The following is a 71148-nucleotide window of genomic DNA, read 5'->3' on the forward strand; positions in this document are numbered from 1 at the left end:
GCAGGTGACGAACGGGAGAGACTTTCAGACGGGCAAGCACCAGAGACTGGAAAATACCTGCAACTGAAGGCCGAGCGCAATCAGAGAAAGTGCAAGAACAGAGTCAATGAAATCGAAGGACTGGAGAGGGTCCCGGGTGGACCGTGACATCGCAGAGCTACAGTCTGAACACAGGCCTGTTTGCCGCTGCCCTGCTCTGATCCTGCCCCGAACTTACTTGCACTGAACAAAGCCAAACTGGCATCGGACCCGCTTCGATCTCCCAGAACGACACTCCCAAGAAAGGCAGTTAACTGACTAGGAAGGAAACTCAAATCAGAGCAAGTCTCAGACCACTGCCAACCTGTCCAGCCAAGGGAAACCAAACAGAGGAGCACATCTACCTAGAAGAGGGAGCCACGGAAGCCTTGCGACGTTCGAGAAATGCCGGGCTTTTGGCATCTGGGAGGGCCTCTCCCGTCCCTGCCGGCTGCATGCCCCGTAGCCCCACGGGAGACCACTGAATCGTTGACACACTCCATCTTCCCATTCGGGGGAGAAGCCTCTTAGTGAAACGGACATCATGCTCCAGATCAGATCCGCGCTCATTACCTAGTCTAATCGAACGCGCCCTTTGTTCCTAAAGAGGAATGCACGTGCTTTTAAGCATCACGGGACAGTGAGACAGGAGCTCGTGATGAACAAACACAACTACGTCTCGGAAAGACGAACGACCCAATTAAAAACTGGGCAGAGGACCTGGACAGGCATTTCTCCAAAGAGGACACGCGCATGGCCAGCAGACGTATGAAAAGACGCTCGATGTCACTGATCGTCAGAGAAATGCAAACTCAAACCACAACGAGCTATCACCTCACACCTGTCAGAGTGGCTCTCCTCAACAGATCACAAGAACGAGTGTTGCCGAGGAGGGGGAGGAGACGGGGCCCTCGGCCGCCGTTGCTGGGATTGGAGATTGGGACGAGCACTGTGGAAAACGGTTTGGAGATGCCTCAGAAACTTAAAAACACAACTAACTAGCCTACGACCCAGCGATTGCCCTTCCTTCCGGGTATTCACGCAAAGAAAACCAAACCACTGATCCAAAAAGTTCTCTGCACCCTGCAGCGCTGCTGCAACAGGCAACGGACGGAAAGAACCTCAGTGCCCATCGACAGATGACTGCATAAAGAAGTCGTGCTACGTACATCCGATGGAATATGACCCGGCCATGAGAGAAAGAAGGAAACCTTGCCATCTGCAACCACATACATGGCCCGAGAGGGTGTGAGGCTAAGTGAAATACGTCAGAGAAAGACCAGTACCATAGGATCTCACTTCCACCTGGAATCTAAAGAACAAAACCAATCAAACACACAAAACCAAAACAGACTCAGAGATACAGAGAGCAAACGGGCGATTGCCAGATGGGAGGGGGGTCTGGGGGTTGGGTGGAAAAGCTGAAGGGATTGACAAGTACCCATCGGCAGTTACAAAGCAGTCACGGGGATGTGAAGTGCCGCATGGAGAATACAGTCAAAAATGTTGCGATAATTATGTACAGTGCCAGGTGGGAACTAGTCTGAGGGGGGTGGGGGTGGGGGTGGAGAGAATCACTTCGTAAATTACATAACTGGCTGGCCACAGAAAAAAAATCATTGAATTGGAAATTTGACATGGTGCAATGGCGGGACATGGAAACGGTACCTCAATAAAGCTGTGAAAAACTATGAGGGACGAAATAAAAAAAAAAAAAAACAAAAACCACCTCTTTCTGAGGAGAAATATACACAGAAGTTTTCCTAGATGTGTATAGACATAGATATAGATATAGGTATAGATAAAGATATAGATATAGATCTAGATATAGATCCAGATATAGATACAGATATAGATATAGAGATAGAGATAGAGATAGACATAGAGATAGACATAGAGATAGACATAGAGATAGACATAGAGATAGAGATATACATCCACACAGGTATCCGTAACAGGAAACAATGGAGAACTTTTCCAAAACTCCTAATTAAATTTCTCAGAATTTTCAGGCCCACGTGTTTTTACTTCTGTTTTCGTTTTCTTAAACGAGGACTGGGTCTTCTCAGAGGAAATATTAGAGAACGAGAGAAAATCGTCGGAAAACAGCGACAGTGCCCAAATATAAAGTTCATAGACGCCCCGTGCTCAGCTCACAGCCGCCCGCCTCTGCGGGCTGGGATGGAAGCTGGAACACCGCGCTCGCTCCCCTCTGCGAGCCTCCCCTAGCTCCCCAGCCGCCTCTGTCGCCCGCGCCCGCACCCGCGCCCGCCCTCTGTCGCCCGCGCCCGCCCGCCCGCCCGCCCGCGGGGCTCCCCGCTTGCCCACCGCGAACGTAACGTAAAGGACTCCACCCCCACGCCCCCAGGCCTCAACGGACCCCCCAGTTCCGGTCCCCCACAGGAGCTGACGCCCCGCCCCGCCCCAGAGCGCCCTCCTCCTCGTCCGCCTTGAGAGCGCCCCCAGGTTTCCACCGCCCCTGACTCGGCCCGCAGCCTCCCTGGTCGCCCACCGCTGGGAGCACCCGGAGACCCCGCCGCCGCCGCCGCCGCCGCCGCCGCTGCCGCTGCTCGCCCCGCAGCCCCGGCTTCGTCGCCGCCTCGGCCTTGGCGCCCGCCGCGCCTGCACCGCCAGTCATGTCGACCGCGCTGCCGCCGTCGTGTGCGCGCCACAGCTACCAGCCCGACTGTGAGGCCGCCGTCAACAACCAGATCAACCTGGAGCTCTACGCCTCCTACGTGTACGAGTCCATGGCCTTGTACTTCGAAGGCGAGGACGCGGCCCTCAAGCACGTCGTCCAGTTCTTCTGGCAGCAGTCCAGCAAGGAGACGGAGTACGCCCAGAGGCTCATGTGGCTGCACAACCAGCGCGGGGCCCACCTGCGTCTGCGCGAGATCGGCAGGCCTGACCGCAACCGCTGGCACGACCGGGTGAGGGTCATGGAGTGCGCCTTGCACCTGGCGATGGATGTGAACCAGAGCCTGTTCAGTCTGCACCGGCTGGCCACCGAGAAGAAGGACGCCCGCCTGTGCGACTTCCTGATGAGTCGCCACCTGCACGAGCAGGTGAAGTTCATCACGGAGCTGGGCGACCATCTCACCAACCTGTGCAAGATGGGAGCCCCGCAATCGGGCCTGGCCGAGCACCTCTTTGACAAGCTCACCCTGCACGACAGCGACAAGGACTGAGCCTGGACTGCCTTCCCCGTGGCCGTGGGGTGACTTCTCCAGGTCACCACGCCCGGCATGCATGTTGCAGTATCGCCCTTGCCTGACATTCCCTTGAGGTTTTTTTCTTTTTTTTTTTTTTTTTCCCCTTTGCCCCTTCTTCTTCCAGGTTGCCATTTCTTCCAATAAAGTTATTGGTTCCTAAATAAACAATGGTCTCTGGTGGATTGGTGTGTGCAGAACCCTCACCTTTTAAGCTTTCAGCAGGTATCCAAGCAAGCGTCCGTGCCGCCGACCCGTGCCCCATCCATCCCCAGGCGGCTCACGATCTCCGTGGACGGAGGGAGAAGGTATTGCGTGGGACCCTGGAACACACAACATCGATCATCCTTTTAAGACCACGTGCTGTATAGGCCTGGGGCGAGGTGGCTGGCCTGGGGTCCCGGGGAACGTGGGTGCCGGTGCATAGGAAAAGTAGAAACCCACGCGGCCTGAAAATCACAGCGGCAGGAAGGAGAAGTGGTATTCTCCAAGGGCAGTCTCAGCCGTGAGGTTGGACTTTCGTCTTTGTTCCTAGGGGCAGGAAGTTAGCAAGACAGCTGACGAGAAGAACACGTGATTTTAGAGCAGGCTCTTCTCGGCCAGCCACTTGCTTCCAGGCGCATAGGTACCTGCCGTTCACGGGACCGAGCCTCGGGTGGTTGCTTCCATGTACTTTGGCCCAGAGTCCAAGCACCAGGAACCCTCGCTCGGCCCCAGTGGCTTCGGACGACTGTCCTTTGGAACCACGCCGTGGAAAGAGCGTTCCACTTTTCCAAATGGCCAGCCCAACCTCAGACCCGAAAGCTGACCCACCGGCCCCTCCCTGGGACCACTGCCCAGTAAGAGCAGACATGCTTCACCTTGTTCTATTCAGGGGCCACAGCATGTGAGCTGGGTCCTAGGTCATAAAACACTTCCTGACTTGGGACAACTTCTTCCTTCCTCCCGCTTGATTTAGATGGATTTCGTCCCCAATTCTTGTCCTTTCCTAAGCTACGAAGTGAGAAGATCATTTCCTTGAGACGTCTCCTAAATTTTCATATCAGCACTTCGGTGCTACAAAACTTGCATCTAAGCACTGCTCTAGCTGCACCCCACAAATCTTGCTATGTGGTGCTTTGCTTCCGTCCAGTCCCAAGTCATCTTGAGTTCCCCCCGGTCTCTCCGTTGACCCACACGTTGTTCAGACGTGCACTGGATCACTCGTTTCCAGATATTTGGGGATTTTCCCAGATCATTCCGTGAATGATCTCCGGCTTAGCTCCGCCGCGGTCAGAGTACCCAGGGCACCCAATCCCCATCCTGTTGCCTTTGTTGACACTTGCGGCACGGCACGGAACGAGGTCCGTCTTGGGCGGTGTGTCGCGTGCACTCGGAAACCACGTGCTTCTGAAAGACATGTTTCTGAACATTCCACTCTCACGCCTCTGCACTTTCTCTTAACGTGAAGCTTCCTTCATCCTCTCCTCCCCCTTTCTTCTCCCGATGATGACAATAATACTTCATTGGCTGCCTACGGGGAGGAGAACCCTGGGCCTTTCGAGCCACGGAAATGCATTAATTGTTTCCTAACCTATTTTTCCTTTTAGAAAGTCAAAAAAGAAAACAAAATTCAAAGAAGACAGTTGACTCGTGGTGGCGCACCGGGCGCAAAACCAGTTACCTACGCATACGCACACGAAAAAGGATACAGGGAGCGAAGCGGACCTGGCGAGGAAACCTTGGCAGGTGACGAACGGGAGAGACTTTCAGACGGGCAAGCACCAGAGACTGGAAAATACCTGCAACTGAAGGCCGAGCGCAATCAGAGAAAGTGCAAGAACAGAGTCAATGAAATCGAAGGACTGGAGAGGGTCCCGGGTGGACCGTGACATCGCAGAGCTACAGTCTGAACACAGGCCTGTTTGCCGCTGCCCTGCTCTGATCCTGCCCCGAACTTACTTGCACTGAACAAAGCCAAACTGGCATCGGACCCGCTTCGATCTCCCAGAACGACACTCCCAAGAAAGGCAGTTAACTGACTAGGAAGGAAACTCAAATCAGAGCAAGTCTCAGACCACTGCAAACCTGTCCAGCCAAGGGAAACCAAACAGAGGAGCACATCTACCTAGAAGAGGGAGCCACGGAAGCCTTGCGACGTTCGAGAAATGCCGGGCTTTTGGCATCTGGGAGGGCCTCTCCCGTCCCTGCCGGCTGCATGCCCCGTAGCCCCACGGGAGACCACTGAATCGTTGACACACTCCATCTTCCCATTCGGGGGAGAAGCCTCTTAGTGAAACGGACATCATGCTCCAGATCAGATCCGCGCTCATTACCTAGTCTAATCGATCGCGCCCTTTGTTCCTAAATAGGAATGCACGTGCTTTTAAGCATCACGGGACAGTGAGAGAGGAGCTCGTGATGAACCAACACAACTACGTCTCGGAAAGACAAACGACCCAATTAAAAACTGGGCAGAGGACCTGGACAGGCATTTCTCCAAAGAGGACACGCGCATGGCCAGCAGACGTATGAAAAGACGCTCGATGTCACTGATCGTCAGAGAAATGCAAACTCAAACCACAACGAGCTATCACCTCACACCTGTCAGAGTGGCTCTCCTCAAGAGATCACAAGAACCAGTGTTGCCGAGGAGGGGGAGGAGACGGGGCCCTCGGCCGCTGTTGCTGGGATTGCAGATTGGGACGAGCACTGTGGAAAACGGTTTGGAGATGCCTCAGAAACTTAAAAACACAACTAACTAGCCTACGACCCAGCGATTGCCCTTCCTTCCGGGTATTCACGCAAAGAAAACCAAACCACTGATCCAAAAAGTTCTCTGCACCCTGCAGCGCTGCTGCAACAGGCAACGGACGGAAAGAACCTCAGTGCCCATCGACAGATGACTGCATAAAGAAGTCGTGCTACGTACATCCGATGGAATATGACCCGGCCATGAGAGAAAGAAGGAAACCTTGCCATCTGCAACCACATACATGGCCCGAGAGGGTGTGAGGCTAAGTGAAATACGTCAGAGAAAGACCAGTACCATAGGATCTCACTTCCACCTGGAATCTAAAGAACAAAACCAATCAAACACACAAAACCAAAACAGACTCAGAGATACAGAGAGCAAACGGGCGATTGCCAGATGGGAGGGGGGTCTGGGGGTTGGGTGGAAAAGCTGAAGGGATTGACAAGTACACATCGGCAGTTACAAAACAGTCACGGGGATGTGAAGTGCCGCATGGAGAATACAGTCAAAAATGTTGCGATAATTATGTACAGTGCCAGGTGGGAACTAGTCTGAGGGGGGTGGGGGTGGGGGTGGAGAGAATCACTTCGTAAGTTACATAACTGGCTGGCCACAGGAAAAAATCATTGAATTGGAAATTTGACATGGTGCAATGGCGGGACATGGAAACGGTACCTCAATAAAGCTGTGAAAAACTATGAGGGACGAAATAAAAAAAAAAAACAAAAACCACCTCTTTCTGAGGAGAAATATACACAGAAGTTTTTCTAGATGTGTATAGACATAGATATAGATATAGGTACAGATAAAGATATAGATATAGATAAAGATATAGGTAGAGATATAGATGTAGATACAGATATAGATACAGATATAGATATAGAGATAGACATAGAGATAGACATAGAGATAGACTTAGAGATTGAGATATACATCCACACAGGTATCCGTAACAGGAAACAATGGAGAACTTTGCCAAAACTCCGAATTAATATTCTCAGAATTTTCAGGCCCACGTGTTTTTACTTCTGTTTTCGTTTTCTTAAACGAGGACTGGGTCTTCTCAGAGGAAATGTTAGAGAACGAGAGAAAATCGTCGGAAAACAGCGATAGTGCCCAAATATAAAGTTCATAGACGCCCCGTGCTCAGCTCACAGTCGCCCGCCTCTGCGGGCTGGGATGGAAGCTGGAACACCGCGCTCGCTCCCCTCTGCGAGCCTCCGCTAGCTCCCCAGCCGCCTCTGTCGCCCGCGCCCGCACCCGCGCCCGCCCTCTGTCGGCCGCGCCCGCCCGCCCGCGGGGCTCCCCGCTTGCCCACCGCGAACGTAACGTAAAGGACTCCACCCCCACGCCCCCAGGCCTCAACGGACCCCCCAGTTCCGGTCCCCCACAGGAGCTGACGCCCCGCCCCGTCCCAGAGCGCCCTCCTCCTCGTCCGCCTTGAGAGCGCCCCCAGGTTTCCACCGCCCCTGACTCGGCCCGCAGCCTCCCTGGTCGCCCACCGCTGGGAGCACCCGGAGACACCGCCGCCGCCGCCGCCGCCGCCGCTGCCGCTGCTCGCCCCGCAGCCCCGGCCTCGTCGCCGCCTCGGCCTTGGCGCCCGCCGCGCCTGCACCGCCAGTCATGTCGACCGCGCTGCCGCCGTCGTGTGCGCGCCACAGCTACCAGCCCGACTGTGAGGCCGCCGTCAACAACCAGATCAACCTGGAGCTCTACGCCTCCTACGTGTACGAGTCCATGGCCTTGTACTTCGAACGCGAGGACGCGGCCCTCAAGCACGTCGTCCAGTTCTTCCGGCAGTCTTTTTCCAGCAAGGAGACGGAGTACGCCCAGAGGCTCATGTGGCTGCACAACCAGCGCGGGGCCCACCTGCGTCTGCGCGAGATCGGCAGGCCTGACCGCAACCGCTGGCACGACCGGGTGAGGGTCATGGAGTGCGCCTTGCACCTGGCGATGGATGTGAACCAGAGCCTGTTCAGTCTGCACCGGCTGGCCACCGAGAAGAAGGACGCCCGCCTGTGCGACTTCCTGATGAGTCGCCACCTGCACGAGCAGGTGAAGTTCATCACGGAGCTGGGCGACCATCTCACCAACCTGTGCAAGATGGGAGCCCCGCAATCGGGCCTGGCCGAGCACCTCTTTGACAAGCTCACCCTGCACGACAGCGACAAGGACTGAGCCTGGACTGCCTTCCCCGTGGCCGTGGGGTGACTTCTCCAGGTCACCACGCCCGGCATGCATGTTGCAGTATCGCCCTTGCCAGACATTCCCTTGAGGTTTTTTTTTTTTGTTTTTGTTTTTTCCCCTTTTCCCCTTCTTCTTCCAGGTTTGCCATTTCTTCCAATAAAGTTATTGGTTCCTAAATAAACAATGGTCTCTGGTGGATTGGTGTGTGCAGAACCCTCACCTTTTAAGCTTTCAGCAGGTATCCAAGCAAGCGTCCGTGCCGCCGACCCGTGCCCCATCCATCCCCAGGCGGCTCACGATCTCCGTGGACGGAGGGAGAAGGTATTGCGTGGGACCCTGGAACACACAACATCGATCATCCTTTTAAGACCACGTGCTGTATAGGCCTGGGGCGAGGTGGCTGGCCTGGGGCCCCGGGGAACGTGGGTGCCGGTGCATAGGAAAAGTAGAAACCCACGCGGCCTGAAAATCACAGCGGCAGGAAGGAGAAGTGGTATTCTCCAAGGGCAGTCTCAGCCGTGAGGTTGGACTTTCGTCTTTGTTCCTAGGGGCAGGAAGTTAGCAAGACAGCTGACGAGAAGAACACGTGATTTTAGAGCAGGCTCTTCTCGGCCAGCCACTTGCTTCAAGGCGCATAGGTACCTGCCGTTCACGGGACCGAGCCTCGGGTGGTTGCTTCCATGTACTTTGGCCCAGAGTCCAAGCACCAGGAACCCTCGCTCGGCCCCAGTGGCTTCGGACGACTGTCCTTTGGAACCACGCCGTGGAAAGAGCGTTCCACTTTTCCAAATGGCCAGCCCAACCTCAGACCCGAAAGCTGACCCACCGGCCCCTCCCTGGGACCACTGCCCAGTAAGAGCAGACATGCTTCACCTTGTTCTATTCAGGGGCCACAGCATGTGAGCTGGGTCCTAGGTCATAAAACACTTCCTGACTTGGGACAACTTCTTCCTTCCTCCCGCTTGATTTAGATGGATTTCGTCCCCAATTCTTGTCCTTTCCTAAGCTACGAAGTGAGAAGATCATTTCCTTGAGACGTCTCCTAAATTTTCATATCAGCACTTCGGTGCTACAAAACTTGCATCTAAGCACTGCTCTAGCTGCACCCCACAAATCTTGCTATGTGGTGCTTTGCTTCCGTCCAGTCCCAAGTCATCTTGAGTTCCCCCCGGTCTCTCCGTTGACCCACACGTTGTTCAGACGTGCACTGGATCACTCGTTTCCAGATATTTGGGGATTTTCCCAGATCATTCCGTGAACGATCTCCGGCTTAGCTCCGCCGCGGTCAGAGAACCCAGGGCACCCAATCCCCATCCTGTTGCCTTTGTTGACACTTGCGGCACGGCACGGAACGAGGTCCGTCTTGGGCGGTGTGTCGCGTGCACTCGGAAACCACGTGCTTCTGAAAGACGTGTTTCTGAACATTCCACTCTCACGCCTCTGCACTTTCTCTTAACGTGAAGCTTCCTTCATCCTCTCCTCCCCCTTTCTTCTCCCGATGATGACAATAATACTTCATTGGCTGCCTACGGGGAGGAGAACCCTGGGCCTTTCGAGCCACGGAAAGGCATTAATTGTTTCCTAACCTATTTTTCCTTTTAGAAAGTCAAAAAAGAAAACAAAATTCAAAGGAGACAGTTGACTCGTGGTGGCGCACCGGGCGCAAAACCAGTTACCTACGCATACGCACACGAAAAAGGATACAGGGAGCGAAGCGGACCTGGCGAGGAAACCTTGGCAGGTGACGAACGGGAGAGACTTTCAGACGGGCAAGCACCAGAGACTGGAAAATACCTGCGACTGAAGGCCGAGCGCAATCAGAGAAAGTGCAAGAACAGAGTCAATGAAATCGAAGGACTGGAGAGGGTCCCGGGTGGACCGTGACATCGCAGAGCTACAGTCTGAACACAGGCCTGTTTGCCGCTGCCCTGCTCTGATCCTGCCCCGAACTTACTTGCACTGAACAAAGCCAAACTGGCATCGGACCCGCTTCGATCTCCCAGAACGACACTCCCAAGAAAGGCAGTTAACTGACTAGGAAGGAAACTCAAATCAGAGCAAGTCTCAGACCACTGCAAACCTGTCCAGCCAAGGGAAACCAAACAGAGGAGCACATCTACCTAGAAGAGGGAGCCACGGAAGCCTTGCGACGTTCGAGAAATGCCGGGCTTTTGGCATCTGGGAGGGCCTCTCCCGTCCCTGCCGGCTGCATGCCCCGTAGCCCCACGGGAGACCACTGAATCGTTGACACACTCCATCTTCCCATTCGGGGGAGAAGCCTCTTAGTGAAACGGACATCATGCTCCAGATCAGATCCGCGCTCATTACCTAGTCTAATCGATCGCGCCCTTTGTTCCTAAATAGGAATGCACGTGCTTTTAAGCATCACGGGACAGTGAGAGAGGAGCTCGTGATGAACCAACACAACTACGTCTCGGAAAGACAAACGACCCAATTAAAAACTGGGCGGAGGACCTGGACAGGCATTTCTCCAAAGAGGACACGCGCATGGCCAGCAGACGTATGAAAAGACGCTCGATGTCACTGATCGTCAGAGAAATGCAAACGCAAACCACAACGAGCTATCACCTCACACCTGTCAGAGTGGCTCTCCTCAATAGATCACAAGAACGAGTGTTGCCGAGGAGGGGGAGGAGACGGGGCCCTCGGCCGCCGTTGCTGGGATTGGAGATTGGGACGAGCACTGTGGAAAACGGTTTGGAGATGCCTCAGAAACTTAAAAACACAACTAACTACCCTACGACCCAGCGATTGCCCTTCCTTCCGGGTATTCACGCAAAGAAAACCAAACCACTGATCCAAAAAGTTCTCTGCACCCTGCAGCGCTGCTGCAACAGGCAACGGACGGAAAGAACCTCAGTGCCCATCGACAGATGACTGCATAAAGAAGTCGTGCTACGTACATCCGATGGAATATGACGCGGCCATGAGAGAAAGAAGGAAACCTTGCCATCTGCAACCACATACATGGCCCGAGAGGGTGTGAGGCTAAGTGAAATACGTCAGAGAAAGACCCGTACCATAGGATCTCACTTCCACCTGGAATCTAAAGAACAAAACCAATCAAACACACAAAACCAAAACAGACTCAGAGATACAGAGAGCAAACGGGCGATTGCCAGATGGGAGGGGGGTCTGGGGGTTGGGTGGAAAAGCTGAAGGGATTGACAAGTACCCATCGGCAGTTACAAAGCAGTCACGGGGATGTGAAGTGCCGCATGGAGAATACAGTCAAAAATGTTGCGATAATTATGTACAGTGCCAGGTGGGAACTAGTCTGAGGGGGGTGGGGGTGGGGGTGGGGGTTGGAGAGAATCACTTCGTAAATTTCATAACTGGCTGGCCACAGAAAAAAATCATTGAATTGGAAATTTGACATGGTGCAATGGCGGGACATGGAAACGGTACCTCAATAAAGCTGTGAAAAACTATGAGGGACGAAATAAAAAAGAAAAAACAAAAACCACCTCTTTCTGAGGAGAAATATATACAGAAGTGTTTCTAGATGTGTATAGACATAGATATAGATATAGGTATAGATAAAGATAAAGATATAGATATAGATATAGATATAGATACAGATATAGATACAGATATAGAGATAGAGATAGAGATAGAGATAGACATAGAGATAGACATAGAGATAGACTTAGAGATAGAGATATACATCCACACAGGTATCCGTAACAGGAAACAATGGAGAACTTTGCCAAAACTCCGAATTAATATTCTCAGAATTTTCAGGCCCACGTGTTTTTACTTCTGTTTTCGTTTTCTTAAACGAGGACTGGGTCTTCTCAGAGGAAATGTTAGAGAACGAGAGAAAATCGTCGGAAAACAGCGATAGTGCCCAAATATAAAGTTCATAGACGCCCCGTGCTCAGCTCACAGTCGCCCGCCTCTGCGGGCTGGGATGGAAGCTGGAACACCGCGCTCGCTCCCCTCTGCGAGCCTCCCCTAGCTCCCCAGCCGCCTCTGTCGCCCGCGCCCGCACCCGCGCCCGCCCTCTGTCGGCCGCGCCCGCCCGCCCGCGGGGCTCCCCGCTTGCCCACCGCGAACGTAACGTAAAGGACTCCACCCCCACGCCCCCAGGCCTCAACGGACCCCCCAGTTCCGGTCCCCCACAGGAGCTGACGCCCCGCCCCGCCCCAGAGCGCCCTCCTCCTCGTCCGCCTTGAGAGCGCCCCCAGGTTTCCACCGCCCCTGACTCGGCCCGCAGCCTCCCTGGTCGCCCACCGCTGGGAGCACCCGGAGACACCGCCGCCGCCGCCGCCGCCGCCGCTGCCGCTGCTCGCCCCGCAGCCCCGGCTTCGTCGCCGCCTCGGCCTTGGCGCCCGCCGCGCCTGCACCGCCAGTCATGTCGACCGCGCTGCCGCCGTCGTGTGCGCGCCACAGCTACCAGCCCGACTGTGAGGCCGCCGTCAACAACCAGATCAACCTGGAGCTCTACGCCTCCTACGTGTACGAGTCCATGGCCTTGTACTTCGAAGGCGAGGACGCGGCCCTCAAGCACGTCGTCCAGTTCTTCCGGCAGCAGTCCAGCAAGGAGACGGAGTACGCCCAGAGGCTCATGTGGCTGCACAACCAGCGCGGGGCCCACCTGCGTCTGCGCGAGATCGGCAGGCCTGACCGCAACCGCTGGCACGACCGGGTGAGGGTCATGGAGTGCGCCTTGCACCTGGCGATGGATGTGAACCAGAGCCTGTTCAGTCTGCACCGGCTGGCCACCGAGAAGAAGGACGCCCGCCTGTGCGACTTCCTGATGAGTCGCCACCTGCACGAGCAGGTGAAGTTCATCACGGAGCTGGGCGACCATCTCACCAACCTGTGCAAGATGGGAGCCCCGCAATCGGGCCTGGCCGAGCACCTCTTTGACAAGCTCACCCTGCACGACAGCGACAAGGACTGAGCCTGGACTGCCTTCCCCGTGGCCGTGGGGTGACTTCTCCAGGTCACCACGCCCGGCATGCATGTTGCAGTATCGCCCTTGCCTGACATTCTCTTGAGGTTTTTTTTTTTTTTTTTTTTTTTTCCCCTTTGCCCCTTCTTCTTCCAGGTTTGCCATTTCTTCCAATAAAGTTATTGGTTCCTAAATAAACAATGGTCTCTGGTGGATTGGTGTGTGCAGAACCCTCACCTTTTAAGCTTTCAGCAGGTATCCAAGCAAGCGTCCGTGCCGCCGACCCGTGCCCCATCCATCCCCAGGCGGCTCACGATCTCCGTGGACGGAGGGAGAAGGTATTGCGTGGGACCCTGGAACACACAACATCGATCATCCTTTTAAGACCACGTGCTGTATAGGCCTGGGGCGAGGTGGCTGGCCTGGGGTCCCGGGGAACGTGGGTGCCGGTGCATAGGAAAAGTAGAAACCCACGCGGCCTGAAAATCAGAGCGGCAGGAAGGAGAAGTGGTATTCTCCAAGGGCAGTCTCAGCCGTGAGGTTGGACTTTCATCTTTGTTCCCAGGGGCAGGAAGTTAGCAAGACAGCTGACGAGAAGAACACGTGATTTTAGAGCAGGCTCTTCTCGGCCAGCCACTTGCTTCCAGGCGCATAGGTACCTGCCGTTCACGGGACCGAGCCTCGGGTGGTTGCTTCCATGTACTTTGGCCCAGAGTCCAAGCACCAGGAACCCTCGCTCGGCCCCAGTGGCTTCGGACGACTGTCCTTTGGAACCACGCCGTGGAAAGAGCGTTCCACTTTTCCAAATGGCCAGCCCAACCTCAGACCCGAAAGCTGACCCACCGGCCCCTCCCTGGGACCACTGCCCAGTAAGAGCAGACATGCTTCACCTTGTTCTATTCAGGGGCCACAGCATGTGAGCTGGGTCCTAGGTCATAAAACACTTCCTGACTTGGGACAACTTCTTCCTTCCTCCCGCTTGATTTAGATGGATTTCGTCCCCAATTCTTGTCCTTTCCTAAGCTACGAAGTGAGAAGATCATTTCCTTGAGACGTCTCCTAAATTTTCATATCAGCACTTCGGTGCTACAAAACTTGCATCTAAGCACTGCTCTAGCTGCACCCCACAAATCTTGCTATGTGGTGTTTTGCTTCCGTCCAGTCCCAAGTCATCTTGAGTTCCCCCCGGTCTCTCCGTTGACCCACACGTTGTTCAGACGTGCACTGGATCACTCGTTTCCAGATATTTGGGGATTTTCCCAGATCATTCCGTGAATGATCTCCGGCTTAGCTCCGCCGCGGTCAGAGGACCCAGGGCACCCAATCCCCATCCTGTTGCCTTTGTTGACACTTGCGGCACGGCACGGAACGAGGTCCGTCTTGGGCGGTGTGTCGCGTGCACTCGGAAACCACGTGCTTCTGAAAGACGTGTTTCTGAACATTCCACTCTCACGCCTCTGCACTTTCTCTTAACGTGAAGCTTCCTTCATCCTCTCCTCCCCCTTTCTTCTCCCGATGATGACAATAATACTTCATTGGCTGCCTACGGGGAGGAGAACCCTGGGCCTTTCGAGCCACGGAAAGGCATTAATTGTTTCCTAACCTATTTTTCCTTTTAGAAAGTCAAAAAAGAAAACAAAATTCAAAGGAGACAGTTGACTCGTGGTGGCGCACCGGGCGCAAAACCAGTTACCTACGCATACGCACATGAAAAAGGATACAGGGAGCGAAGCGGACCTGGCGAGGAAACCTTGGCAGGTGACGAACGGGAGAGACTTTCAGACGGGCAAGCACCAGAGACTGGAAAATACCTGCGACTGAAGGCCGAGCGCAATCAGAGAAAGTGCAAGAACAGAGTCAATGAAATCGAAGGACTGGAGAGGGTCCCGGGTGGACCGTGACATCGCAGAGCTACAGTCTGAACACAGGCCTGTTTGCCGCTGCCCTGCTCTGATCCTGCCCCGAACTTACTTGCACTGAACAAAGCCAAACTGGCATCGGACCCGCTTCGATCTCCCAGAACGACACTCCCAAGAAAGGCAGTTAACTGACTAGGAAGGAAACTCAAATCAGAGCAAGTCTCAGACCACTGCAAACCTGTCCAGCCAAGGGAAACCAAACAGAGGAGCACATCTACCTAGAAGAGGGAGCCACGGAAGCCTTGCGACGTTCGAGAAATGCCGGGCTTTTGGCATCTGGGAGGGCCTCTCCCGTCCCTGCCGGCTGCATGCCCCGTAGCCCCACGGGAGACCACTGAATCGTTGACACACTCCATCTTCCCATTCGGGGGAGAAGCCTCTTAGTGAAACGGACATCATGCTCCAGATCAGATCCGCGCTCATTACCTAGTCTAATCGAACGCGCCCTTTGTTCCTAAATAGGAATGCACGTGCTTTTAAGCATCACGGGACAGTGAGAGAGGAGCTCGTGATGAACCAACACAACTACGTCTCGGAAAGACAAACGACCCAATTAAAAACTGGGCAGAGGACCTGGACAGGCATTTCTCCAAAGAGGACACGCGCATGGCCAGCAGACGTATGAAAAGACGCTCGATGTCACTGATCGTCAGAGAAATGCAAACTCAAACCACAACGAGCTATCACCTCACACCTGTCAGAGTGGCTCTCCTCAAGAGATCACAAGAACCAGTGTTGCCGAGGAGGGGGAGGAGACGGGGCCCTCGGCCGCTGTTGCTGGGATTGCAGATTGGGACGAGCACTGTGGAAAACGGTTTGGAGATGCCTCAGAAACTTAAAAACACAACTAACTAGCCTACGACCCAGCGATTGCCCTTCCTTCCGGGTATTCACGCAAAGAAAACCAAACCACTGATCCAAAAAGTTCTCTGCACCCTGCAGCGCTGCTGCAACAGGCAACGGACGGAAAGAACCTCAGTGCCCATCGACAGATGACTGCATAAAGAAGTCGTGCTACGTACATCCGATGGAATATGACCCGGCCATGAGAGAAAGAAGGAAACCTTGCCATCTGCAACCACATACATGGCCCGAGAGGGTGTGAGGCTAAGTGAAATACGTCAGAGAAAGACCAGTACCATAGGATCTCACTTCCACCTGGAATCTAAAGAACAAAACCAATCAAACACACAAAACCAAAACAGACTCAGAGATACAGAGAGCAAACGGGCGATTGCCAGATGGGAGGGGGGTCTGGGGGTTGGGTGGAAAAGCTGAAGGGATTGACAAGTACCCATCGGCAGTTACAAAGCAGTCACGGGGATGTGAAGTGCCGCATGGAGAATACAGTCAAAAATGTTGCGATAATTATGTACAGTGCCAGGTGGGAACTAGTCTGAGGGGGGTGGGGGTGGGGGTGGGGGGTATCACTTCGTAAATTACATAACTGGCTGGCCACAGAAAAAAAATCATTGAATTGGAAATTTGACATGGTGCAATGGCGGCACATGGAAACGCTACCTCAATAAAGCTGTGAAAAACTATGAGGGACGAAATAAAAAAGAAAAAACAAAAACCACCTCTTTCTGAGGAGAAATATATACAGAAGTTTTTCTAGATGTGTATAGACATAGATATAGATATAGGTATAGATAAAGATATAGATATAGATATAGATATAGGTATAGATATAGATGTAGATACAGATATAGATACAGATATAGATATAGAGATAGACATAGAGATAGACATAGAGATAGACATAGAGATAGACTTAGAGATAGAGATATACATCCACACAGGTATCCGTAACAGGAAACAATGGAGAACTTTTCCAAAACTCCTAATTAATATTCTCAGAAGTTTCAGGCCCACGTGTTTTTACTTCTGTTTTCGTTTTCTTAAACGAGGACTGGGTCTTCTCAGAGGAAATATTAGAGAACGAGAGAAAATCGTCGGAAAACAGCGATAGTGCCCAAATATAAAGTTCATAGACGCCCCGTGCTCAGCTCACAGTCGCCCGCCTCTGCGGGCTGGGATGGAAGCTGGAACACCGCGCTCGCTCCCCTCTGCGAGCCTCCCCTAGCTCCCCAGCCGCCTCTGTCGCCCGCGCCCGCACCCGCGCCCGCCCTCTGTCGCCCGCGCCCGCCCGCCCGCGGGGCTCCGCGCTTGCCCACCGCGAACGTAACGTAAAGGACTCCACCCCCACGCCCCCAGGCCTCAACGGACCCCCCAGTTCCGGTCCCCCACAGGAGCTGACGCCCCGCCCCGCCCCAGAGCGCCCTCCTCCTCGTCCGCCTTGAGAGCGCCCCCAGGTTTCCACCGCCCCTGACTCGGCCCGCAGCCTCCCTGGTCGCCCACCGCTGGGAGCACCCGGAGACCCCGCCGCCGCCGCCGCCGCCGCCGCTGCTCGCCCCGCAGCCCCGGCTTCGTCGCCGCCTCGGCCTTGGCGCCCGCCGCGCCTGCACCGCCAGTCATGTCGACCGCGCTGCCGCCGTCGTGTGCGCGCCACAGCTACCAGCCCGACTGTGAGGCCGCCGTCAACAACCAGATCAACCTGGAGCTCTACGCCTCCTACGTGTACGAGTCCATGGCCTTGTACTTCGAAGGCGAGGACGCGGCCCTCAAGCACGTCGTCCAGTTCTTCCGGCAGCAGTCCAGCAAGGAGACGGAGTACGCCCAGAGGCTCATGTGGCTGCACAACCAGCGCGGGGCCCACCTGCGTCTGCGCGAGATCGGCAGGCCTGACCGCAACCGCTGGCACGACCGGGTGAGGGTCATGGAGTGCGCCTTGCACCTGGCCATGGATGTGAACCAGAGCCTGTTCAGTCTGCACCGGCTGGCCACCGAGAAGAAGGACGCCCGCCTGTGCGACTTCCTGATGAGTCGCCACCTGCACGAGCAGGTGAAGTTCATCACGGAGCTGGGCGACCATCTCACCAACCTGTGCAAGATGGGAGCCCCGCAATCGGGCCTGGCCGAGCACCTCTTTGACAAGCTCACCCTGCACGACAGCGACAAGGACTGAGCCTGGACTGCCTTCCCCGTGGCCGTGGGGTGACTTCTCCAGGTCACCACGCCCGGCATGCATGTTGCAGTATCGCCCTTGCCTGACATTCCCTTGAGGTTTTTTTCTTTTTTTTTTTTTTCCCCCTTTGCCCCTTCTTCTTCCAGGTTTGCCATTTCTTCCAATAAAGTTATTGGTTCCTAAATAAACAATGGTCTCTGGTGGATTGGTGTGTGCAGAACCCTCACCTTTTAAGCTTTCAGCAGGTATCCAAGCAAGCGTCCGTGCCGCCGACCCGTGCCCCATCCATCCCCAGGCGGCTCACGATCTCCGTGGACGGAGGGAGAAGGTATTGCGTGGGACCCTGGAACACACAACATCGATCATCCTTTTAAGACCACGTGCTGTATAGGCCTGGGGCGAGGTGGCTGGCCTGGGGTCCCGGGGAACGTGGGTGCCGGTGCATAGGAAAAGTAGAAACCCACGCGGCCTGAAAATCACAGCGGCAGGAAGGAGAAGTGGTATTCTCCAAGGGCAGTCTCAGCCGTGAGGTTGGACTTTCGTCTTTGTTCCTAGGGGCAGGAAGTTAGCAAGACAGCTGACGAGAAGAACACGTGATTTTAGAGCAGGCTCTTCTCGGCCAGCCACTTGCTTCTAGGCGCATAGGTACCTGCCGTTCACGGGACCGAGCCTCGGGTGGTTGCTTCCATGTACTTTGGCCCAGAGTCCAAGCACCAGGAACCCTCGCTCGGCCCCAGTGGCTTCGGACGACTGTCCTTTGGAACCACGCCGTGGAAAGAGCGTTCCACTTTTCCAAATGGCCAGCCCAACCTCAGACCCGAAAGCTGACCCACCGGCCCCTCCCTGGGACCACTGCCCAGTAAGAGCAGACATGCTTCACCTTGTTCTATTCAGGGGCCACAGCATGTGAGCTGGGTCCTAGGTCATAAAACACTTCCTGACTTGGGACAACTTCTTCCTTCCTCCCGCTTGATTTAGATGGATTTCGTCCCCAATTCTTGTCCTTTCCTAAGCTACGAAGTGAGAAGATCATTTCCTTGAGACGTCTCCTAAATTTTCATATCAGCACTTCGGTGCTACAAAACTTGCATCTAAGCACTGCTCTAGCTGCACCCCACAAATCTTGCTATGTGGTGTTTTGCTTCCGTCCAGTCCCAAGTCATCTTGAGTTCCCCCCGGTCTCTCCGTTGACCCACACGTTGTTCAGACGTGCACTGGATCACTCGTTTCCAGATATTTGGGGATTTTCCCAGATCATTCCGTGAACGATCTCCGGCTTAGCTCCGCCGCGGTCAGAGGACCCAGGGCACCCAATCCCCATCCTGTTGCCTTTGTTGACACTTGCGGCACGGCACGGAACGAGGTCCGTCTTGGGCGGTGTGTCGCGTGCACTCGGAAACCACGTGCTTCTGAAAGACGTGTTTCTGAACATTCCACTCTCACGCCTCTGCACTTTCTCTTAACGTGAAGCTTCCTTCATCCTCTCCTCCCCCTTTCTTCTCCCGATGATGACAATAATACTTCATTGGCTGCCTACGGGGAGGAGAACCCTGGGCCTTTCGAGCCACGGAAAGGCATTAATTGTTTCCTAACCTATTTTTCCTTTTAGACAGTCAAAAAAGAAAACAAAATTCAAAGGAGACAGTTGACTCGTGGTGGCGCACCGGGCGCAAAACCAGTTACCTACGCATACGCACACGAAAAAGGATACAGGGAGCGAAGCGGACCTGGCGAGGAAACCTTGGCAGGTGACGAACGGGAGAGACTTTCAGACGGGCAAGCACCAGAGACTGGAAAATACCTGCGACTGAAGGCCGAGCGCAATCAGAGAAAGTGCAAGAACAGAGTCAATGAAATCGAAGGACTGGAGAGGGTCCCGGGTGGACCGTGACATCGCAGAGCTACAGTCTGAACACAGGCCTGTTTGCCGCTGCCCTGCTCTGATCCTGCCCCGAACTTACTTGCACTGAACAAAGCCAAACTGGCATCGGACCCGCTTCGATCTCCCAGAACGACACTCCCAAGAAAGGCAGTTAACTGACTAGGAAGGAAACTCAAATCAGAGCAAGTCTCAGACCACTGCAAACCTGTCCAGCCAAGGGAAACCAAACAGAGGAGCACATCTACCTAGAAGAGGGAGCCACGGAAGCCTTGCGACGTTCGAGAAATGCCGGGCTTTTGGCATCTGGGAGGGCCTCTCCCGTCCCTGCCGGCTGCATGCCCCGTAGCCCCACGGGAGACCACTGAATCGTTGACACACTCCATCTTCCCATTCGGGGGAGAAGCCTCTTAGTGAAACGGACATCATGCTCCAGATCAGATCCGCGCTCATTACCTAGTCTAATCGATCGCGCCCTTTGTTCCTAAATAGGAATGCACGTGCTTTTAAGCATCACGGGACAGTGAGAGAGGAGCTCGTGATGAACCAACACAACTACGTCTCGGAAAGACAAACGACCCAATTAAAAACTGGGCAGAGGACCTGGACAGGCATTTCTCCAAAGAGGACACGCGCATGGCCAGCAGACGTATGAAAAGACGCTCGATGTCACTGATCGTCAGAGAAATGCAAACTCAAACCACAACGAGCTATCACCTCACACCTGTCAGAGTGGCTCTCCTCAAGAGATCACAAGAACCAGTGTTGCCGAGGAGGGGGAGGAGACGGGGCCCTCGGCCGCTGTTGCTGGGATTGCAGATTGGGACGAGCACTGTGGAAAACGGTTTGGAGATGCCTCAGAAACTTAAAAACACAACTAACTAGCCTACGACCCAGCGATTGCCCTTCCTTCCGGGTATTCACGCAAAGAAAACCAAACCACTGATCCAAAAAGTTCTCTGCACCCTGCAGCGCTGCTGCAACAGGCAACGGACGGAAAGAACCTCAGTGCCCATCGACAGATGACTGCATAAAGAAGTCGTGCTACGTACATCCGATGGAATATGACCCGGCCATGAGAGAAAGAAGGAAACCTTGCCATCTGCAACCACATACATGGCCCGAGAGGGTGTGAGGCTAAGTGAAATACGTCAGAGAAAGACCAGTACCATAGGATCTCACTTCCACCTGGAATCTAAAGAACAAAACCAATCAAACACACAAAACCAAAACAGACTCAGAGATACAGAGAGCAAACGGGCGATTGCCAGATGGGAGGGGGGTCTGGGGGTTGGGTGGAAAAGCTGAAGGGATTGACAAGTACACATCGGCAGTTACAAAGCAGTCACGGGGATGTGAAGTGCCGCATGGAGAATACAGTCAAAAATGTTGCGATAATTATGTACAGTGCCAGGTGGGAACTAGTCTGAGGGGGGTGGGGGTGGGGGTGGAGAGAATCACTTCGTAAATTACATAACTGGCTGGCCACAGAAAAAAAATCATTGAATTGGAAATTTGACATGGTGCAATGGCGGGACATGGAAACGGTACCTCAATAAAGCTGTGAAAAACTATGAGGGACGAAATAAAAAAAAAAACAAACAAAAACCACCTCTTTCTGAGGAGAAATATACACAGAAGTTTTCCTAGATGTGTATAGACATAGATATAGATATAGGTATAGATAAAGATATAGATATAGATCTAGATATAGATCCAGATATAGATACAGATATAGATATAGAGATAGAGATAGAGATAGACATAGAGATAGACATAGAGATAGACATAGAGATAGACTTAGATATAGAGATATACATCCACACAGGTATCCGTAACAGGAAACAATGGAGAACTTTTCCAAAACTCCTAATTAAATTTCTCAGAATTTTCAGGCCCACGTGTTTTTACTTCTGTTTTCGTTTTCTTAAACGAGGACTGGGTCTTCTCAGAGGAAATATTAGAGAACGAGAGAAAATCGTCGGCAAACAGCGACAGTGCCCAAATATAAAGTTCATAGACGCCCCGTGCTCAGCTCACAGTCGCCCGCCTCTGCGGGCTGGGATGGAAGCTGGAACACCGCGCTCGCTCCCCTCTGCGAGCCTCCCCTAGCTCCCCAGCCGCCTCTGTCGCCCGCGCCCGCACCCGCGCCCGCCCTCTGTCGCCCGCGCCCGCCCGCCCGCCCGCGGGGCTCCCCGCTTGCCCACCGCGAACGTAACGTAAAGGACTCCACCCCCACGCCCCCAGGCCTCAACGGACCCCCCAGTTCCGGTCCCCCACAGGAGCTGACGCCCCGCCCCGCCCCAGACCTCCTCGTCCGCCTTGAGAGCGCCCCCAGGTTTCCACCGCCCCTGACTCGGCCCGCAGCCTCCCTGGTCGCCCACCGCTGGGAGCACCCGGAGACCCCGCCGCCGCCGCCGCCGCCGCTGCCGCTGCTCGCCCCGCAGCCCCGGCTTCGTCGCCGCCTCGGCCTTGGCGCCCGCCGCGCCTGCACCGCCAGTCATGTCGACCGCGCTGCCGCCGTCGTGTGCGCGCCACAGCTACCAGCCCGACTGTGAGGCCGCCGTCAACAACCAGATCAACCTGGAGCTCTACGCCTCCTACGTGTACGAGTCCATGGCCTTGTACTTCGAAGGCGAGGACGCGGCCCTCAAGCACGTCGTCCAGTTCTTCCGGCAGCAGTCCAGCAAGGAGACGGAGTACGCCCAGAGGCTCATGTGGCTGCACAACCAGCGCGGGGCCCACCTGCGTCTGCGCGAGATCGGCAGGCCTGACCGCAACCGCTGGCACGACCGGGTGAGGGTCATGGAGTGCGCCTTGCACCTGGCGATGGATGTGAACCAGAGCCTGTTCAGTCTGCACCGGCTGGCCACCGAGAAGAAGGACGCCCGCCTGTGCGACTTCCTGATGAGTCGCCACCTGCACGAGCAGGTGAAGTTCATCACGGAGCTGGGCGACCATCTCACCAACCTGTGCAAGATGGGAGCCCCGCAATCGGGCCTGGCCGAGCACCTCTTTGACAAGCTCACCCTGCACGACAGCGACAAGGACTGAGCCTGGACTGCCTTCCCCGTGGCCGTGGGGTGACTTCTCCAGGTCACCACGCCCGGCATGCATGTTGCAGTATCGCCCTTGCCTGACATTCCCTTGAGGTTTTTTTTTTTTTTTTTTTCCCCTTTGCCCCTTCTTCTTCCAGGTTTGCCATTTCTTCCAATAAAGTTATTGGTTCCTAAATAAACAATGGTCTCTGGTGGATTGGTGTGTGCAGAACCCTCACCTTTTAAGCTTTCAGCAGGTATCCAAGCAAGCGTCCGTGCCGCCGACCCGTGCCCCATCCATCCCCAGGCGGCTCACGATCTCCGTGGACGGAGGGAGAAGGTATTGCGTGGGACCCTGGAACACACAACATCGATCATCTTTTTAAGACCACGTGCTGTATAGGCCTGGGGCGAGGTGGCTGGCCTGGGGTCCCGGGGAACGTGGGTGCCGGTGCATAGGAAAAGTAGAAACCCACGCGGCCTGAAAATCACAGCGGCAGGAAGGAGAAGTGGTATTCTCCAAGGGCAGTCTCAGCCGTGAGGTTGGACTTTCGTCTTTGTTCCTAGGGGCAGGAAGTTAGCAAGACAGCTGACGAGAAGAACACGTGATTTTAGAGCAGGCTCTTCTCGGCCAGCCACTTGCTTCCAGGCGCATAGGTACCTGCCGTTCACGGGACCGAGCCTCGGGTGGTTGCTTCCATGTACTTTGGCCCAGAGTCCAAGCACCAGGAACCCTCGCTCGGCCCCAGTGGCTTCGGACGACTGTCCTTTGGAACCACGCCGTGGAAAGAGCGTTCCACTTTTCCAAATGGCCAGCCCAACCTCAGACCCGAAAGCTGACCCACCGGCCCCTCCCTGGGACCACTGCCGAGTGAGGGCAGACATGCTTCACCTTGTTCTATTCAGGGGCCACAGCATGTGAGCTGGGTCCTAGGTCATAAAACACTTCCTGACTTGGGACAACTTCTTCCTTCCTCCCGCTTGATTTAGATGGATTTCGTCCCCAATTCTTGTCCTTTCCTAAGCTACGAAGTGAGAAGATCATTTCCTTGAGACGTCTCCTAAATTTTCATATCAGCACTTCGGTGCTACAAAACTTGCATCTAAGCACTGCTCTAGCTGCACCCCACAAATCTTGCTATGTGGTGTTTTGCTTCCGTCCAGTCCCAAGTCATCTTGAGTTCCCCCCGGTCTCTCCGTTGACCCACACGTTGTTCAGACGTGCACTGGATCACTCGTTTCCAGATATTTGGGGATTTTCCCAGATCATTCCGTGAATGATCTCCGGCTTAGCTCCGCCGCGGTCAGAGGACCCAGGGCACCCAATCCCCATCCTGTTGCCTTTGTTGACACTTGCGGCACGGCACGGAACGAGGTCCGTCTTGGGCGGTGTGTCGCGTGCACTCGGAAACCACGTGCTTCTGAAAGACGTGTTTCTGAACATTCCACTCTCACGCCTCTGCACTTTCTCTTAACGTGAAGCTTCCTTCATCCTCTCCTCCCCCTTTCTTCTCCCGATGATGACAATAATACTTCATTGGCTGCCTACGGGGAGGAGAACCCTGGGCCTTTCGAGCCACGGAAAGGCATTAATTGTTTCCTAACCTATTTTTCCTTTTAGAAAGTCAAAAAAGAAAACAAAATTCAAAGGAGACAGTTGACTCGTGGTGGCGCACCGGGCGCAAAACCAGTTACCTACGCATACGCACACGAAAAAGGATACAGGGAGCGAAGCGGACCTGGCGAGGAAACCTTGGCAGGTGACGAACGGGAGAGACTTTCAGACGGGCAAGCACCAGAGACTGGAAAATACCTGCAACTGAAGGCCGAGCGCAATCAGAGAAAGTGCAAGAACAGAGTCAATGAAATCGAAGGACTGGAGAGGGTCCCGGGTGGACCGTGACATCGCAGAGCTACAGTCTGAACACAGGCCTGTTTGCCGCTGCCCTGCTCTGATCCTGCCCCGAACTTACTTGCACTGAACAAAGCCAAACTGGCATCGGACCCGCTTCGATCTCCCAGAACGACACTCCCAAGAAAGGCAGTTAACTGACTAGGAAGGAAACTCAAATCAGAGCAAGTCTCAGACCACTGCCAACCTGTCCAGCCAAGGGAAACCAAACAGAGGAGCACATCTACCTAGAAGAGGGAGCCACGGAAGCCTTGCGACGTTCGAGAAATGCCGGGCTTTTGGCATCTGGGAGGGCCTCTCCCGTCCCTGCCGGCTGCATGCCCCGTAGCCCCACGGGAGACCACTGAATCGTTGACACACTCCATCTTCCCATTCGGGGGAGAAGCCTCTTAGTGAAACGGACATCATGCTCCAGATCAGATCCGCGCTCATTACCTAGTCTAATCGAACGCGCCCTTTGTTCCTAAATAGGAATGCACGTGCTTTTAAGCATCACGGGACAGTGAGAGAGGAGCTCGTGATGAACAAACACAACTACGTCTCGGAAAGACAAACGACCCAATTAAAAACTGGGCAGAGGACCTGGACAGGCATTTCTCCAAAGAGGACACGCGCATGGCCAGCAGACGTATGAAAAGACGCTCGATGTCACTGATCGTCAGAGAAATGCAAACTCAAACCACAACGAGCTATCACCTCACACCTGTCAGAGTGGCTCTCCTCAAGAGATCACAAGAACCAGTGTTGCCGAGGAGGGGGAGGAGACGGGGCCCTCGGCCGCTGTTGCTGGGATTGCAGATTGGGACGAGCACTGTGGAAAACGGTTTGGAGATGCCTCAGAAACTTAAAAACACAACTAACTAGCCTACGACCCAGCGATTGCCCTTCCTTCCGGGTATTCACGCAAAGAAAACCAAACCACTGATCCAAAAAGTTCTCTGCACCCTGCAGCGCTGCTGCAACAGGCAACGGACGGAAAGAACCTCAGTGCCCATCGACAGATGACTGCATAAAGAAGTCGTGCTACGTACATCCGATGGAATATGACCCGGCCATGAGAGAAAGAAGGAAACCTTGCCATCTGCAACCACATACATGGCCCGAGAGGGTGTGAGGCTAAGTGAAATACGTCAGAGAAAGACCAGTACCATAGGATCTCACTTCCACCTGGAATCTAAAGAACAAAACCAATCAAACACACAAAACCAAAACAGACTCAGAGATACAGAGAGCAAACGGGCGATTGCCAGATGGGAGGGGGGTCTGGGGGTTGGGTGGAAAAGCTGAAGGGATTGACAAGTACACATCGGCAGTTACAAAGCAGTCACGGGGATGTGAAGTGCCGCATGGAGAATACAGTCAAAAATGTTGCGATAATTATGTACAGTGCCAGGTGGGAACTAGTCTGAGGGGGGTGGGGGTGGGGGTGGAGAGAATCACTTCGTAAATTACATAACTGGCTGGCCACAGAAAAAAATCATTGAATTGGAAATTTGACATGGTGCAATGGCGGGACATGGAAACGGTACCTCAATAAAGCTGTGAAAAACTATGAGGGACGAAATAAAAAAAAAAACAAAAACCACCTCTTTCTGAGGAGAAATATACACAGAAGTTTTTCTAGATGTGTATAGACATAGATATAGATATAGGTATAGATAAAGATATAGATATAGATCTAGATATAGATCCAGATATAGATCCAGATATAGATATAGAGATAGAGATAGAGATAGACATAGAGATAGACATAGAGATAGACTTAGAGATAGACTTAGAGATAGAGATATACATCCACACAGGTATCCGTAACAGGAAACAATGGAGAACTTTTCCAAAACTCCTAATTAAATTTCTCAGAATTTTCAGGCCCACGTGTTTTTACTTCTGTTTTCGTTTTCTTAAACGAGGACTGGGTCTTCTCAGAGGAAATATTAGAGAACGAGAGAAAATCGTCGGCAAACAGCGACAGTGCCCAAATATAAAGTTCATAGACGCCCCGTGCTCAGCTCACAGTCGCCCGCCTCTGCGGGCTGGGATGGAAGCTGGAACACCGCGCTCGCTCCCCTCTGCGAGCCTCCCCTAGCTCCCCAGCCGCCTCTGTCGCCCGCGCCCGCACCCGCGCCCGCCCTCTGTCGGCCGCGCCCGCCCGCCCGCGGGGCTCCCCGCTTGCCCACCGCGAACGTAACGTAAAGGACTCCACCCCCACGCCCCCAGGCCTCAACGGACCCCCCAGTTCCGGTCCCCCACAGGAGCTGACGCCCCGCCCCGCCCCAGAGCGCCCTCCTCCGCGTCCGCCTTGAGAGCGCCCCCAGGTTTCCACCGCCCCTGACTCGGCCCGCAGCCTCCCTGGTCGCCCACCGCTGGGAGCACCCGGAGACCCCGCCGCCGCCGCCGCCGCCGCCGCTGCCGCTGCTCGCCCCGCAGCCCCGGCTTCGTCGCCGCCTCGGCCTTGGCGCCCGCCGCGCCTGCACCGCCAGTCATGTCGACCGCGCTGCCGCCGTCGTGTGCGCGCCACAGCTACCAGCCCGACTGTGAGGCCGCCGTCAACAACCAGATCAACCTGGAGCTCTACGCCTCCTACGTGTACGAGTCCATGGCCTTGTACTTCGAACGCGAGGACGCGGCCCTCAAGCACGTCGTCCAGTTCTTCCGGCAGCAGTCCAGCAAGGAGACGGAGTACGCCCAGAGGCTCATGTGGCTGCACAACCAGCGCGGGGCCCACCTGCGTCTGCGCGAGATCGGCAGGCCTGACCGCAACCGCTGGCACGACCGGGTGAGGGTCATGGAGTGCGCCTTGCACCTGGCGATGGATGTGAACCAGAGCCTGTTCAGTCTGCACCGGCTGGCCACCGAGAAGAAGGACGCCCGCCTGTGCGACTTCCTGATGAGTCGCCACCTGCACGAGCAGGTGAAGTTCATCACGGAGCTGGGCGACCATCTCACCAACCTGTGCAAGATGGGAGCCCCGCAATCGGGCCTGGCCGAGCACCTCTTTGACAAGCTCACCCTGCACGACAGCGACAAGGACTGAGCCTGGACTGCCTTCCCCGTGGCCGTGGGGTGACTTCTCCAGGTCACCACGCCCGGCATGCATGTTGCAGTATCGCCCTTGCCTGACATTCCCTTGAGGTTTTTTTTTTTTTTTTTTTTCCCCTTTGCCCCTTCTTCTTCCAGGTTTGCCATTTCTTCCAATAAAGTTATTGGTTCCTAAATAAACAATGGTCTCTGGTGGATTGGTGTGTGCAGAACCCTCACCTTTTAAGCTTTCAGCAGGTATCCAAGCAAGCGTCCGTGCCGCCGACCCGTGCCCCATCCATCCCCAGGCGGCTCACGATCTCCGTGGACGGAGGGAGAAGGTATTGCGTGGGACCCTGGAACACACAACATCGATCATCTTTTTAAGACCACGTGCTGTATAGGCCTGGGGCGAGGTGGCTGGCCTGGGGTCCCGGGGAACGTGGGTGCCGGTGCATAGGAAAAGTAGAAACCCACGCGGCCTGAAAATCACAGCGGCAGGAAGGAGAAGTGGTATTCTCCAAGGGCAGTCTCAGCCGTGAGGTTGGACTTTCGTCTTTGTTCCTAGGGGCAGGAAGTTAGCAAGACAGCTGACGAGAAGAACACGTGATTTTAGAGCAGGCTCTTCTCGGCCAGCCACTTGCTTCTAGGCGCATAGGTACCTGCCGTTCACGGGACCGAGCCTCGGGTGGTTGCTTCCATGTCCTTTGGCCCAGAGTCCAAGCACCAGGAACCCTCGCTCGGCCCCAGTGGCTTCGGACGACTGTCCTTTGGAACCACGCCGTGGAAAGAGCGTTCCACTTTTCCAAATGGCCAGCCCAACCTCAGACCCGAAAGCTGACCCACCGGCCCCTCCCTGGGACCACTGCCCAGTAAGAGCAGACATGCTTCACCTTGTTCTATTCAGGGGCCACAGCATGTGAGCTGGGTCCTAGGTCATAAAACACTTCCTGACTTGGGACAACTTCTTCCTTCCTCCCGCTTGATTTAGATGGATTTCGTCCCCAATTCTTGTCCTTTCCTAAGCTACGAAGTGAGAAGATCATTTCCTTGAGACGTCTCCTAAATTTTCATATCAGCACTTCGGTGCTACAAAACTTGCATCTAAGCACTGCTCTAGCTGCACCCCACAAATCTTGCTATGTGGTGCTTTGCTTCCGTCCAGTCCCAAGTCATCTTGAGTTCCCCCCGGTCTCTCCGTTGACCCACACGTTGTTCAGACGTGCACTGGATCACTCGTTTCCAGATATTTGGGGATTTTCCCAGATCATTCCGTGAACGATCTCCGGCTTAGCTCCGCCGCGGTCAGAGTACCCAGGGCACCCAATCCCCATCCTGTTGCCTTTGTTGACACTTGCGGCACGGCACGGAACGAGGTCCGCCTTGGGCGGTGTGTCGCGTGCACTCGGAAACCACGTGCTTCTGAAAGACATGTTTCTGAACATTCCACTCTCACGCCTCTGCACTTTCTCTTAACGTGAAGCTTCCTTCATCCTCTCCTCCCCCTTTCTTCTCCCGATGATGACAATAATACTTCATTGGCTGCCTACGGGGAGGAGAACCCTGGGCCTTTCGAGCCACGGAAATGCATTAATTGTTTCTTAACCTATTTTTCCTTTTAGAAAGTCAAGAAAGAAAACAAAATTCAAAGAAGACAGTTGACTCGTGGTGGCGCACCGGGCGCAAAACCAGTTACCTACGCATACGCACACGAAAAAGGATACAGGGAGCGAAGCGGACCTGGCGAGGAAACCTTGGCAGGTGACGAACGGGAGAGACTTTCAGACGGGCAAGCACCAGAGACTGGAAAATACCTGCGACTGAAGGCCGAGCGCAATCAGAGAAAGTGCAAGAACAGAGTCAATGAAATCGAAGGACTGGAGAGGGTCCCGGGTGGACCGTGACATCGCAGAGCTACAGTCTGAACACAGGCCTGTTTGCCGCTGCCCTGCTCTGATCCTGCCCCGAACTTACTTGCACTGAACAAAGCCAAACTGGCATCGGACCCGCTTCGATCTCCCAGAACGACACTCCCAAGAAAGGCAGTTAACTGACTAGGAAGGAAACTCAAATCAGAGCAAGTCTCAGACCACTGCAAACCTGTCCAGCCAAGGGAAACCAAACAGAGGAGCACATCTACCTAGAAGAGGGAGCCACGGAAGCCTTGCGACGTTCGAGAAATGCCGGGCTTTTGGCATCTGGGAGGGCCTCTCCCGTCCCTGCCGGCTGCATGCCCCGTAGCCCCACGGGAGACCACTGAATCGTTGACACACTCCATCTTCCCATTCGGGGGAGAAGCCTCTTAGTGAAACGGACATCATGCTCCAGATCAGATCCGCGCTCATTACCTAGTCTAATCGATCGCGCCCTTTGTTCCTAAATAGGAATGCACGTGCTTTTAAGCATCACGGGACAGTGAGAGAGGAGCTCGTGATGAACCAACACAACTACGTCTCGGAAAGACAAACGACCCAATTAAAAACTGGGCGGAGGACCTGGACAGGCATTTCTCCAAAGAGGACACGCGCATGGCCAGCAGACGTATGAAAAGACGCTCGATGTCACTGATCGTCAGAGAAATGCAAACTCAAACCCCAACGAGCTATCACCTGACACCTGTCAGAGTGGCTAACTCCTCAAGAGATCACAAGAACGAGTGTTGCCGAGGAGGGGGAGGAGACGGGGCCCTCGGCCGCCGTTGCTGGGATTGGAGATTGGGACGAGCACTGTGGAAAACGGTTTGGAGATGCCTCAGAAACTTAAAAACACAACTAACTAGCCTACGACCCAGCGATTGCCCTTCCTTCCGGGTATTCACGCAAAGAAAACCAAACCACTGATCCAAAAAGTTCTCTGCACCCTGCAGCGCTGCTGCAACAGGCAACGGACGGAAAGAACCTCAGTGCCCATCGACAGATGACTGCATAAAGAAGTCGTGCTACGTACATCCGATGGAATATGACCCGGCCATGAGAGAAAGGAGGAAACCTTGCCATCTGCAACCACATACATGGCCCGAGAGGGTGTGAGGCTAAGTGAAATACGTCAGAGAAAGACCAGTACCATAGGATCTCACTTCCACCTGGAATCTAAAGAACAAAACCAATCAAACACACAAAACCAAAACAGACTCAGAGAGAGATACAGAGAGCAAACGGGCGATTGCCAGATGGGAGGGGGGTCTGGGGGTTGGGTGGAAAAGCTGAAGGGATTGACAAGTACACATCGGCAGTTACAAAGCAGTCACGGGGATGTGAAGTGCCGCATGGAGAATACAGTCAAAAATGTTGCGATAATTATGTACAGTGCCAGGTGGGAACTAGTCTGAGGGGGGTGGGGGTGGGGGTGGAGAGAATCACTTCGTAAATTACATAACTGGCTGGCCACAGGAAAAAATCATTGAATTGGAAATTTGACATGGTGCAATGGCGGGACATGGAAACGGTACCTCAATAAAGCTGTGAAAAACTATGAGGGACGAAATAAAAAAAAAAAACAAAAACCACCTCTTTCTGAGGAGAAATATACACAGAAGTTTTTCTAGATGTGTATAGACATAGATATAGATATAGGTACAGATAAAGATATAGATATAGATATAGATATAGGTATAGATATAGATGTAGATACAGATATAGAGAGAGACATAGAGATAGACTTAGAGATAGACTTAGAGATAGAGATATACATCCACACAGGTATCCGTAACAGGAAACAATGGAGAACTTTTCCAAAACTCCTAATTAAATTTCTCAGAATTTCCAGGCCCACGTGCTTTTACTTCTGTTTTCGTTTTCTTAAACGAGGACTGGGTCTTCTCAGAGGAAATATTAGAGAACGAGAGAAAATCGTCGGCAAACAGCGACAGTGCCCAAATATAAAGTTCATAGACGCCCCGTGCTCAGCTCACAGTCGCCCGCCTCTGCGGGCTGGGATGGAAGCTGGAACACCGCGCTCGCTCCCCTCTGCGAGCCTCCCCTAGCTCCCCAGCCGCCTCTGTCGCCCGCGCCCGCACCCGCGCCCGCCCTCTGTCGCCCGCGCCCGCCCGCCCGCCCGCCCGCGGGGCTCCCCGCTTGCCCACCGCGAACGTAACGTAACGTAAAGGACTCCACCCCCACGCCCCCAGGCCTCAACGGACCCCCCAGTTCCGGTCCCCCACAGGAGCTGACCCGCCCCAGAGCGCCCTCCTCCTCGTCCGCCTTGAGAGCGCCCCCAGGTTTCCACCGCCGCTGACTCGGCCCGCAGCCTCCCTGGTCGCCCACCGCTGGGAGCACCCGGAGACCCCGCCGCCGCCGCCGCCGCTGCCGCTGCTCGCCCCGCAGCCCCGGCTTCGTCGCCGCCTCGGCCTTGGCGCCCGCCGCGCCTGCACCGCCAGTCATGTCGACCGCGCTGCCGCCGTCGTGTGCGCGCCACAGCTACCAGCCCGACTGTGAGGCCGCCGTCAACAACCAGATCAACCTGGAGCTCTACGCCTCCTACGTGTACGAGTCCATGGCCTTGTACTTCGAAGGCGAGGACGCGGCCCTCAAGCACGTCGTCCAGTTCTTCCGGCAGCAGTCCAGCAAGGAGACGGAGTACGCCCAGAGGCTCATGTGGCTGCACAACCAGCGCGGGGCCCACCTGCGTCTGCGCGAGATCGGCAGGCCTGACCGCAACCGCTGGCACGACCGGGTGAGGGTCATGGAGTGCGCCTTGCACCTGGCGATGGATGTGAACCAGAGCCTGTTCAGTCTGCACCGGCTGGCCACCGAGAAGAAGGACGCCCGCCTGTGCGACTTCCTGATGAGTCGCCACCTGCACGAGCAGGTGAAGTTCATCACGGAGCTGGGCGACCATCTCACCAACCTGTGCAAGATGGGAGCCCCGCAATCGGGCCTGGCCGAGCACCTCTTTGACAAGCTCACCCTGCACGACAGCGACAAGGACTGAGCCTGGACTGCCTTCCCCGTGGCCGTGGGGTGACTTCTCCAGGTCACCACGCCCGGCATGCATGTTGCAGTATCGCCCTTGCCTGACATTCCCTTGAGGTTTTTTTTTTTTTTTTTTTTTTTCCCCTTTGCCCCTTCTTCTTCCAGGTTTGCCATTTCTTCCAATAAAGTTATTGGTTCCTAAATAAACAATGGTCTCTGGTGGATTGGTGTGTGCAGAACCCTCACCTTTTAAGCTTTCAGCAGGTATCCAAGCAAGCGTCCGTGCCGCCGACCCGTGCCCCATCCATCCCCAGGCGGCTCACGATCTCCGTGGACGGAGGGAGAAGGTATTGCGTGGGACCCTGGAACACACAACATCGATCATCCTTTTAAGACCACGTGCTGTATAGGCCTGGGGCGAGGTGGCTGGCCTGGGGTCCCGGGGAACGTGGGTGCCGGTGCATAGGAAAAGTAGAAACCCACGCGGCCTGAAAATCACAGCGGCAGGAAGGAGAAGTGGTATTCTCCAAGGGCAGTCTCAGCCGTGAGGTTGGACTTTCGTCTTTGTTCCTAGGGGCAGGAAGTTAGCAAGACAGCTGACGAGAAGAACACGTGATTTTAGAGCAGGCTCTTCTCGGCCAGCCACTTGCTTCTAGGCGCATAGGTACCTGCCGTTCACGGGACCGAGCCTCGGGTGGTTGCTTCCATGTACTTTGGCCCAGAGTCCAAGCACCAGGAACCCTCGCTCGGCCCCAGTGGCTTCGGACGACTGTCCTTTGGAACCACGCCGTGGAAAGAGCGTTCCACTTTTCCAAATGGCCAGCCCAACCTCAGACCCGAAAGCTGACCCACCGGCCCCTCCCTGGGACCACTGCCCAGTAAGAGCAGACATGCTTCACCTTGTTCTATTCAGGGGCCACAGCATGTGAGCTGGGTCCTAGGTCATAAAACACTTCCTGACTTGGGACAACTTCTTCCTTCCTCCTGCTTGATTTAGATGGATTTCGTCCCCAATTCTTGTCCTTTCCTAAGCTACGAAGTGAGAAGATCATTTCCTTGAGACGTCTCCTAAATTTTCATATCAGCACTTCGGTGCTACAAAACTTGCATCTAAGCACTGCTCTAGCTGCACCCCACAAATCTTGCTATGTGCTGTTTTGCTTCCGTCCAGTCCCACGTCATCTTGAGTTCCCCCCGGTCTCTCCGTTGACCCACACGTTGTTCAGACGTGCACTGGATCACTCGTTTCCAGATATTTGGGGATTTTCCCAGATCATTCCGTGAATGATCTCCGGCTTAGCTCCGCCGCGGTCAGAGAACCCAGGGCACCCAATCCCCATCCTGTTGCCTTTGTTGACACTTGCGGCACGGCACGGAACGAGGTCCGTCTTGGGCGCTGTGTCGCGTGCACTCGGAAACCACGTGCTTCTGAAAGACGTGTTTCTGAACATTCCACTCTCACGCCTCTGCACTTTCTCTTAACGTGAAGCTTCCTTCATCCTCTCCTCCCCCTTTCTTCTCCCGATGATGACAATAATACTTCATTGGCTGCCTACGGGGAGGAGAACCCTGGGCCTTTCGAGCCACGGAAATGCATTAATTGTTTCCTAACCTATTTTTCCTTTTAGAAAGTCAAAAAAGAAAACAAAATTCAAAGAAGACAGTTGACTCGTGGTGGCGCACCGGGCGCAAAACCAGTTACCTACGCATACGCACACGAAAAAGGATACAGGGAGCGAAGCGGACCTGGCGAGGAAACCTTGGCAGGTGACGAACGGGAGAGACTTTCAGACGGGCAAGCACCAGAGACTGGAAAATACCTGCAACTGAAGGCCGAGCGCAATCAGAGAAAGTGCAAGAACAGAGTCAATGAAATCGAAGGACTGGAGAGGGTCCCGGGTGGACCGTGACATCGCAGAGCTACAGTCTGAACACAGGCCTGTTTGCCGCTGCCCTGCTCTGATCCTGCCCCGAACTTACTTGCACTGAACAAAGCCAAACTGGCATCGGACCCGCTTCGATCTCCCAGAACGACACTCCCAAGAAAGGCAGTTAACTGACTAGGAAGGAAACTCAAATCAGAGCAAGTCTCAGACCACTGCCAACCTGTCCAGCCAAGGGAAACCAAACAGAGGAGCACATCTACCTAGAAGAGGGAGCCACGGAAGCCTTGCGACGTTCGAGAAATGCCGGGCTTTTGGCATCTGGGAGGGCCTCTCCCGTCCCTGCCGGCTGCATGCCCCGTAGCCCCACGGGAGACCACTGAATCGTTGACACACTCCATCTTCCCATTCGGGGGAGAAGCCTCTTAGTGAAACGGACATCATGCTCCAGATCAGATCCGCGCTCATTACCTAGTCTAATCGAACGTGCCCTTTGTTCCTAAATAGGAATGCACGTGCTTTTAAGCATCACGGGACAGTGAGAGAGGAGCTCGTGATGAACAAACACAACTACGTCTCGGAAAGACAAACGACCCAATTAAAAACTGGGCAGAGGACCTGGACAGGCATTTCTCCAAAGAGGACACGCGCATGGCCAGCAGACGTATGAAAAGACGCTCGATGTCACTGATCGTCAGAGAAATGCAAACTCAAACCACAACGAGCTATCACCTCACACCTGTCAGAGTGGCTCTCCTCAAGAGATCACAAGAACGAGTGTTGCCGAGGAGGGGGAGGAGACGGGGCCCTCGGCCGCTGTTGCTGGGATTGCAGATTGGGACGAGCACTGTGGAAAACGGTTTGGAGATGCCTCAGAAACTTAAAAACACAACTAACTAGCCTACGACCCAGCGATTGCCCTTCCTTCCGGGTATTCACGCAAAGAAAACCAAACCACTGATCCAAAAAGTTCTCTGCACCCTGCAGCGCTGCTGCAACAGGCAACGGACGGAAAGAACCTCAGTGCCCATCGACAGATGACTGCATAAAGAAGTCGTGCTACGTACATCCGATGGAATATGACCCGGCCATGAGAGAAAGAAGGAAACCTTGCCATCTGCAACCACATACATGGCCCGAGAGGGTGTGAGGCTAAGTGAAATACGTCAGAGAAAGACCAGTACCATAGGATCTCACTTCCACCTGGAATCTAAAGAACAAAACCAATCAAACACACAAAACCAAAACAGACTCAGAGAGAGATACAGAGAGCAAACGGGCGATTGCCAGATGGGAGGGGGGTCTGGGGGTTGGGTGGAAAAGCTGAAGGGATTGACAAGTACACATCGGCAGTTACAAAACAGTCACGGGGATGTGAAGTGCCGCATGGAGAATACAGTCAAAAATGTTGCGATAATTATGTACAGTGCCAGGTGGGAACTAGTCTGAGGGGGGTGGGGGTGGGGGTGGAGAGAATCACTTCGTAAATTACATAACTGGCTGGCCACAGGAAAAAAATCATTGAATTGGAAATTTGACATGGTGCAATGGCGGGACATGGAAAACGGTACCTCAATAAAGCTGTGAAAAACTATGAGGGACGAAATAAAAAAAAAAAACAAAAACCACCTCTTTCTGAGGAGAAATATACACAGAAGTTTTTCTAGATGTGTATAGACATAGATATAGATATAGGTATAGATAAAGATATAGATATAGATCTAGATATACATCCAGATATAGATCCAGATATAGACATAGAGATAGACATAGAGATAGACTTAGAGATAGAGATATACATCCACACAGGTATCCGTAACAGGAAACAATGGAGAACTTTTCCAAAACTCCTAATTAAATTTCTCAGAATTTTCAGGCCCACGTGTTTTTACTTCTGTTTTCGTTTTCTTAAACGAGGACTGGGTCTTCTCAGAGGAAATATTAGAGAACGAGAGAAAATCGTCGGCAAACAGCGACAGTGCCCAAATATAAAGTTCATAGACGCCCCGTGCTCAGCTCACAGTCGCCCGCCTCTGCGGGCTGGGATGGAAGCTGGAACACCGCGCTCGCTCCCCTCTGCGAGCCTCCCCTAGCTCCCCAGCCGCCTCTGTCGCCCGCGCCCGCCCGCCCGCCCGCCCGCGGGGCTCCCCGCTTGCCCACCGCGAACGTAACGTAAAGGACTCCACCCCCACGCCCCCAGGCCTCAACGGACCCCCCAGTTCCGGTCCCCCACAGGAGCTGACGCCCCGCCCCGCCCCAGAGCGCCCTCCTCCTCGTCCGCCTTGAGAGCGCCCCCAGGTTTCCACCGCCGCTGACTCGGCCCGCAGCCTCCCTGGTCGCCCACCGCTGGGAGCACCCGGAGACCCCGCCGCCGCCGCCGCCGCTGCCGCTGCTCGCCCCGCAGCCCCGGCTTCGTCGCCGCCTCGGCCTTGGCGCCCGCCGCGCCTGCACCGCCAGTCATGTCGACCGCGCTGCCGCCGTCGTGTGCGCGCCACAGCTACCAGCCCGACTGTGAGGCCGCCGTCAACAACCAGATCAACCTGGAGCTCTACGCCTCCTACGTGTACGAGTCCATGGCCTTGTACTTCGAAGGCGAGGACGCGGCCCTCAAGCACGTCGTCCAGTTCTTCCGGCAGCAGTCCAGCAAGGAGACGGAGTACGCCCAGAGGCTCATGTGGCTGCACAACCAGCGCGGGGCCCACCTGCGTCTGCGCGAGATCGGCAGGCCTGACCGCAACCGCTGGCACGACCGGGTGAGGGTCATGGAGTGCGCCTTGCACCTGGCGATGGATGTGAACCAGAGCCTGTTCAGTCTGCACCGGCTGGCCACCGAGAAGAAGGACGCCCGCCTGTGCGACTTCCTGATGAGTCGCCACCTGCACGAGCAGGTGAAGTTCATCACGGAGCTGGGCGACCATCTCACCAACCTGTGCAAGATGGGAGCCCCGCAATCGGGCCTGGCCGAGCACCTCTTTGACAAGCTCACCCTGCACGACAGCGACAAGGACTGAGCCCGGACTGCCTTCCCCGTGGCCGTGGGGTGACTTCTCCAGGTCACCACGCCCGGCATGCATGTTGCAGTATCGCCCTTGCCTGACATTCCCTTGAGGTTTTTTTCTTTTTTTTTTTTTTTTCCCCTTTGCTCCTTCTTCTTCCAGGTTTGCCATTTCTTCCAATAAAGTTATTGGTTCCTAAATAAACAATGGTCTCTGGTGGATTGGTGTGTGCAGAACCCTCACCTTTTAAGCTTTCAGCAGGTATCCAAGCAAGCGTCCGTGCCGCCGACCCGTGCCCCATCCATCCCCAGGCGGCTCACGATCTCCGTGGACGGAGGGAGAAGGTATTGCGTGGGACCCTGGAACACACAACATCGATCATCCTTTTAAGACCACGTGCTGTATAGGCCTGGGGCGAGGTGGCTGGCCTGGGGTCCCGGGGAACGTGGGTGCCGGTGCATAGGAAAAGTAGAAACCCACGCGGCCTGAAAATCACAGCGGCAGGAAGGAGAAGTGGTATTCTCCAAGGGCAGTCTCAGCCGTGAGGTTGGACTTTCGTCTTTGTTCCTAGGGGCAGGAAGTTAGCAAGACAGCTGACGAGAAGAACACGTGATTTTAGAGCAGGCTCTTCTCGGCCAGCCACTTGCTTCCAGGCGCATAGGTACCTGCCGTTCACGGGACCGAGCCTCGGGTGGTTGCTTCCATGTACTTTGGCCCAGAGTCCAAGCACCAGGAACCCTCGCTCGGCCCCAGTGGCTTCGGACGACTGTCCTTTGGAACCACGCCGTGGAAAGAGCGTTCCACTTTTCCAAATGGCCAGCCCAACCTCAGACCCGAAAGCTGACCCACCGGCCCCTCCCTGGGACCACTGCCCAGTAAGGGCAGACATGCTTCACCTTGTTCTATTCAGGGGCCACAGCATGTGAGCTGGGTCCTAGGTCATAAAACACTTCCTGACTTGGGACAACTTCTTCCTTCCTCCCGCTTGATTTAGATGGATTTCGTCCCCAATTCTTGTCCTTTCCTAAGCTACGAAGTGAGAAGATCATTTCCTTGAGACGTCTCCTAAATTTTCATATCAGCACTTCGGTGCTACAAAACTTGCATCTAAGCACTGCTCTAGCTGCACCCCACAAATCTTGCTATGTGGTGCTTTGCTTCCGTCCAGTCCCAAGTCATCTTGAGTTCCCCCCGGTCTCTCCGTTGACCCACACGTTGTTCAGACGTGCACTGGATCACTCGTTTCCAGATATTTGGGGATTTTCCCAGATCATTCCGTGAACGATCTCCGGCTTAGCTCCGCCGCGGTCAGAGTACCCAGGGCACCCAATCCCCATCCTGTTGCCTTTGTTGACACTTGCGGCACGGCACGGAACGAGGTCCGTCTTGGGCGGTGTGTCGCGTGCACTCGGAAACCACGTGCTTCTGAAAGACGTGTTTCTGAACATTCCACTCTCACGCCTCTGCACTTTCTCTTAACGTGAAGCTTCCTTCATCCTCTCCTCCCCCTTTCTTCTCCCGATGATGACAATAATACTTCATTGGCTGCCTACGGGGAGGAGAACCCTGGGCCTTTCGAGCCACGGAAATGCATTAATTGTTTCCTAACCTATTTTTCCTTTTAGAAAGTCAAGAAAGAAAACAAAATTCAAAGAAGACAGTTGACTCGTGGTGGCGCACCGGGCGCAAAACCAGTTACCTACGCATACGCACACGAAAAAGGATACAGGGAGCGAAGCGGACCTGGCGAGGAAACCTTGGCAGGTGACGAACGGGAGAGACTTTCAGACGGGCAAGCACCAGAGACTGGAAAATACCTGCAACTGAAGGCCGAGCGCAATCAGAGAAAGTGCAAGAACAGAGTCAATGAAATCGAAGGACTGGAGACGGTCCCGGGTGGACCGTGACATCGCAGAGCTACAGTCTGAACACAGGCCTGTTTGCCGCTGCCCTGCTCTGATCCTGCCCCGAACTTACTTGCACTGAACAAAGCCAAACTGGCATCGGACCCGCTTCGATCTCCCAGAACGACACTCCCAAGAAAGGCAGTTAACTGACTAGGAAGGAAACTCAAATCAGAGCAAGTCTCAGACCACTGCCAACCTGTCCAGCCAAGGGAAACCAAACAGAGGAGCACATCTACCTAGAAGAGGGAGCCACGGAAGCCTTGCGACGTTCGAGAAATGCCGGGCTTTTGGCATCTGGGAGGGCCTCTCCCGTCCCTGCCGGCTGCATGCCCCGTAGCCCCACGGGAGACCACTGAATCGTTGACACACTCCATCTTCCCATTCGGGGGAGAAGCCTCTTAGTGAAACGGACATCATGCTCCAGATCAGATCCGCGCTCATTACCTAGTCTAATCGAACGTGCCCTTTGTTCCTAAATAGGAATGCACGTGCTTTTAAGCATCACGGGACAGTGAGAGAGGAGCTCGTGATGAACAAACACAACTACGTCTCGGAAAGACAAACGACCCAATTAAAAACTGGGCAGAGGACCTGGACAGGCATTTCTCCAAAGAGGACACGCGCATGGCCAGCAGACGTATGAAAAGACGCTCGATGTCACTGATCGTCAGAGAAATGCAAACTCAAACCACAACGAGCTATCACCTCACACCTGTCAGAGTGGCTCTCCTCAAGAGATCACAAGAACCAGTGTTGCCGAGGAGGGGGAGGAGACGGGGCCCTCGGCCACTGTTGCTGGGATTGCAGATTGGGACGAGCACTGTGGAAAACGGTTTGGAGATGCCTCAGAAACTTAAAAACACAACTAACTAGCCTACGACCCAGCGATTGCCCTTCCTTCCGGGTATTCACGCAAAGAAAACCAAACCACTGATCCAAAAAGTTCTCTGCACCCTGCAGCGCTGCTGCAACAGGCAACGGACGGAAAGAACCTCAGTGCCCATCGACAGATGACTGCATAAAGAAGTCGTGCTACGTACATCCGATGGAATATGACCCGGCCATGAGAGAAAGAAGGAAACCTTGCCATCTGCAACCACATACATGGCCCGAGAGGGTGTGAGGCTAAGTGAAATACGTCAGAGAAAGACCAGTACCATAGGATCTCACTTCCACCTGGAATCTAAAGAACAAAACCAATCAAACACACAAAACCAAAACAGACTCAGAGAGAGATACAGAGAGCAAACGGGCGATTGCCAGATGGGAGGGGGGTCTGGGGGTTGGGTGGAAAAGCTGAAGGGATTGACAAGTACACATCGGCAGTTACAAAGCAGTCACGGGGATGTGAAGTGCCGCATGGAGAATACAGTCAAAAATGTTGCGATAATTATGTACAGTGCCAGGTGGGAACTAGTCTGAGGGGGGTGGGGGTGGGGGTGGAGAGAATCACTTCGTAAATTACATAACTGGCTGGCCACAGAAAAAAAATCATTGAATTGGAAATTTGACATGGTGCAATGGCGGGACATGGAAACGGTACCTCAATAAAGCTGTGAAAAACTATGAGGGACGAAATAAAAAAAAAAAACAAAAACCACCTCTTTCTGAGGAGAAATATACACAGAAGTTTTCCTAGATGTGTATAGACATAGATATAGATATAGGTATAGATAAAGATATAGATATAGATCTAGATATAGATCCAGATATAGATCCAGATATAGATATAGAGATAGAGATAGAGATAGACATAGAGATAGACTTAGAGATAGACTTAGAGATAGAGATATACATCCACACAGGTATCCGTAACAGGAAACAATGGAGAACTTTTCCAAAACTCCTAATTAAATTTCTCAGAATTTCCAGGCCCACGTGCTTTTACTTCTGTTTTCGTTTTCTTAAACGAGGACTGGGTCTTCTCAGAGGAAATATTAGAGAACGAGAGAAAATCGTCGGCAAACAGCGACAGTGCCCAAATATAAAGTTCATAGACGCCCCGTGCTCAGCTCACAGTCGCCCGCCTCTGCGGGCTGGGATGGAAGCTGGAACTCGCTCCCCTCTGCGAGCCTCCCCTAGCTCCCCAGCCGCCTCTGTCGCCCGCGCCCGCACCCGCGCCCGCCCTCTGTCGCCCGCGCCCGCCCGCCCGCCCGCGGGGCTCCCCGCTTGCCCACCGCGAACGTAACGTAAAGGACTCCACCCCCACGCCCCCAGGCCTCAACGGACCCCCCAGTTCCGGTCCCCCACAGGAGCTGACGCCCCGCCCCGCCCCAGAGCGCCCTCCTCCTCGTCCGCCTTGAGAGCGCCCCCAGGTTTCCACCGCCGCTGACTCGGCCCGCAGCCTCCCTGGTCGCCCACCGCTGGGAGCACCCGGAGACCCCGCCGCCGCCGCCGCCGCTGCCGCTGCTCGCCCCGCAGCCCCGGCTTCGTCGCCGCCTCGGCCTTGGCGCCCGCCGCGCCTGCACCGCCAGTCATGTCGACCGCGCTGCCGCCGTCGTGTGCGCGCCACAGCTACCAGCCCGACTGTGAGGCCGCCGTCAACAACCAGATCAACCTGGAGCTCTACGCCTCCTACGTGTACGAGTCCATGGCCTTGTACTTCGAAGGCGAGGACGCGGCCCTCAAGCACGTCGTCCAGTTCTTCCGGCAGCAGTCCAGCAAGGAGACGGAGTACGCCCAGAGGCTCATGTGGCTGCACAACCAGCGCGGGGCCCACCTGCGTCTGCGCGAGATCGGCAGGCCTGACCGCAACCGCTGGCACGACCGGGTGAGGGTCATGGAGTGCGCCTTGCACCTGGCGATGGATGTGAACCAGAGCCTGTTCAGTCTGCACCGGCTGGCCACCGAGAAGAAGGACGCCCGCCTGTGCGACTTCCTGATGAGTCGCCACCTGCACGAGCAGGTGAAGTTCATCACGGAGCTGGGCGACCATCTCACCAACCTGTGCAAGATGGGAGCCCCGCAATCGGGCCTGGCCGAGCACCTCTTTGACAAGCTCACCCTGCACGACAGCGACAAGGACTGAGCCCGGACTGCCTTCCCCGTGGCCGTGGGGTGACTTCTCCAGGTCACCACGCCCGGCATGCATGTTGCAGTATCGCCCTTGCCTGACATTCCCTTGAGGTTTTTTTCTTTTTTTTTTTTTTTTCCCCTTTGCCCCTTCTTCTTCCAGGTTTGCCATTTCTTCCAATAAAGTTATTGGTTCCTAAATAAACAATGGTCTCTGGTGGATTGGTGTGTGCAGAACCCTCACCTTTTAAGCTTTCAGCAGGTATCCAAGCAAGCGTCCGTGCCGCCGACCCGTGCCCCATCCATCCCCAGGCGGCTCACGATCTCCGTGGACGGAGGGAGAAGGTATTGCGTGGGACCCTGGAACACACAACATCGATCATCCTTTTAAGACCACGTGCTGTATAGGCCTGGGGCGAGGTGGCTGGCCTGGGGTCCCGGGGAACGTGGGTGCCGGTGCATAGGAAAAGTAGAAACCCACGCGGCCTGAAAATCACAGCGGCAGGAAGGAGAAGTGGTATTCTCCAAGGGCAGTCTCAGCCGTGAGGTTGGACTTTCGTCTTTGTTCCTAGGGGCAGGAAGTTAGCAAGACAGCTGACGAGAAGAACACGTGATTTTAGAGCAGGCTCTTCTCGGCCAGCCACTTGCTTCTAGGCGCATAGGTACCTGCCGTTCACGGGACCGAGCCTCGGGTGGTTGCTTCCATGTACTTTGGCCCAGAGTCCAAGCACCAGGAACCCTCGCTCGGCCCCAGTGGCTTCGGACGACTGTCCTTTGGAACCACGCCGTGGAAAGAGCGTTCCACTTTTCCAAATGGCCAGCCCAACCTCAGACCCGAAAGCTGACCCACCGGCCCCTCCCTGGGACCACTGCCCAGTAAGAGCAGACATGCTTCACCTTGTTCTATTCAGGGGCCACAGCATGTGAGCTGGGTCCTAGGTCATAAAACACTTCCTGACTTGGGACAACTTCTTCCTTCCTCCCGCTTGATTTAGATGGATTTCGTCCCCAATTCTTGTCCTTTCCTAAGCTACGAAGTGAGAAGATCATTTCCTTGAGACGTCTCCTAAATTTTCATATCAGCACTTCGGTGCTACAAAACTTGCATCTAAGCACTGCTCTAGCTGCACCCCACAAATCTTGCTATGTGCTGTTTTGCTTCCGTCCAGTCCCACGTCATCTTGAGTTCCCCCCGGTCTCTCCGTTGACCCACACGTTGTTCAGACGTGCACTGGATCACTCGTTTCCAGATATTTGGGGATTTTCCCAGATCATTCCGTGAATGATCTCCGGCTTAGCTCCGCCGCGGTCAGAGAACCCAGGGCACCCAATCCCCATCCTGTTGCCTTTGTTGACACTTGCGGCACGGCACGGAACGAGGTCCGTCTTGGGCGCTGTGTCGCGTGCACTCGGAAACCACGTGCTTCTGAAAGACGTGTTTCTGAACATTCCACTCTCACGCCTCTGCACTTTCTCTTAACGTGAAGCTTCCTTCATCCTCTCCTCCCCCTTTCTTCTCCCGATGATGACAATAATACTTCATTGGCTGCCTACGGGGAGGAGAACCCTGGGCCTTTCGAGCCACGGAAATGCATTAATTGTTTCCTAACCTATTTTTCCTTTTAGAAAGTCAAAAAAGAAAACAAAATTCAAAGAAGACAGTTGACTCGTGGTGGCGCACCGGGCGCAAAACCAGTTACCTACGCATACGCACACGAAAAAGGATACAGGGAGCGAAGCGGACCTGGCGAGGAAACCTTGGCAGGTGACGAACGGGAGAGACTTTCAGACGGGCAAGCACCAGAGACTGGAAAATACCTGCAACTGAAGGCCGAGCGCAATCAGAGAAAGTGCAAGAACAGAGTCAATGAAATCGAAGGACTGGAGACGGTCCCGGGTGGACCGTGACATCGCAGAGCTACAGTCTGAACACAGGCCTGTTTGCCGCTGCCCTGCTCTGATCCTGCCCCGAACTTACTTGCACTGAACAAAGCCAAACTGGCATCGGACCCGCTTCGATCTCCCAGAACGACACTCCCAAGAAAGGCAGTTAACTGACTAGGAAGGAAACTCAAATCAGAGCAAGTCTCAGACCACTGCCAACCTGTCCAGCCAAGGGAAACCAAACAGAGGAGCACATCTACCTAGAAGAGGGAGCCACGGAAGCCTTGCGACGTTCGAGAAATGCCGGGCTTTTGGCATCTGGGAGGGCCTCTCCCGTCCCTGCCGGCTGCATGCCCCGTAGCCCCACGGGAGACCACTGAATCGTTGACACACTCCATCTTCCCATTCGGGGGAGAAGCCTCTTAGTGAAACGGACATCATGCTCCAGATCAGATCCGCGCTCATTACCTAGTCTAATCGAACGCGCCCTTTGTTCCTAAATAGGAATGCACGTGCTTTTAAGCATCACGGGACAGTGAGAGAGGAGCTCGTGATGAACAAACACAACTACGTCTCGGAAAGACAAACGACCCAATTAAAAACTGGGCAGAGGACCTGGACAGGCATTTCTCCAAAGAGGACACGCGCATGGCCAGCAGACGTATGAAAAGACGCTCGATGTCACTGATCGTCAGAGAAATGCAAACTCAAACCACAACGAGCTATCACCTCACACCTGTCAGAGTGGCTCTCCTCAAGAGATCACAAGAACGAGTGTTGCCGAGGAGGGGGAGGAGACGGGGCCCTCGGCCGCTGTTGCTGGGATTGCAGATTGGGACGAGCACTGTGGAAAACGGTTTGGAGATGCCTCAGAAACTTAAAAACACAACTAACTAGCCTACGACCCAGCGATTGCCCTTCCTTCCGGGTATTCACGCAAAGAAAACCAAACCACTGATCCAAAAAGTTCTCTGCACCCTGCAGCGCTGCTGCAACAGGCAACGGACGGAAAGAACCTCAGTGCCCATCGACAGATGACTGCATAAAGAAGTCGTGCTACGTACATCCGATGGAATATGACCCGGCCATGAGAGAAAGAAGGAAACCTTGCCATCTGCAACCACATACATGGCCCGAGAGGGTGTGAGGCTAAGTGAAATACGTCAGAGAAAGACCAGTACCATAGGATCTCACTTCCACCTGGAATCTAAAGAACAAAACCAATCAAACACACAAAACCAAAACAGACTCAGAGATACAGAGAGCAAACGGGCGATTGCCAGATGGGAGGGGGGTCTGGGGGTTGGGTGGAAAAGCTGAAGGGATTGACAAGTACACATCGGCAGTTACAAAGCAGTCACGGGGATGTGAAGTGCCGCATGGAGAATACAGTCAAAAATGTTGCGATAATTATGTACAGTGCCAGGTGGGAACTAGTCTGAGGGGGGTGGGGGTGGGGGTGGAGAGAATCACTTCGTAAGTTACATAACTGGCTGGCCACAGGAAAAAATCATTGAATTGGAAATTTGACATGGTGCAATGGCGGGACATGGAAACGGTACCTCAATAAAGCTGTGAAAAACTATGAGGGACGAAATAAAAAAAAAAACAAAAACCACCTCTTTCTGAGGAGAAATATACACAGAAGTTTTCCTAGATGTGTATAGACATAGATATAGATATAGGTATAGATAAAGATATAGATATAGATCTAGATGTAGATCCAGATATAGATCCAGATATAGACATAGAGATAGAGATAGAGATAGACATAGAGATAGAGATAGAGATAGACATAGAGATAGACTTAGAGATAGAGATATACATCCACACAGGTATCCGTAACAGGAAACAATGGAGAACTTTTCCAAAACTCCTAATTAAATGTCTCAGAATTTTCAGGCCCACGTGTTTTTACTTCTGTTTTCGTTTTCTTAAACGAGGACTGGGTCTTCTCAGAGGAAATATTAGAGAACGAGAGAAAATCGTCGGCAAACAGCGACAGTGCCCAAATATAAAGTTCATAGACGCCCCGTGCTCAGCTCACAGTCGCCCGCCTCTGCGGGCTGGGATGGAAGCTGGAACACCGCGCTCGCTCCCCTCTGCGAGCCTCCCCTAGCTCCCCAGCCGCCTCTGTCGCCCGCGCCCGCACCCGCGCCCGCCCTCTGTCGCCCGCGCCCGCCCGCCCGCCCGCGGGGCTCCCCGCTTGCCCACCGCGAACGTAACGTAAAGGACTCCACCCCCACGCCCCCAGGCCTCAACGGACCCCCCAGTTCCGGTCCCCCGCCCCGCCCCAGAGCGCCCTCCTCCTCGTCCGCCTTGAGAGCGCCCCCAGGTTTCCACCGCCGTTTCCACCGCCCCTGACTCGGCCCGCAGCCTCCCTGGTCGCCCACCGCTGGGAGCACCCGGAGACCCCGCCGCCGCCGCCGCCGCCGCCGCCGCTGCCGCTGCTCGCCCCGCAGCCCCGGCTTCGTCGCCGCCTCGGCCGCGCCTGCACCGCCAGTCATGTCGACCGCGCTGCCGCCGTCGTGTGCGCGCCACAGCTACCAGCCCGACTGTGAGGCCGCCGTCAACAACCAGATCAACCTGGAGCTCTACGCCTCCTACGTGTACGAGTCCATGGCCTTGTACTTCGAAGGCGAGGACGCGGCCCTCAAGCACGTCGTCCAGTTCTTCCGGCAGCAGTCCAGCAAGGAGACGGAGTACGCCCAGAGGCTCATGTGGCTGCACAACCAGCGCGGGGCCCACCTGCGTCTGCGCGAGATCGGCAGGCCTGACCGCAACCGCTGGCACGACCGGGTGAGGGTCATGGAGTGCGCCTTGCACCTGGCGATGGATGTGAACCAGAGCCTGTTCAGTCTGCACCGGCTGGCCACCGAGAAGAAGGACGCCCGCCTGTGCGACTTCCTGATGAGTCGCCACCTGCACGAGCAGGTGAAGTTCATCACGGAGCTGGGCGACCATCTCACCAACCTGTGCAAGATGGGAGCCCCGCAATCGGGCCTGGCCGAGCACCTCTTTGACAAGCTCACCCTGCACGACAGCGACAAGGACTGAGCCTGGACTGCCTTCCCCGTGGCCGTGGGGTGACTTCTCCAGGTCACCACGCCCGGCATGCATGTTGCAGTATCGCCCTTGCCAGACATTCCCTTGAGGTTTTTTTTTTTTTTTTTTTTTTTCCCTTTTCCCCTTCTTCTTCCAGGTTGCCATTTCTTCCAATAAAGTTATTGGTTCCTAAATAAACAATGGTCTCTGGTGGATTGGTGTGTGCAGAACCCTCACCTTTTAAGCTTTCAGCAGGTATCCAAGCAAGCGTCCGTGCCGCCGACCCGTGCCCCATCCATCCCCAGGCGGCTCACGATCTCCGTGGACGGAGGGAGAAGGTATTGCGTGGGACCCTGGAACACACAACATCGATCATCCTTTTAAGACCACGTGCTGTATAGGCCTGGGGCGAGGTGGCTGGCCTGGGGCCCCGGGGAACGTGGGTGCCGGTGCATAGGAAAAGTAGAAACCCACGCGGCCTGAAAATCACAGCGGCAGGAAGGAGAAGTGGTATTCTCCAAGGGCAGTCTCAGCCGTGAGGTTGGACTTTCGTCTTTGTTCCTAGGGGCAGGAAGTTAGCAAGACAGCTGACGAGAAGAACACGTGATTTTAGAGCAGGCTCTTCTCGGCCAGCCACTTGCTTCCAGGCGCATAGGTACCTGCCGTTCACGGGACCGAGCCTCGGGTGGTTGCTTCCATGTACTTTGGCCCAGAGTCCAAGCACCAGGAACCCTCGCTCGGCCCCAGTGGCTTCGGACGACTGTCCTTTGGAACCACGCCGTGGAAAGAGCGTTCCACTTTTCCAAATGGCCAGCCCAACCTCAGACCCGAAAGCTGACCCACCGGCCCCTCCCTGGGACCACTGCCCAGTAAGGGCAGACATGCTTCACCTTGTTCTATTCAGGGGCCACAGCATGTGCGCTGGGTCCTAGGTCATAAAACACTTCCTGACTTGGGACAACTTCTTCCTTCCTCCCGCTTGATTTAGATGGATTTCGTCCCCAATTCTTGTCCTTTCCTAAGCTACGAAGTGAGAAGATCATTTCCTTGAGACGTCTCCTAAATTTTCATATCAGCACTTCGGTGCTACAAAACTTGCATCTAAGCACTGCTCTAGCTGCACCCCACAAATCTTGCTATGTGGTGCTTTGCTTCCGTCCAGTCCCAAGTCATCTTGAGTTCCCCCCGGTCTCTCCGTTGACCCACACGTTGTTCAGACGTGCACTGGATCACTCGTTTCCAGATATTTGGGGATTTTCCCAGATCATTCCGTGAACGATCTCCGGCTTAGCTCCGCCGCGGTCAGAGTACCCAGGGCACCCAATCCCCATCCTGTTGCCTTTGTTGACACTTGCGGCACGGCACGGAACGAGGTCCGTCTTGGGCGGTGTGTCGCGTGCACTCGGAAACCACGTGCTTCTGAAAGACGTGTTTCTGAACATTCCACTCTCACGCCTCTGCACTTTCTCTTAACGTGAAGCTTCCTTCATCCTCTCCTCCCCCTTTCTTCTCCCGATGATGACAATAATACTTCATTGGCTGCCTACGGGGAGGAGAACCCTGGGCCTTTCGAGCCACGGAAATGCATTAATTGTTTCTTAACCTATTTTTCCTTTTAGAAAGTCAAAAAAGAAAACAAAATTCAAAGAAGACAGTTGACTCGTGCTGGCGCACCGGGCGCAAAACCAGATACCTACGCATACGCACACGAAAAAGGATACAGGGAGCGAAGCGGACCTGGCGAGGAAACCTTGGCAGGTGACGAACGGGAGAGACTTTCAGACGGGCAAGCACCAGAGACTGGAAAATACCTGCAACTGAAGGCCGAGCGCAATCAGAGAAATTGCAAGAACAGAGTCAATGAAATCGAAGGACTGGAGACGGTCCCGGGTGGACCGTGACATCGCAGAGCTACAGTCTGAACACAGGCCTGTTTGCCGCTGCCCTGCTCTGATCCTGCCCCGAACTTACTTGCACTGAACAAAGCCAAACTGGCATCGGACCCGCTTCGATCTCCCAGAACGACACTCCCAAGAAAGGCAGTTAACTGACTAGGAAGGAAACTCAAATCAGAGCAAGTCTCAGACCACTGCCAACCTGTCCAGCCAAGGGAAACCAAACAGAGGAGCACATCTACCTAGAAGAGGGAGCCACGGAAGCCTTGCGACGTTCGAGAAATGCCGGGCTTTTGGCATCTGGGAGGGCCTCTCCCGTCCCTGCCGGCTGCATGCCCCGTAGCCCCACGGGAGACCACTGAATCGTTGACACACTCCATCTTCCCATTCGGGGGAGAAGCCTCTTAGTGAAACGGACATCATGCTCCAGATCAGATCCGCGCTCATTACCTAGTCTAATCGAACGCGCCCTTTGTTCCTAAATAGGAATGCACGTGCTTTTAAGCATCACGGGACAGTGAGAGAGGAGCTCGTGATGAACCAACACAACTACGTCTCGGAAAGACAAACGACCCAATTAAAAACTGGGCAGAGGACCTGGACAGGCATTTCTCCAAAGAGGACACGCGCATGGCCAGCAGACGTATGAAAAGACGCTCGATGTCACTGATCGTCAGAGAAATGCAAACTCAAACCACAACGAGCTATCACCTCACACCTGTCAGAGTGGCTCTCCTCAAGAGATCACAAGAACGAGTGTTGCCGAGGAGGGGGAGGAGACGGGGCCCTCGGCCGCTGTTGCTGGGATTGCAGATTGGGACGAGCACTGTGGAAAACGGTTTGGAGATGCCTCAGAAACTTAAAAACACAACTAACTAGCCTACGACCCAGCGATTGCCCTTCCTTCCGGGTATTCACGCAAAGAAAACCAAACCACTGATCCAAAAAGTTCTCTGCACCCTGCAGCGCTGCTGCAACAGGCAACGGACGGAAAGAACCTCAGTGCCCATCGACAGATGACTGCATAAAGAAGTCGTGCTACGTACATCCGATGGAATATGTCCCGGCCATGAGAGAAAGAAGGAAACCTTGCCATCTGCAACCACATACATGGCCCGAGAGGGTGTGAGGCTAAGTGAAATACGTCAGAGAAAGACCAGTACCATAGGATCTCACTTCCACCTGGAATCTAAAGAACAAAACCAATCAAACACACAAAACCAAAACAGACTCAGAGATACAGAGAGCAAACGGGCGATTGCCAGATGGGAGGGGGGTCTGGGGGTTGGGTGGAAAAGCTGAAGGGATTGACAAGTACACATCGGCAGTTACAAAACAGTCACGGGGATGTGAAGTGCCGCATGGAGAATACAGTCAAAAATGTTGCGATAATTATGTACAGTGCCAGGTGGGAACTAGTCTGAGGGGGGTGGGGGTGGGGGTGGAGAGAATCACTTCGTAAGTTACATAACTGGCTGGCCACAGGAAAAAATCATTGAATTGGAAATTTGACATGGTGCAATGGCGGGACATGGAAACGGTACCTCAATAAAGCTGTGAAAAACTATGAGGGACGAAATAAAAAAAAAAAAACAAAAACCACCTCTTTCTGAGGAGAAATATACACAGAAGTTTTTCTAGATGTGTATAGACATAGATATAGATATAGGTACAGATAAAGATATAGATATAGATAAAGATATAGGTAGAGATATAGATGTAGATACAGATATAGATACAGATATAGATATAGAGATAGACATAGAGATAGACATAGAGATAGACTTAGAGATAGAGATATACATCCACACAGGTATCCGTAACAGGAAACAATGGAGAACTTTTCCAAAACTCCTAATTAATATTCTCAGAAGTTTCAGGCCCACGTGTTTTTACTTCTGTTTTCGTTTTCTTAAACGAGGACTGGGTCTTCTCAGAGGAAATATTAGAGAACGAGAGAAAATCGTCGGAAAACAGCGATAGTGCCCAAATATAAAGTTCATAGACGCCCCGTGCTCAGCTCACAGCCGCCCGCCTCTGCGGGCTGGGATGGAAGCTGGAACACCGCGCTCGCTCCCCTCTGCGAGCCTCCCCTAGCTCCCCAGCCGCCTCTGTCGCCCGCGCCCGCACCCGCGCCCGCCCTCTGTCGCCCGCGCCCGCCCTCTGTCGCCCGCGCCCGCCAGCCCGCGGGGCTCCCCGCTTGCCCACCGCGAACGTAACGTAAAGGACTCCACCCCCACGCCCCCAGGCCTCAACGGACCCCCCAGTTCCGGTCCCCCACAGGAGCTGACGCCCCGCCCCGCCCCAGAGCGCCCTCCTCCGCGTCCGCCTTGAGAGCGCCCCCAGGTTTCCACCGCCCCTGACTCGGCCCGCAGCCTCCCTGGTCGCCCACCGCTGGGAGCACCCGGAGACCCCGCCGCCGCCGCCGCCGCCGCCGCCGCTGCCGCTGCTCGCCCCGCAGCCCCGGCTTCGTCGCCGCCTCGGCCTTGGCGCCCGCCGCGCCTGCACCGCCAGTCATGTCGACCGCGCTGCCGCCGTCGTGTGCGCGCCACAGCTACCAGCCCGACTGTGAGGCCGCCGTCAACAACCAGATCAACCTGGAGCTCTACGCCTCCTACGTGTACGAGTCCATGGCCTTGTACTTCGAAGGCGAGGACGCGGCCCTCAAGCACGTCGTCCAGTTCTTCCGGCAGCAGTCCAGCAAGGAGACGGAGTACGCCCAGAGGCTCATGTGGCTGCACAACCAGCGCGGGGCCCACCTGCGTCTGCGCGAGATCGGCAGGCCTGACCGCAACCGCTGGCACGACCGGGTGAGGGTCATGGAGTGCGCCTTGCACCTGGCGATGGATGTGAACCAGAGCCTGTTCAGTCTGCACCGGCTGGCCACCGAGAAGAAGGACGCCCGCCTGTGCGACTTCCTGATGAGTCGCCACCTGCACGAGCAGGTGAAGTTCATCACGGAGCTGGGCGACCATCTCACCAACCTGTGCAAGATGGGAGCCCCGCAATCGGGCCTGGCCGAGCACCTCTTTGACAAGCTCACCCTGCACGACAGCGACAAGGACTGAGCCTGGACTGCCTTCCCCGTGGCCGTGGGGTGACTTCTCCAGGTCACCACGCCCGGCATGCATGTTGCAGTATCGCCCTTGCCAGACATTCCCTTGAGGTTTTTTTCTTTTTTTTTTTTTTTTCCCCTTTGCCCCTTCTTCTTCCAGGTTTGCCATTTCTTCCAATAAAGTTATTGGTTCCTAAATAAACAATGGTCTCTGGTGGATTGGTGTGTGCAGAACCCTCACCTTTTAAGCTTTCAGCAGGTATCCAAGCAAGCGTCCGTGCCGCCGACCCGTGCCCCATCCATCCCCAGGCGGCTCACGATCTCCGTGGACGGAGGGAGAAGGTATTGCGTGGGACCCTGGAACACACAACATCGATCATCCTTTTAAGACCACGTGCTGTATAGGCCTGGGGCGAGGTGGCTGGCCTGGGGTCCCGGGGAACGTGGGTGCCGGTGCATAGGAAAAGTAGAAACCCACGCGGCCTGAAAATCACAGCGGCAGGAAGGAGAAGTGGTATTCTCCAAGGGCAGTCTCAGCCGTGAGGTTGGACTTTCGTCTTTGTTCCTAGGGGCAGGAAGTTAGCAAGACAGCTGACGAGAAGAACACGTGATTTTAGAGCAGGCTCTTCTCGGCCAGCCACTTGCTTCCAGGCGCATAGGTACCTGCCGTTCACGGGACCGAGCCTCGGGTGGTTGCTTCCATGTACTTTGGCCCAGAGTCCAAGCACCAGGAACCCTCGCTCGGCCCCAGTGGCTTCGGACGACTGTCCTTTGGAACCACGCCGTGGAAAGAGCGTTCCACTTTTCCAAATGGCCAGCCCAACCTCAGACCCGAAAGCTGACCCACCGGCCCCTCCCTGGGACCACTGCCCAGTAAGGGCAGACATGCTTCACCTTGTTCTATTCAGGGGCCACAGCATGTGAGCTGGGTCCTAGGTCATAAAACACTTCCTGACTTGGGACAACTTCTTCCTTCCTCCCGCTTGATTTAGATGGATTTCGTCCCCAATTCTTTTCCTTTCCTAAGCTACGAAGTGAGAAGATCATTTCCTTGAGACGTCTCCTAAATTTTCATATCAGCACTTCGGTGCTACAAAACTTGCATCTAAGCACTGCTCTAGCTGCACCCCACAAATCTTGCTATGTGCTGTTTTGCTTCCGTCCAGTCCCACGTCATCTTGAGTTCCCCCCGGTCTCTCCGTTGACCCACACGTTGTTCAGACGTGCACTGGATCACTCGTTTCCAGATATTTGGGGATTTTCCCAGATCATTCCGTGAATGATCTCCGGCTTAGCTCCGCCGCGGTCAGAGAACCCAGGGCACCCAATCCCCATCCTGTTGCCTTTGTTGACACTTGCGGCACGGCACGGAACGAGGTCCGTCTTGGGCGCTGTGTCGCGTGCACTCGGAAACCACGTGCTTCTGAAAGACGTGTTTCTGAACATTCCACTCTCACGCCTCTGCACTTTCTCTTAACGTGAAGCTTCCTTCATCCTCTCCTCCCCCTTTCTTCTCCCGATGATGACAATAATACTTCATTGGCTGCCTACGGGGAGGAGAACCCTGGGCCTTTCGAGCCACGGAAATGCATTAATTGTTTCCTAACCTATTTTTCCTTTTAGAAAGTCAAAAAAGAAAACAAAATTCAAAGGAGACAGTTGACTCGTGGTGGCGCACCGGGCGCAAAACCAGTTACCTACGCATACGCACACGAAAAAGGATACAGGGAGCGAAGCGGACCTGGCGAGGAAACCTTGGCAGGTGACGAACGGGAGAGACTTTCAGACGGGCAAGCACCAGAGACTGGAAAATACCTGCAACTGAAGGCCGATCGCAATCAGAGAAAGTGCAAGAACAGAGTCAATGAAATCGAAGGACTGGAGAGGGTCCCGGGTGGACCGTGACATCGCAGAGCTACAGTCTGAACACAGGCCTGTTTGCCGCTGCCCTGCTCTGATCCTGCCCCGAACTTACTTGCACTGAACAAAGCCAAACTGGCATCGGACCCGCTTCGATCTCCCAGAACGACACTCCCAAGAAAGGCAGTTAACTGACTAGGAAGGAAACTCAAATCAGAGCAAGTCTCAGACCACTGCCAACCTGTCCAGCCAAGGGAAACCAAACAGAGGAGCACATCTACCTAGAAGAGGGAGCCACGGAAGCCTTGCAACGTTCGAGAAATGCCGGGCTTTTGGCATCTGGGAGGGCCTCTCCCGTCCCTGCCGGCTGCATGCCCCGTAGCCCCACGGGAGACCACTGAATCGTTGACACACTCCATCTTCCCATTCGGGGGAGAAGCCTCTTAGTGAAACGGACATCATGCTCCAGATCAGATCCGCGCTCATTACCTAGTCTAATCGAACGTGCCCTTTGTTCCTAAATAGGAATGCACGTGCTTTTAAGCATCACGGGACAGTGAGAGAGGAGCTCGTGATGAACAAACACAACTACGTCTCGGAAAGACAAACGACCCAATTAAAAACTGGGCAGAGGACCTGGACAGGCATTTCTCCAAAGAGGACACGCGCATGGCCAGCAGACGTATGAAAAGACGCTCGATGTCACTGATCGTCAGAGAAATGCAAACTCAAACCACAACGAGCTATCACCTCACACCTGTCAGAGTGGCTCTCCTCAAGAGATCACAAGAACCAGTGTTGCCGAGGAGGGGGAGGAGACGGGGCCCTCGGCCGCTGTTGCTGGGATTGCAGATTGGGACGAGCACTGTGGAAAACGGTTTGGAGATGCCTCAGAAACTTAAAAACACAACTAACTAGCCTACGACCCAGCGATTGCCCTTCCTTCCGGGTATTCACGCAAAGAAAACCAAACCACTGATCCAAAAAGTTCTCTGCACCCTGCAGCGCTGCTGCAACAGGCAACGGACGGAAAGAACCTCAGTGCCCATCGACAGATGACTGCATAAAGAAGTCGTGCTACGTACATCCGATGGAATATGACCCGGCCATGAGAGAAAGAAGGAAACCTTGCCATCTTCAACCACATACATGGCCCGAGAGGGTGTGAGGCTAAGTGAAATACGTCAGAGAAAGACCAGTACCATAGGATCTCACTTCCACCTGGAATCTAAAGAACAAAACCAATCAAACACACAAAACCAAAACAGACTCAGAGATACAGAGAGCAAACGGGCGATTGCCAGATGGGAGGGGGGTCTGGGGGTTGGGTGGAAAAGCTGAAGGGATTGACAAGTACACATCGGCAGTTACAAAGCAGTCACGGGGATGTGAAGTGCCGCATGGAGAATACAGTCAAAAATGTTGCGATAATTATGTACAGTGCCAGGTGGGAACTAGTCTGAGGGGGGTGGGGGTGGGGGTGGAGAGAATCACTTCGTAAATTACATAACTGGCTGGCCACAGAAAAAAAATCATTGAATTGGAAATTTGACATGGTGCAATGGCGGCACATGGAAACGGTACCTCAATAAAGCTGTGAAAAACTATGAGGGACGAAATAAAAAAAAAAACAAAAACCACCTCTTTCTGAGGAGAAATATACACAGAAGTTTTTCTAGATGTGTATAGACATAGATATAGATATAGGTATAGATAAAGATATAGATATAGATCTAGATATAGATCCAGATATAGATCCAGATATAGATATAGAGATAGAGATAGAGATAGACATAGAGATAGACATAGAGATAGACTTAGAGATAGAGATATACATCCACACAGGTATCCGTAACAGGAAACAATGGAGAACTTTTCCAAAACTCCTAATTAAATTTCTCAGAATTTTCAGGCCCACGTGTTTTTACTTCTGTTTTCGTTTTCTTAAACGAGGACTGGGTCTTCTCAGAGGAAATATTAGAGAACGAGAGAAAATCGTCGGCAAACAGCGACAGTGCCCAAATATAAAGTTCATAGACGCCCCGTGCTCAGCTCACAGTCCCCGCCTCTGCGGGCTGGGATGGAAGCTGGAACACCGCGCTCGCTCCCCTCTGCGAGCCTCCCCTAGCTCCCCAGCCGCCTCTGTCGCCCGCGCCCGCACCCGCGCCCGCCCTCTGTCGCCCGCGCCCGCCCGCCCGCCCGCGGGGCTCCCCGCTTGCCCACCGCGAACGTAACGTAAAGGACTCCACCCCCACGCCCCCAGGCCTCAACGGACCCCCCAGTTCCGGTCCCCCACAGGAGCTGACGCCCCGCCCCGCCCCAGAGCGCCCTCCTCCTCGTCCGCCTTGAGAGCGCCCCCAGGTTTCCACCGCCCCTGACTCGGCCCGCAGCCTCCCTGGTCGCCCACCGCTGGGAGCACCCGGAGACCCCGCCGCCGCCGCCGCCGCCGCCGCCGCTGCCGCTGCTCGCCCCGCAGCCCCGGCTTCGTCGCCGCCTCGGCCTTGGCGCCCGCCGCGCCTGCACCGCCAGTCATGTCGACCGCGCTGCCGCCGTCGTGTGCGCGCCACAGCTACCAGCCCGACTGTGAGGCCGCCGTCAACAACCAGATCAACCTGGAGCTCTACGCCTCCTACGTGTACGAGTCCATGGCCTTGTACTTCGAAGGCGAGGACGCGGCCCTCAAGCACGTCGTCCAGTTCTTCCGGCAGCAGTCCAGCAAGGAGACGGAGTACGCCCAGAGGCTCATGTGGCTGCACAACCAGCGCGGGGCCCACCTGCGTCTGCGCGAGATCGGCAGGCCTGACCGCAACCGCTGGCACGACCGGGTGAGGGTCATGGAGTGCGCCTTGCACCTGGCGATGGATGTGAACCAGAGCCTGTTCAGTCTGCACCGGCTGGCCACCGAGAAGAAGGACGCCCGCCTGTGCGACTTCCTGATGAGTCGCCACCTGCACGAGCAGGTGAAGTTCATCACGGAGCTGGGCGACCATCTCACCAACCTGTGCAAGATGGGAGCCCCGCAATCGGGCCTGGCCGAGCACCTCTTTGACAAGCTCACCCTGCACGACAGCGACAAGGACTGAGCCTGGACTGCCTTCCCCGTGGCCGTGGGGTGACTTCTCCAGGTCACCACGCCCGGCATGCATGTTGCAGTATCGCCCTTGCCAGACATTCCCTTGAGGTTTTTTTTTTTTTTTTTCCCCTTTGCCCCTTCTTCTTCCAGGTTTCCCATTTCTTCCAATAAAGTTATTGGTTCCTAAATAAACAATGGTCTCTGGTGGATTGGTGTGTGCAGAACCCTCACCTTTTAAGCTTTCAGCAGGTATCCAAGCAAGCGTCCGTGCCGCCGACCCGTGCCCCATCCATCCCCAGGCGGCTCACGATCTCCGTGGACGGAGGGAGAAGGTATTGCGTGGGACCCTGGAACACACAACATCGATCATCCTTTTAAGACCACGTGCTGTATAGGCCTGGGGCGAGGTGGCTGGCCTGGGGTCCCGGGGAACGTGGGTGCCGGTGCATAGGAAAAGTAGAAACCCACGCGGCCTGAAAATCACAGCGGCAGGAAGGAGAAGTGGTATTCTCCAAGGGCAGTCTCAGCCGTGAGGTTGGACTTTCGTCTTTGTTCCTAGGGGCAGGAAGTTAGCAAGACAGCTGACGAGAAGAACACGTGATTTTAGAGCAGGCTCTTCTCGGCCAGCCACTTGCTTCCAGGCGCATAGGTACCTGCCGTTCACGGGACCGAGCCTCGGGTGGTTGCTTCCATGTACTTTGGCCCAGAGTCCAAGCACCAGGAACCCTCGCTCGGCCCCAGTGGCTTTGGACGACTGTCCTTTGGAACCACGCCGTGGAAAGAGCGTTCCACTTTTCCAAATGGCCAGCCCAACCTCAGACCCGAAAGCTGACCCACCGGCCCCTCCCTGGGACCACTGCCCAGTAAGAGCAGACATGCTTCACCTTGTTCTATTCAGGGGCCACAGCATGTGAGCTGGGTCCTAGGTCATAAAACACTTCCTGACTTGGGACAACTTCTTCCTTCCTCCCGCTTGATTTAGATGGATTTCGTCCCCAATTCTTGTCCTTTCCTAAGCTACGAAGTGAGAAGATCATTTCCTTGAGACGTCTCCTAAATTTTCATATCAGCACTTCGGTGCTACAAAACTTGCATCTAAGCACTGCTCTAGCTGCACCCCACAAATCTTGCTATGTGCTGTTTTGCTTCCGTCCAGTCCCACGTCATCTTGAGTTCCCCCCGGTCTCTCCGTTGACCCACACGTTGTTCAGACGTGCACTGGATCACTCGTTTCCAGATATTTGGGGATTTCCCCAGATCGTTCCGTGAACGATCTCCGGCTTAGCTCCGCCGCGGTCAGAGTACCCAGGGCACCCAATCCCCATCCTGTTGCCTTTGTTGACACTTGCGGCACGGCACGGAACGAGGTCCGTCTTGGGCGCTGTGTCGCGTGCACTCGGAAACCACGTGCTTCTGAAAGACGTGTTTCTGAACATTCCACTCTCACGCCTCTGCACTTTCTCTTAACGTGAAGCTTCCTTCATCCTCTCCTCCCCCTTTCTTCTCCCGATGATGACAATAATACTTCATTGGCTGCCTACGGGGAGGAGAACCCTGGGCCTTTCGAGCCACGGAAATGCATTAATTGTTTCCTAACCTATTTTTCCTTTTAGAAAGTCAAAAAAGAAAACAAAATTCAAAGAAGACAGTTGACTCGTGGTGGCGCACCGGGCGCAAAACCAGTTACCTACGCATACGCACACGAAAAAGGATACAGGGAGCGAAGCGGACCTGGCGAGGAAACCTTGGCAGGTGACGAACGGGAGAGACTTTCAGACGGGCAAGCACCAGAGACTGGAAAATACCTGCAACTGAAGGCCGAGCGCAATCAGAGAAAGTGCAAGAACAGAGTCAATGAAATCGAAGGACTGGAGAGGGTCCCGGGTGGACCGTGACATCGCAGAGCTACAGTCTGAACACAGGCCTGTTTGCCGCTGCCCTGCTCTGATCCTGCCCCGAACTTACTTGCACTGAACAAAGCCAAACTGGCATCGGACCCGCTTCGATCTCCCAGAACGACACTCCCAAGAAAGGCAGTTAACTGACTAGGAAGGAAACTCAAATCAGAGCAAGTCTCAGACCACTGCAAACCTGTCCAGCCAAGGGAAACCAAACAGAGGAGCACATCTACCTAGAAGAGGGAGCCACGGAAGCCTTGCGACGTTCGAGAAATGCCGGGCTTTTGGCATCTGGGAGGGCCTCTCCCGTCCCTGCCGGCTGCATGCCCCGTAGCCCCACGGGAGACCACTGAATTGTTGACACACTCCATCTTCCCATTCGGGGGAGAAGCCTCTTAGTGAAACGGACATCATGCTCCAGATCAGATCCGCGCTCATTACCTAGTCTAATCGATCGCGCCCTTTGTTCCTAAATAGGAATGCACGTGCTTTTAAGCATCACGGGACAGTGAGAGAGGAGCTCGTGATGAACCAACACAACTACGTCTCGGAAAGACAAACGACCCAATTAAAAACTGGGCGGAGGACCTGGACAGGCATTTCTCCAAAGAGGACACGCGCATGGCCAGCAGACGTATGAAAAGACGCTCGATGTCACTGATCGTCAGAGAAATGCAAACGCAAACCACAACGAGCTATCACCTCACACCTGTCAGAGTGGCTAACTCCTCAAGAGATCACAAGAACGAGTGTTGCCGAGGAGGGGGAGGAGACGGGGCCCTCGGCCGCCGTTGCTGGGATTGGAGATTGGGACGAGCACTGTGGAAAATGGTTTGGAGATGCCTCAGAAACTTAAAAACACAACTAACTAGCCTACGACCCAGCGATTGCCCTTCCTTCCGGGTATTCACGCAAAGAAAACCAAACCACTGATCCAAAAAGTTCTCTGCACCCTGCAGCGCTGCTGCAACAGGCAACGGACGGAAAGAACCTCAGTGCCCATCGACAGATGACTGCATAAAGAAGTCGTGCTACGTACATCCGATGGAATATGACCCGGCCATGAGAGAAAGAAGGAAACCTTGCCATCTGCAACCACATACATGGCCCGAGAGGGTGTGAGGCTAAGTGAAATACGTCAGAGAAAGACCAGTACCATAGGATCTCACTTCCACCTGGAATCTAAAGAACAAAACCAATCAAACACACAAAACCAAAACAGACTCAGAGATACAGAGAGCAAACGGGCGATTGCCAGATGGGAGGGGGGTCTGGGGGTTGGGTGGAAAAGCTGAAGGGATTGACAAGTACACATCGGCAGTTACAAAGCAGTCACGGGGATGTGAAGTGCCGCATGGAGAATACAGTCAAAAATGTTGCGATAATTATGTACAGTGCCAGGTGGGAACTAGTCTGAGGGGGGTGGGGGTGGGGGTGGAGAGAATCACTTCGTAAATTACATAACTGGCTGGCCACAGAAAAAAAATCATTGAATTGGAAATTTGACATGGTGCAATGGCGGGACATGGAAACGGTACCTCAATAAAGCTGTGAAACACTATGAGGGACGAAATAAAAAAAAAAACAAAAACCACCTCTTTCTGAGGAGAAATATACACAGAAGTTTTCCTAGATGTGTATAGACATAGATATAGATATAGGTATAGATAAAGATATAGATATAGATCTAGATATAGATCCAGATATAGATCCAGATATAGATATAGAGATAGAGATAGAGATAGACATAGAGATAGACATAGAGATAGACTTAGAGATAGAGATATACATCCACACAGGTATCCGTAACAGGAAACAATGGAGAACTTTTCCAAAACTCCTAATTAAATTTCTCAGAATTTTCAGGCCCACGTGTTTTTACTTCTATTTTCGTTTTCTTAAACGAGGACTGGGTCTTCTCAGAGGAAATATTAGAGAACGAGAGAAAATCGTCGGCAAACAGCGACAGTGCCCAAATATAAAGTTCATAGACGCCCCGTGCTCAGCTCACAGCCGCCCGCCTCTGCGGGCTGGGATGGAAGCTGGAACACCGCGCTCGCTCCCCTCTGCGAGCCTCCCCTAGCTCCCCAGCCGCCTCTGTCGCCCGCGCCCGCACCCGCGCCCGCCCTCTGTCGCCCGCGCCCGCCCGCCCGCCCGCGGGGCTCCCCGCTTGCCCACCGCGAACGTAACGTAAAGGACTCCACCCCCACGCCCCCAGGCCTCAACGGACCCCCCAGTTCCGGTCCCCCACAGGAGCTGACGCCCCGCCCCGCCCCAGAGCGCCCTCCTCCTCGTCCGCCTTGAGAGCGCCCCCAGGTTTCCACCGCCCCTGACTCGGCCCGCAGCCTCCCTGGTCGCCCACCGCTGGGAGCACCCGGAGACCCCGCCGCCGCCGCCGCCGCTGCCGCTGCTCGCCCCGCAGCCCCGGCTTCGTCGCCGCCTCGGCCTTGGCGCCCGCCGCGCCTGCACCGCCAGTCATGTCGACCGCGCTGCCGCCGTCGTGTGCGCGCCACAGCTACCAGCCCGACTGTGAGGCCGCCGTCAACAACCAGATCAACCTGGAGCTCTACGCCTCCTACGTGTACGAGTCCATGGCCTTGTACTTCGAAGGCGAGGACGCGGCCCTCAAGCACGTCGTCCAGTTCTTCCGGCAGCAGTCCAGCAAGGAGACGGAGTACGCCCAGAGGCTCATGTGGCTGCACAACCAGCGCGGGGCCCACCTGCGTCTGCGCGAGATCGGCAGGCCTGACCGCAACCGCTGGCACGACCGGGTGAGGGTCATGGAGTGCGCCTTGCACCTGGCGATGGATGTGAACCAGAGCCTGTTCAGTCTGCACCGGCTGGCCACCGAGAAGAAGGACGCCCGCCTGTGCGACTTCCTGATGAGTCGCTACCTGCACGAGCAGGTGAAGTTCATCACGGAGCTGGGCGACCATCTCACCAACCTGTGCAAGATGGGAGCCCCGCAATCGGGCCTGGCCGAGCACCTCTTTGACAAGCTCACCCTGCACGACAGCGACAAGGACTGAGCCTGGACTGCCTTCCCCGTGGCCGTGGGGTGACTTCTCCAGGTCACCACGCCCGGCATGCATGTTGCAGTATCGCCCTTGCCAGACATTCCCTTGAGGTTTTTTTGTTTTTGTTTTTGTTTTTTCCCCTTTTCCCCTTCTTCTTCCAGGTTTGCCATTTCTTCCAATAAAGTTATTGGTTCCTAAATAAACAATGGTCTCTGGTGGATTGGTGTGTGCAGAACCCTCACCTTTTAAGCTTTCAGCAGGTATCCAAGCAAGCGTCCGTGCCGCCGACCCGTGCCCCATCCATCCCCAGGCGGCTCACGATCTCCGTGGACGGAGGGAGAAGGTATTGCGTGGGACCCTGGAACACACAACATCGATCATCCTTTTAAGACCACGTGCTGTATAGGCCTGGGGCGAGGTGGCTGGCCTGGGGCCCCGGGGAACGTGGGTGCCGGTGCATAGGAAAAGTAGAAACCCACGCGGCCTGAAAATCACAGCGGCAGGAAGGAGAAGTGGTATTCTCCAAGGGCAGTCTCAGCCGTGAGGTTGGACTTTCATCTTTGTTCCCAGGGGCAGGAAGTTAGCAAGACAGCTGACGAGAAGAACACGTGATTTTAGAGCAGGCTCTTCTCGGCCAGCCACTTGCTTCCAGGCGCATAGGTACCTGCCGTTCACGGGACCGAGCCTCGGGTGGTTGCTTCCATGTACTTTGGCCCAGAGTCCAAGCACCAGGAACCCTCGCTCGGCCCCAGTGGCTTCGGACGACTGTCCTTTGGAACCACGCCGTGGAAAGAGCGTTCCACTTTTCCAAATGGCCAGCCCAACCTCAGACCCGAAAGCTGACCCACCGGCCCCTCCCTGGGACCACTGCCCAGTAAGGGCAGACATGCTTCACCTTGTTCTATTCAGGGGCCACAGCATGTGAGCTGGGTCCTAGGTCATAAAACACTTCCTGACTTGGGACAACTTCTTCCTTCCTCCCGCTTGATTTAGATGGATTTCGTCCCCAATTCTTTTCCTTTCCTAAGCTACGAAGTGAGAAGATCATTTCCTTGAGACGTCTCCTAAATTTTCATATCAGCACTTCGGTGCTACAAAACTTGCATCTAAGCACTGCTCTAGCTGCACCCCACAAATCTTGCTATGTGCTGTTTTGCTTCCGTCCAGTCCCACGTCATCTTGAGTTCCCCCCGGTCTCTCCGTTGACCCACACGTTGTTCAGACGTGCACTGGATCACTCGTTTCCAGATATTTGGGGATTTCCCCAGATCGTTCCGTGAACGATCTCCGGCTTAGCTCCGCCGCGGTCAGAGAACCCAGGGCACCCAATCCCCATCCTGTTGCCTTTGTTGACACTTGCGGCACGGCACGGAACGAGGTCCGTCTTGGGCGCTGTGTCGCGTGCACTCGGAAACCACGTGCTTCTGAAAGACGTGTTTCTGAACATTCCCCTCTCACGCCTCTGCACTTTCTCTTAACGTGAAGCTTCCTTCATCCTCTCCTCCCCCTTTCTTCTCCCGATGATGACAATAATACTTCATTGGCTGCCTACGGGGAGGAGAACCCTGGGCCTTTCGAGCCACGGAAATGCATTAATTGTTTCCTAACCTATTTTTCCTTTTAGAAAGTCAAAAAAGAAAACAAAATTCAAAGGAGACAGTTGACTCGTGGTGGCGCACCGGGCGCAAAACCAGTTACCTACGCATATGCACACGAAAAAGGATACAGGGAGCGAAGCGGACCTGGCGAGGAAACCTTGGCAGGTGACGAACGGGAGAGACTTTCAGACGGGCAAGCACCAGAGACTGGAAAATACCTGCAACTGAAGGCCGAGCGCAATCAGAGAAAGTGCAAGAACAGAGTCAATGAAATCGAAGGACTGGAGAGGGTCCCGGGTGGACCGTGACATCGCAGAGCTACAGTCTGAACACAGGCCTGTTTGCCGCTGCCCTGCTCTGATCCTGCCCCGAACTTACTTGCACTGAACAAAGCCAAACTGGCATCGGACCCGCTTCGATCTCCCAGAACGACACTCCCAAGAAAGGCAGTTAACTGACTAGGAAGGAAACTCAAATCAGAGCAAGTCTCAGACCACTGCAAACCTGTCCAGCCAAGGGAAACCAAACAGAGGAGCACATCTACCTAGAAGAGGGAGCCACGGAAGCCTTGCGACGTTCGAGAAATGCCGGGCTTTTGGCATCTGGGAGGGCCTCTCCCGTCCCTGCCGGCTGCATGCCCCGTAGCCCCACGGGAGACCACTGAATCGTTGACACACTCCATCTTCCCATTCGGGGGAGAAGCCTCTTAGTGAAACGGACATCATGCTCCAGATCAGATCCGCGCTCATTACCTAGTCTAATCGAACGCGCCCTTTGTTCCTAAATAGGAATGCACGTGCTTTTAAGCATCACGGGACAGTGAGAGAGGAGCTCGTGATGAACCAACACAACTACGTCTCGGAAAGACAAACGACCCAATTAAAAACTGGGCAGAGGACCTGGACAGGCATTTCTCCAAAGAGGACACGCGCATGGCCAGCAGACGTATGAAAAGACGCTCGATGTCACTGATCGTCAGAGAAATGCAAACTCAAACCACAACGAGCTATCACCTCACACCTGTCAGAGTGGCTCTCCTCAAGAGATCACAAGAACGAGTGTTGCCGAGGAGGGGGAGGAGACGGGGCCCTCGGCCGCTGTTGCTGGGATTGCAGATTGGGACGAGCACTGTGGAAAACGGTTTGGAGATGCCTCAGAAACTTAAAAACACAACTAACTAGCCTACGACCCAGCGATTGCCCTTCCTTCCGGGTATTCACGCAAAGAAAACCAAAGCACTGATCCAAAAAGTTCTCTGCACCCTGCAGCGCTGCTGCAACAGGCAACGGACGGAAAGAACCTCAGTGCCCATCGACAGATGACTGCATAAAGAAGTCGTGCTACGTACATCCGATGGAATATGACCCGGCCATGAGAGAAAGAAGGAAACCTTGCCATCTGCAACCACATACATGGCCCGAGAGGGTGTGAGGCTAAGTGAAATACGTCAGAGAAAGACCAGTACCATAGGATCTCACTTCCACCTGGAATCTAAAGAACAAAACCAATCAAACACACAAAACCAAAACAGACTCAGAGATACAGAGAGCAAACGGGCGATTGCCAGATGGGAAGGGGGTCTGGGGGTTGGGTGGAAAAGCTGAAGGGATTGACAAGTACCCATCGGCAGTTACAAAGCAGTCACGGGGATGTGAAGTGCCGCATGGAGAATACAGTCAAAAATGTTGCGATAATTATGTACAGTGCCAGGTGGGAACTAGTCTGAGGGGGGTGGGGGTGGGGGTGGGGGGTGGAGAGAATCACTTCGTATATTTCATAACTGGCTGGCCACAGAAAAAAATCATTGAATTGGAAATTTGACATGGTGCAATGGCGGGACATGGAAACGGTACCTCAATAAAGCTGTGAAAAACTATGAGGGACGAAATAAAAAAGAAAAAACAAAAACCACCTCTTTCTGAGGAGAAATATATACAGAAGTTTTTCTAGATGTGTATAGACATAGATATAGATATAGGTATAGATAAAGATAAAGATATAGATATAGATATAGATATAGATACAGATATAGATACAGATATAGAGATAGAGATAGAGATAGAGATAGACATAGAGATAGACATAGAGATAGACTTAGAGATAGAGATATACATCCACACAGGTATCCGTAACAGGAAACAATGGAGAACTTTTCCAAAACTCCGAATTAATATTCTCAGAATTTTCAGGCCCACGTGTTTTTACTTCTGTTTTCGTTTTCTTAAACGAGGACTGGGTCTTCTCAGAGGAAATGTTAGAGAACGAGAGAAAATCGTCGGAAAACAGCGATAGTGCCCAAATATAAAGTTCATAGACGCCCCGTGCTCAGCTCACAGTCGCCCGCCTCTGCGGGCTGGGATGGAAGCTGGAACACCGCGCTCGCTCCCCTCTGCGAGCCTCCGCTAGCTCCCCAGCCGCCTCTGTCGCCCGCGCCCGCACCCGCGCCCGCCCTCTGTCGGCCGCGCCCGCCCGCCCGCGGGGCTCCCCGCTTGCCCACCGCGAACGTAACGTAAAGGACTCCACCCCCACGCCCCCAGGCCTCAACGGACCCCCCAGTTCCGGTCCCCCACAGGAGCTGACGCCCCGCCCCGTCCCAGAGCGCCCTCCTCCTCGTCCGCCTTGAGAGCGCCCCCAGGTTTCCACCGCCCCTGACTCGGCCCGCAGCCTCCCTGGTCGCCCACCGCTGGGAGCACCCGGAGACCCCGCCGCCGCCGCCGCCGCCGCCGCTGCCGCTGCTCGCCCCGCAGCCCCGGCTTCGTCGCCGCCTCGGCCTTGGCGCCGGCCGCGCCTGCACCGCCAGTCATGTCGACCGCGCTGCCGCCGTCGTGTGCGCGCCACAGCTACCAGCCCGACTGTGAGGCCGCCGTCAACAACCAGATCAACCTGGAGCTCTACGCCTCCTACGTGTACGAGTCCATGGCCTTGTACTTCGAACGCGAGGACGCGGCCCTCAAGCACGTCGTCCAGTTCTTCCGGCAGCAGTCCAGCAAGGAGACGGAGTACGCCCAGAGGCTCATGTGGCTGCACAACCAGCGCGGGGCCCACCTGCGTCTGCGCGAGATCGGCAGGCCTGACCGCAACCGCTGGCACGACCGGGTGAGGGTCATGGAGTGCGCCTTGCACCTGGCGATGGATGTGAACCAGAGCCTGTTCAGTCTGCACCGGCTGGCCACCGAGAAGAAGGACGCCCGCCTGTGCGACTTCCTGATGAGTCGCTACCTGCACGAGCAGGTGAAGTTCATCACGGAGCTGGGCGACCATCTCACCAACCTGTGCAAGATGGGAGCCCCGCAATCGGGCCTGGCCGAGCACCTCTTTGACAAGCTCACCCTGCACGACAGCGACAAGGACTGAGCCTGGACTGCCTTCCCCGTGGCCGTGGGGTGACTTCTCCAGGTCACCACGCCCGGCATGCATGTTGCAGTATCGCCCTTGCCAGACATTCCCTTGAGGTTTTTTTTTCTTTTTTTTTCCCTTTTCCCCTTCTTCTTCCAGGTTTGCCATTTCTTCCAATAAAGTTATTGGTTCCTAAATAAACAATGGTCTCTGGTGGATTGGTGTGTGCAGAACCCTCACCTTTTAAGCTTTCAGCAGGTATCCAAGCAAGCGTCCGTGCCGCCGACCCGTGCCCCATCCATCCCCAGGCGGCTCACGATCTCCGTGGACGGAGGGAGAAGGTATTGCGTGGGACCCTGGAACACACAACATCGATCATCCTTTTAAGACCACGTGCTGTATAGGCCTGGGGCGAGGTGGCTCGCATGGGGCCCCGGGGAACGTGGGTGCCGGTGCATAGGAAAAGTAGAAACCCACGCGGCCTGAAAATCACAGCGGCAGGAAGGAGAAGTGGTATTCTCCAAGGGCAGTCTCAGCCGTGAGGTTGGACTTTCATCTTTGTTCCCAGGGGCAGGAAGTTAGCAAGACAGCTGACGAGAAGAACACGTGATTTTAGAGCAGGCTCTTCTCGGCCAGCCACTTGCTTCCAGGCGCATAGGTACCTGCCGTTCACGGGACCGAGCCTCGGGTGGTTGCTTCCATGTACTTTGGCCCAGAGTCCAAGCACCAGGAACCCTCGCTCGGCCCCAGTGGCTTCGGACGACTGTCCTTTGGAACCACGCCGTGGAAAGAGCGTTCCACTTTTCCAAATGGCCAGCCCAACCTCAGACCCGAAAGCTGACCCACCGGCCCCTCCCTGGGACCACTGCCCAGTAAGAGCAGACATGCTTCACCTTGTTCTATTCAGGGGCCACAGCATGTGAGCTGGGTCCTAGGTCATAAAACACTTCCTGACTTGGGACAACTTCTTCCTTCCTCCCGCTTGATTTAGATGGATTTCGTCCCCAATTCTTGTCCTTTCCTAAGCTACGAAGTGAGAAGATCATTTCCTTGAGACGTCTCCTAAATTTTCATATCAGCACTTCGGTGCTACAAAACTTGCATCTAAGCACTGCTCTAGCTGCACCCCACAAATCTTGCTATGTGGTGTTTTGCTTCCGTCCAGTCCCAAGTCATCTTGAGTTCCCCCCGGTCTCTCCGTTGACCCACACGTTGTTCAGACGTGCACTGGATCACTCGTTTCCAGATATTTGGGGATTTTCCCAGATCATTCCGTGAATGATCTCCGGCTTAGCTCCGCCGCGGTCAGAGAACCCAGGGCACCCAATCCCCATCCTGTTGCCTTTGTTGACACTTGCGGCACGGCACGGAACGAGGTCCGTCTTGGGCGGTGTGTCGCGTGCACTCGGAAACCACGTGCTTCTGAAAGACGTGTTTCTGAACATTCCACTCTCACGCCTCTGCACTTTCTCTTAACGTGAAGCTTCCTTCATCCTCTCCTCCCCCTTTCTTCTCCCGATGATGACAATAATACTTCATTGGCTGCCTACGGGGAGGAGAACCCTGGGCCTTTCGAGCCACGGAAATGCATTAATTGTTTCTTAACCTATTTTTCCTTTTAGAAAGTCAAAAAAGAAAACAAAATTCAAAGGAGACAGTTGACTCGTGGTGGCGCACCGGGCGCAAAACCAGTTACCTACGCATACACACACGAAAAAGGATACAGGGAGCGAAGCGGACCTGGCGAGGAAACCTTGGCAGGTGACGAACGGGAGAGACTTTCAGACGGGCAAGCACCAGAGACTGGAAAATACCTGCAACTGAAGACCGAGCGCAATCAGAGAAAGTGCAAGAACAGAGTCAATGAAATCGAAGGACTGGAGAGGGTCCCGGGTGGACCGTGACATCGCAGAGCTACAGTCTGAACACAGGCCTGTTTGCCGCTGCCCTGCTCTGATCCTGCCCCGAACTTACTTGCACTGAACAAAGGCAAACTGGCATCGGACCCGCTTCGATCTCCCAGAACGACACTCCCAAGAAAGGCAGTTAACTGACTAGGAAGGAAACTCAAATCAGAGCAAGTCTCAGACCACTGCAAACCTGTCCAGCCAAGGGAAACCAAACAGAGGAGCACATCTACCTAGAAGAGGGAGCCACGGAAGCCTTGCGACGTTCGAGAAATGCCGGGCTTTTGGCATCTGGGAGGGCCTCTCCCGTCCCTGCCGGCTGCATGCCCCGTAGCCCCACGGGAGACCACTGAATCGTTGACACACTCCATCTTCCCATTCGGGGGAGAAGCCTCTTAGTGAAACGGACATCATGCTCCAGATCAGATCCGCGCTCATTACCTAGTCTAATCGAACGCGCCTTTGTTCCTAAATAGGAATGCACGTGCTTTTAAGCATCACGGGACAGTGAGAGAGGAGCTCGTGATGAACCAACACAACTACGTCTCGGAAAGACGAATGACCCAATTAAAAACTGGGCAGAGGACCTGGACAGGCATTTCTCCAAAGAGGACACGCGCATGGCCAGCAGACGTATGAAAAGACGCTCCATGTCACTGATCGTCAGAGAAATGCAAACTCAAACCACAACGAGCTATCACCTCACACCTGTCAGAGTGGCTCTCCTCAAGAGATCACAAGAACCAGTGTTGCCGAGGAGGGGGAGGAGACGGGGCCCTCGGCCGCTGTTGCTGGGATTGCAGATTGGGACGAGCACTGTGGAAAACGGTTTGGAGATGCCTCAGAAACTTAAAAACACAACTAACTAGCCTACGACCCAGCGATTGCCCTTCCTTCCGGGTATTCACGCAAAGAAAACCAAACCACTGATCCAAAAAGTTCTCTGCACCCTGCAGCGCTGCTGCAACAGGCAACGGACGGAAAGAACCTCAGTGCCCATCGACAGATGACTGCATAAAGAAGTCGTGCTACGTACATCCGATGGAATATGACCCGGCCATGAGAGAAAGAAGGAAACCTTGCCATCTGCAACCACATACATGGCCCGAGAGGGTGTGAGGCTAAGTGAAATACGTCAGAGAAAGACCAGTACCATAGGATCTCACTTCCACCTGGAATCTAAAGAACAAAACCAATCAAACACACAAAACCAAAACAGACTCAGAGAGAGATACAGAGAGCAAACGTGCGATTGCCAGATGGGAGGGGGGTCTGGGGGTTGGGTGGAAAAGCTGAAGGGATTGACAAGTACACATCGGCAGTTACAAAGCAGTCACGGGGATGTGAAGTGCCGCATGGAGAATACAGTCAAAAATGTTGCGATAATTATGTACAGTGCCAGGTGGGAACTAGTCTGAGGGGGGTGGGGGTGGGGGTGGAGAGAATCACTTCGTAAGTTACATAACTGGCTGGCCACAGGAAAAAATCATTGAATTGGAAATTTGACATGGTGCAATGGCGGGACATGGAAACGGTACCTCAATAAAGCTGTGAAAAACTATGAGGGACGAAATAAAAAAAAAAAACAAAAACCACCTCTTTCTGAGGAGAAATATACACAGAAGTTTTTCTAGATGTGTATAGACATAGATATAGATATAGGTACAGATAAAGATATAGATATAGATAAAGATATAGGTAGAGATATAGATGTAGATACAGATATAGATACAGATATAGATATAGAGATAGACATAGAGATAGACATAGAGATAGACTTAGAGATAGAGATATACATCCACACAGGTATCCGTAACAGGAAACAATGGAGAACTTTTCCAAAACTCCTAATTAATATTCTCAGAAGTTTCAGGCCCACGTGTTTTTACTTCTGTTTTCGTTTTCTTAAACGAGGACTGGGTCTTCTCAGAGGAAATATTAGAGAACGAGAGAAAATCGTCGGAAAACAGCGATAGTGCCCAAATATAAAGTTCATAGACGCCCCGTGC

The 71148-nt window shown here is 54.3% G+C and overlaps 14 pseudogenes; all 14 read left to right on the forward strand.

Moving 5' to 3' along the window:
- Positions 1–2654: 2654 nt before the first annotated feature.
- Positions 2655–3206, forward strand: LOC105311264 (annotated as a pseudogene).
- A 4378-nt stretch (positions 3207–7584) lies between these two features.
- Positions 7585–8139, forward strand: LOC105311266 (annotated as a pseudogene).
- A 4387-nt stretch (positions 8140–12526) lies between these two features.
- LOC105311267 lies at positions 12527–13078 on the forward strand (annotated as a pseudogene).
- Positions 13079–17464: 4386 nt separating this feature from the next.
- LOC105311268 lies at positions 17465–18016 on the forward strand (annotated as a pseudogene).
- A 4381-nt stretch (positions 18017–22397) lies between these two features.
- LOC105311269 lies at positions 22398–22949 on the forward strand (annotated as a pseudogene).
- Positions 22950–27327: 4378 nt separating this feature from the next.
- Positions 27328–27845, forward strand: LOC105311270 (annotated as a pseudogene).
- A 4395-nt stretch (positions 27846–32240) lies between these two features.
- LOC105311271 lies at positions 32241–32792 on the forward strand (annotated as a pseudogene).
- A 4323-nt stretch (positions 32793–37115) lies between these two features.
- Positions 37116–37667, forward strand: LOC105311279 (annotated as a pseudogene).
- A 4368-nt stretch (positions 37668–42035) lies between these two features.
- LOC105311280 lies at positions 42036–42587 on the forward strand (annotated as a pseudogene).
- A 4373-nt stretch (positions 42588–46960) lies between these two features.
- On the forward strand, positions 46961–47512 carry LOC105311272 (annotated as a pseudogene).
- A 4399-nt stretch (positions 47513–51911) lies between these two features.
- Positions 51912–52463, forward strand: LOC105311274 (annotated as a pseudogene).
- A 4378-nt stretch (positions 52464–56841) lies between these two features.
- Positions 56842–57393, forward strand: LOC105311275 (annotated as a pseudogene).
- Positions 57394–61758: 4365 nt separating this feature from the next.
- LOC105311276 lies at positions 61759–62276 on the forward strand (annotated as a pseudogene).
- Positions 62277–66698: 4422 nt separating this feature from the next.
- LOC105311277 lies at positions 66699–67216 on the forward strand (annotated as a pseudogene).
- Positions 67217–71148: the final 3932 nt, after the last annotated feature.

Source organism: Pteropus vampyrus, unplaced genomic scaffold (genome assembly GCF_000151845.1).
Source record: "Pteropus vampyrus isolate Shadow unplaced genomic scaffold, Pvam_2.0 Scaffold1000002814, whole genome shotgun sequence".
NCBI classification, from domain to species: Eukaryota; Metazoa; Chordata; class Mammalia; order Chiroptera; family Pteropodidae; genus Pteropus; species Pteropus vampyrus.